The 72,089-nt window shown below is 36.6% G+C and overlaps 3 protein-coding genes and 1 long non-coding RNA gene across 4 annotated transcripts; 2 read left to right on the top strand and 2 right to left on the bottom strand.

The window, feature by feature from the left end:
* Positions 1 to 40,918: 40,918 nt before the first annotated feature.
* Positions 40,919 to 42,018, top strand: LOC113289462. Its single transcript, XM_026538713.1, has 2 exons — positions 40,919 to 41,253; positions 41,354 to 42,018. Exons 1-2 carry the CDS (start codon positions 41,025 to 41,027, stop codon positions 41,617 to 41,619), a joined length of 495 nt encoding a protein of 164 aa, XP_026394498.1. The 5' UTR covers positions 40,919 to 41,024; the 3' UTR covers positions 41,620 to 42,018.
* A 680-nt stretch (positions 42,019 to 42,698) lies between these two features.
* Positions 42,699 to 49,244, bottom strand: LOC113289460 (patatin-like protein 2). Its single transcript, XM_026538712.1, has 5 exons — positions 48,974 to 49,244; positions 48,703 to 48,884; positions 48,414 to 48,606; positions 43,475 to 43,636; positions 42,699 to 43,380 (listed from the first exon to the last, which is right to left on the bottom strand). The coding sequence occupies exons 1-5, from the start codon at positions 49,148 to 49,150 to the stop codon at positions 42,844 to 42,846; spliced, it is 1,251 nt and encodes a 416-aa protein (XP_026394497.1). The 5' UTR covers positions 49,151 to 49,244; the 3' UTR covers positions 42,699 to 42,843.
* A 3,503-nt stretch (positions 49,245 to 52,747) lies between these two features.
* On the top strand, positions 52,748 to 54,892 carry LOC113286233. The gene is made up of 2 exons (XR_003329185.1): positions 52,748 to 53,020; positions 54,441 to 54,892. It is a non-coding gene; the product is annotated as an uncharacterized LOC113286233 (long non-coding RNA).
* Positions 54,893 to 68,842: 13,950 nt separating this feature from the next.
* On the bottom strand, positions 68,843 to 70,289 carry LOC113289459 (protein MIZU-KUSSEI 1-like). Its single transcript, XM_026538711.1, has one exon. The coding sequence runs from the start codon at positions 70,071 to 70,073 to the stop codon at positions 69,411 to 69,413; it is 663 nt and encodes a 220-aa protein (XP_026394496.1). The 5' UTR covers positions 70,074 to 70,289; the 3' UTR covers positions 68,843 to 69,410.
* Between the last annotated feature and the right edge of the window lie 1,800 nt (positions 70,290 to 72,089).

Below are 72,089 nucleotides of genomic sequence, written 5' to 3'. Positions count from 1 at the left end.
AAACCAATGTAATTAAATTATTGTTATCCTCATCTAAAGTGTCTGTATCAAAATCAATGTCAACTGTTGTTGAGCGTAGTCCTGCCTTTTGTGCTTGAATTTCATCAAACTCATCTTGCCAAAGTCGAAGTGGTGCAGGATTCATCCTTGACATGTTCCAAGGATTCTTCTCATGTGTGCATTAAACAAATTTTGTTCAACCGCCTTACGACCCTTCTTCATTTCTGCAACCATTTTCTTACGCTCTACTATTTTAACAATATTGGTATTTTCATGTTTTTCAAAATGTTCTTTTATGTTGAATTCTGAATTTGATGATTTTATAGAATCTTGAGCTTCCTTTGTGTTTATTTTTTCTTTTTTGTTACTTGGTCCATCATGTATGTCTGGATTTTCATTAACATCAAAATTAGAATTACCATGCTTGGATCAGCCAGTGCTGGATTAAAGGTTTGAGTTTGTTTATGGTTTAGAATAAGGAGACCCGAGTTGTTAAGAAACATTTGTAGTCTTGTAAAGGTGATTCCCTTGGTACTTGATATCCATTCAACAGATCAGGATTATATCAATGCAACTTTATGAGAATGTGGAAACATGATTCGTTTATGAAATTCAGATTTCTTGTTCTTTGCCATTCCTCTAAAGTGTTTCGTTGTTGAAGTTTGAACACTTATAAATTAGTTACTAGAAAAAACATAACAAGTTTTAAAAATCAATTAAACAATTTGAAATGCGACTTACCACATTGACTTCAGTATCACCGCTTCTTTGCAACAATTGATTTGCATTATCACAACTACCCAACTGTTTATGTCTTTGCTGGTTGTATTAAAACGACCTGACAATCTAGCAGCATCACGATATTTTATGTTCCCAGTTTCCTTACTAAATTGTTTTATTTTCCTCGAAAAATCTATGTTGTTTTGGAGCACCATTGACTGAATCAAGCATAAATGCTACATAGCCTATGCACATAGCTTTATCTTTATCCAGACTATACTTTGGACCGCGAATTTTTGTTGTTGAACCATTTTTTGTTAAAGTATTTTGTGTTTGTGATATATTAGGTATATTGTTTGGGATTTTTTTTCTTCTTCCGATTAAGAAATTATAAATTGGAGAATGAAAGTGAAATTATAAGAGATTTTGGGTGTAGAAGGTGTAATTTTTAGAATTGAAAATGGTTGAATCCGAGGTAATGAAATTAGATTCGTTTGATGGACTAGATTGCATCATATCATAGAAAGATAGTCGTATCAATCTAAATGACAACTGTTTCAAGAAGATCTGAGATTTGGCATATTCTTGGATGATCGGCTAAGGATTATTTGCTCGAATCAACTTGATATGGGATGAGAAAATACTCGGATTTGAGCCTTCCCACCCAGTTTGACCATTTTCCTGCTCCATTGTGGGGTGAGAATGGGAAAATTATCTCATTTTCCCGCCTCACTGGAGTAGCTCTTAGTAGTTGGATGAAAAGTTGAAAACCCAAATGAAAACGAGCAAGTTTTTATCTTTACATGACTCGTTTTCATTCCAACTATCGAATTGTATGTTGAACCACGATTCAGAAATTCATAGCTAATTTGGAAAACTCTATATCTTAATATATGAGTCTATAAATAACATTAAATAAATTAAATGAATCGTACAATAAAGCCTTGAACTTTTATGTGTTATTAAGATATATAAATATATAAAATAATTATACCAACAACAAGTATTGTAGTACAGTGGTGGGAAGTGATCTCTTTTATAGTTGAGGTCCCTGGTTCGATCCTAAATTATCCTAATGTTTGAGGGTAAAAACTGTTTCTGCTGGTTTTGGTAAATTTGGGTGTGTGTAGATGAGAAACGAATCTAAACCCTAAACAAATGCACTGCATGGGAGTACTTTAGATTCGAGAGATCAATCTGTACAATTCTGGCCTAAACCAAGAAATGGACGTTCCAGACTTGCTTCGGTCACAAAGTGAAGGAGATGAGGTTGATCTTAGGAAGGGAAACGAAGAAGGTATTGATATTGTGAAGTGTTGGATGTTTATGACTTGTATAAGAATGTTGAACTGTCTTGCATAATGTAAGCTATCAGTTCTGGGTATTTTCTGGATACGTAGTTAACAACACTTGGTTTTCTGTCTCATTTGAAAATAGGTGGAGGACCTATTTATACAAGTCATTGAGCGCAACCCTCATCTCGTAGGAAGTGGAGGAAGTGGAGTAGTGGGGTCGTGTAGGTGATTATCGCACGATCATGCCTTTGACCACTTCCCTCATCATCGTTAACCGTCCATGCCTCCTGACACATTTTCGTAATGGGAGCGTTGCACGCCTCACGTTGTAAACCGCCAGACCAATACCCCAGTAAGTATACCCCAGTTTGTGACATGTTTGATGTCTCGAATGAGCGAGTCGTGAGACCCGCTGTAGGAAATAACATGTAGTGCTATTAGGTTAAATAACCAAGTTATTTATGGACTTGATATTCATGAATCATCGTGCATGCTCGATGCATGTAATGCATCGCTTTTAAGCAAGAAACTCAAAACAATCGATATGCATGAAGCATCGTTGTTTTATAGCTTGATAAAGTAAGTCGCGGATTAAGTGTCTTAAAATAGAAGCATGTCCAAGCATATTCGAGTGATCGTTTGAAGGCCACATGGGTGGACCATCATCTGTTCGATCACTCCACTGACAGAGTGACAGACGGCGATCATTGAGGCACTTCATTGATTGCCTAATTTTTAATCCAAGACGTCCGACCAAGTTGGCAAAGTTGGACGGACGAGATGATTTATGGCACATGTTTGATGCCGTTAAAAGAATTTAGGGTTTTTAGAGGTGTTCTAACATCCCTCTTTGGATTGATCGAATTCAAGCATTGGCGCTATTTTTGAGTGTGCCGATAAGGCATGCGTAGAGACGGCTCACTTGCGTGCATGCCTACACCTCTCGGTCCCACAAAGATTCGATCTAGGCCACTCAACTTGACCGACAAAGATGAGTGGTTGTGAACGATTTGTGACAGAAATACATTGTCGCAAAGAGTTTAAAAGCCGTATGGCATGCCACCTTTGGGAAGCATGTTTCGAGATGCCGGGCCCTAGTCTGCATAGGCCGGCCGGTCACATGCAAAGGTGGGCCCACGGTGATCACGTTGGAATCTTTGGGACCTCTTGAGTCTATATCTACACCGTCCGTTTAGGCTGGTGAAGATTGATGGTCACGATCAATTTACGACAGATGTGCATTACCGCAAACCCTAATTAGGGTTTTGAAACAACCATGCCCACACGAGTTTGGCCAAGCGGTTTGGCACGGTGTGGGCCTCCTTTGGGGAGATCGATCATGTGGGGCCAACGTTGGTCTAATGGTGAACGCATGTGCACCTCCCTGATGGTCCTAACTGCGATCTAAGCCATCCAAATAGGCTGCTAAGTTGGATGGTTGTGATTAATTTAAGACACTAGTGGAATTCCGTGATTCTTAGAAGCATCACGCCCGCCATGGTTTGAGTAAACTTTTCATTGCTCCATGGCCTCATCGTGAGAAAACCGATTGGGTAAGGGAAAAGTGGGCCCACCAACGTGTGCGTTAGCGCTTCCCTAATCATCCATGGGATGATCTAATCCGTCCAACTAGGCTGGCGAAGTTGGATGATTGCAATGGTTTTAAGACTGCCCTGGACAGTCTATGCTCGTTTGAGCTTCTCCAAGCCGCGCGGATACCTTACTTTCCGCTGGCGTTTGACGGTTTGACGGTGCTGAAGAAGTGTGTGTGATGTTCGACCGACTGGGGCATTAGTGGGCCCGCTGGTGGTCATCACGGTGATCGCCTATTCCTGCCAGGGTTTGGCTAGGATAGTTAAATCACGCGGCCAACTTGTGCGGCCGTGATCGTTTCTGAGACTGACATGGACAGTATAATTTCCCTTAAGCATGCTCGATCGGGCTAACCAAAAGCGCGTCGATACGAGATTCTCTTTCTTAGAGAATGATGTAGCCTATGTGGGTATTTCACGCATGTCTCAATATTGGTACGGAGATTCATGCTACTCTGTTGAGAGTGAACACTCAGTCATCACGTCATGTCAAATGATGAGAGTTCGGCTGAGAACATAGCACGGAAAATACTAGGCAAATCATACACTAATTAATAATGCTAATAAAATTCACAGAATATTTGGGATTGCTGTTGCACGCACCATTCTGGGTGAATTTCGTGTATTTATTGAATTGCATCAAATAAAGTGAAGAGGTTTTTTGTACTCATCACTTCTTAAATGGATTTTCCATTTGCAGGGTGACAACGCATAAAATACTGGTTTTACAATTTTAACCCTGAACTAAAATCCACCATCAACACCCAACACCTTAGAGGTTCATCTTATCAAGATCGATCATTTGACCATTCCGTCATTCCTAAATTATCCCAACACCCAGAGGTTCATCTTATCAAGATCGATCCCAAATTGTCCTAACACCTAGAGGTGCATCTGACCATTCCTAACACCTAAAGGTGCATTTGACCAAGATTTAAAATTGGTTATAGATGTTTGAAAAACTGGTCATAATCGTTGACCAAATTTTCTAAATAGGTGCATCTGACCAGGACTCAAAATTGGTGAGACGGGTTTTAAAATTTTTGGTGTAAATCAATAACCAAAATTGCGTCTTACTAATATCATTTTATACCTTACTCGTCAGGTGTATATATCCGATTGGATTTACAAGTTGTATATAATCTTATTGAAAAGACGAGGGTATCCAAACATACCACAATCTTAAACTTTTCCACCTTTAGGTCCTCTTAACGAAAGTGATTGTCTATGGAATGAGTCGAGACAATACAACGAATCGGTATTAACACTTTGTGTGATCGTCTATGGATAAGAGATTGAGACAATACAACAATCAAAGTGTGATTACTTGATAATAGGTTCGGACTTAACCAAACTCTATAGGATCACTATCAAGTAATACAGAGTTAACGTTTGTGTAATTTACTTTAAATTATAATAACAATTATAATTGCGGAAAACAAAAGTAAATGACACAAAAATATTTTGTTAACGAGGAAATCGCAAATGCAGAAAAACCCTGGGACCTAGTCCAGAATTGAATACTCTCAGAATTAAGGTGGTATACAAAATCAAACCAACTTCGTATAGTTGAGACCAAGCAACTAAACCTATAGTTCACCTAGTTTATTCAGTATCCATGCGCTTCCGATATTCAATAAGTTGTTGATGGTGGTTTTCAGTTCAGGGCTAAAATTGTGAAATCCTGTATTTAATGCGCTTCCATCCTGCAAAGGAACTAAGCTAGTTGAAAAGTAATGAGTACCTAAGCCTTTTCGCTCATATATGTATTGAGAAATTCAATATATTTGTATATATAAAATTTATTCAGAATGGTGCATGTAGCAACAATCCCAAATATTCTATAAATTTTATCTTGCACCGTCATTATTCACTAATGCATGGCCTGCTTAGTATTTTTCTATGCTATGTTCCCCAACCGAACTCTCAACATTGGCATGGCATGACGATTAATGTTCACTCACAGCGGAATATCACGAATCTCCCGAAGTGTTAGTATTAAGATCTGGGTGAAAATACTCAGGAACACATAGTCTACGTCACACTCTGATAAAGAGACGTTCTTTGCGTCAACGCGCTTTTAATTAAAATTTATCATGATCGACGCGCTTAAATTCCTTAAGGAAAACATAGACTGTCCATGTCAGTCTTAAGGAGCAATCACGGCCACACGATTTGGCCAGTCAATTCAATAAGATTAGCCTCTTCATAGCGGAACCAAGTAGACCTCGTGATGTCCACCGACGGGCCCACTGTTGTCCGAGGCAATCGGAATATCCTTAGATCGTTAGCAGCATCCATGGTCACTAGCCAGAACATGGTATGATCACGCTGTTGAGAGAATCTTAACGAACTAAAGACCAACCATAACGGTCTCAAAATCCATTATGTACGCTCAACTTAGCTAGCCTAGTTGGACGGTTTAGATCTTCCTTAGAATGATCAAAGAGGTGCCGGTGTGATCACCGGCGACCCAACTCCATCCCTGGCCAATCGACTTGCCCATGAAAATCCAAGAGTGCATCAAACCGTTTTCTCAAAGTAGGGAGAACGCGTTGTTCCAGAAACCACAATATGCGTTGCGGCAGCATGTTGCTGTCGCATAACGATCATAGACGTCCATCTTCGCCAACCAAATTGAATGGCTTAAATCCAATTTTAGGCGGCACAAAATATGTCAGCATGCTCGCCGGAAACCCGCCTTTGCATCTGTCCAATCGACCTGCTCAAACCAACGCCCAACGCTTCCAATTGATTAGCCTCAATAGGGTTGGCCACACGGTTTCTAAACCCTAAATTGAATCAACGGCAGTACGCAACTACCGCAAATCATCTCGTCCATCCAACTTCGCTAGCATAGTCGGATGGTCTAGATTTATTTTTAGGAGGCCAACAGGGTAACGCCGTGATCACCGGCCATCCCTCCTCCACAGAAAACGTTCGGCCAAGTCGTGGCTTGCCCATAAAGTTCCCAAATGATCGTCCAAAGGAGGCCATTCGCGCTGCTTATATGCAATTCTAATGATTCAAAAACATTCATTAACTGCCACAAATCGTTTCAACCACTCAACTTGGCTGGCCGATTCAAGCGGTCCAGATCTAACCTGGATCGACCGATAGGATTTTAGAATGGCTACCAGTCGTCATTCTCCTATAGGGACCGACCATCCAGCCTCAGGCACACACGCACAACTCATACTATCTCCCTGAAAATGGCCGGTCACGCTCCTTTTAAGACGTTAAGCTCGCGACTAATTTGGACGAGCTCTAAAACAACGATGATTTTTGCACATCGATTATTTTTAGTGGCTTATCTAAAAGCGATGATTCATGTGCATCAATTATAAACGATGATTTGTAAATATTGATTCCATAAATAATTTTATTATTTGACCTAAAAAGCACTATATGATGTTCTAAGCGGCGAGCCTCACGACTTGACCCACTCGACAACTTGCTGTATATATTAGAGACTTCAAACAATGTCACAAACTAGGGATGCTCACTGGGGTATTGGTCTGGTGGTTTACAGCGTGCGGCGTGCAACGCGCCCATTACGAGAAAGTGTCAGGAAATGCGGATGGTTAATAGAACTAAAGGAGTAGTGGGAGTAAGGTTGACCGGTCATCTCCATGATGGAGACACGATTGTCACCACTTTACACAATCCCCACTTCTCCACTACTTAACTGCCTCCACTTCCTACAATATCAGGGTGTGCGCTCAATCATGACTTGTATAAATAGGTTTTAACTTATTTCGACAAAAAACAGAAGTGATCAACACAAGTGTGCAGAAAACACCGAGAACTGATAGCTTACATTCTACAAGCCAGTTCCACATTATGATACAAGTCCTAAAACAATCACACCTCAACTATCTAATCTCAACACCTTCTTCGCTTCCCTCCCTAAGATCAACCCTTCTCCTTCACTTTGTAACCGAATTAAATCTGTAACTGCCATTTCTTGGTTTAGGCCAGAGTCTTATAAATTGATCTCTCGAATCTAAAGTACTCATGTGCAGTACATTTGTTTAGGGTTTGAATTCGTTTCTTATCAACACACCCAAATTTACCAAAAACAACAGAATCAATTTTTACCCCAAAACAACTGGCAGCCACAGTGGGAGATTAATCTCTCGGTTGCAAAATTAATTTCTCAATTTTCATTCCAATCTTCCCAATTCCAAGATGGTGGATCTCAGGTCGGGATCAGTAACAAATCCCAATGTCACTGGCGCTGAAAACATCCCTGGTATCAACATTCCATCTGGTGACACCAATATACCGCCTACCACCATGATCAACACTTCTCGTGGCGCTACAACCTCTACTGCCAACACCAACGGCACAGGAAACGTCCTCTCCGGCTTGACACCTCCATCACCAGAGCCAGAGTCGCTGCCGCAATTCCCAATGTTTCTTCAAGAATAACACCCCCAGTTGTTACTAGAGCTACTGCCACTCTTCCATTAGGACGAGAGGCTGGAGGGACCAGAGGAAGCCAACCCCTATTACCATTTTTGATTTTATGGAAAGACAATAAGTTCTCGCTAAGGCTCAGACGAACATGGCTATGACTCAGAAAGAGGTATTCACTTTCCTCAAGACGCTAACGGAGCGACTACCACAAGAGCCGCGTCATTCCATGGATCCAATAAGGAGTACTTTCAGCACTCCTGGTGCAAGCACTTCAATGGGGCGTGCCTTCATAGATGAGGAAGTTCGTGTTGCTCCTGAGCGCTCAAGGGAGAGGAATCAACCGTCCAACTTCATCACACGTGAGGATCTGGAGCGTCTCCTCTAAAATCGAGGCAAAGAAAACCCGGTGGACATTCACCAACACCAACCTCCATATCCTCCTGATGTGCAAAGAGTTCCTCTCTCGAGAGGATACTCCTCTCCTCAGTTTTCCCTCTATGATGGTACTGGTAAAGCTCGTGAACACATCTTTCTTTTTCTGGAATCCTTGGGTGAACACGAATACAATCATCTCCTCCACCCGAAAGAATTTTCAAAGACGCTTACCGGAAGAACGTATACCTGGTACAACAACATCGCACCAAACGTCATACCCAACTGGTATGAGATGGTCACCGCTTTCTACAAGAAATATTTCTTCGTGTCTGAGAAAATCATTTTCTCAGACTTAGGAAGAATGTTTCAACGAAACAACGAGCATTCAAACGATTATGTCAAGAGATTCAGAATTCAAGCATTGGATTGTCATGACCCAAATGTGACCGAACAACAGTTGGTAGAAACATGAATTAACGGTATGGTTCCCACCTATCATTCTTTACTGGAAAACCTGCGTTTCCAGACGTTCTCTGAACTCCATGAAGTTGTTAAGCGGTCGGCTACAACCGCACCAGTGCTGTTAGAAAGAACCAGACCGTCCAGGGGTAAAGATGCACGCGAAACTCGAGGAAACATGCGCCTCATCAACAAGCAATATAACACCGGTCCTTCTGTAAGCGTAGTAGGTGAAGGAGGTAAAAGGAAATCTCCAGCAGCGGAACAACAACCCAAGCGTGCAACACCAGCGCAGAAAACTCCATCCCGGAAAGCCGCGGCTAAGACCCCTGTGCAACAACAAGAAACTGGAGATGCTGCTCCAGACTTCCCATTTCCAATGGATGAAGTCATTGAACTTCTGGAAGCATGGATTCAAGATGACTCCATCAAGATACCTCCTCTCAGACGTCCACCAACCGAGGAAGAAATGGCAAATCCCAAATATTGTCGTTACCATAGGTTCGTCAATCACCCAACCAATGACTGGCGCATTTTCAAAGAAAAAGTGGATTCCGGAGAACTCCAATTAGGAAATGAAGGTGTTCACAGAGATCCCCTTCCTTTCAGAAGCTGCATGATTTCTGGGGACTCCGTCCACAAAACCATACAGTCTATGATGGAGCATTTATGTGAAATTATGTATTTCTCCAAGGCGCAGCGTCAAGACATATTTGCAGTTCTCAACCGTATTGTATCAAGCAACCATCTGTTTCCAGTCAAGGAAGTCGCTCCCAAACCCAATTCTTTCTCGGAAAGTGCGTCTGATAGATGCAACTGGGGACTCCCACTTGAAGGATGTCGAGTTTGACGTCACACTGATTGACACGGCCTCTGATTTCAACATTGTCACCATCAAGACTTTGAGAGCTGCAATGATTTCAAAGCAAGAGGCTGTGCACTACCCAACCATGATCAAAAACTCAGAAGGAGAACTCAGAGACGCTTACGGGTACATCAATCTCGAAATCAAGGTGGGAGATGCTCTAATACACGCCAAATTTCATATAGTTGAAGAATACCCAAATTATGATATGGTCCTGGGGCGCTCGTGGATACACGACAACAAGGCCAAGCTAGGAGTATGTCCTTTGCCAGTGTCTATACCTGAAAGGGTCTCCAACAAGTCATCCAATCCAGAAGACTATTTGTTGTCGTATCAACAACTTGCAAATGTGACACAACTGCTTGAAGAGAGCGTATCAGCATTTGTTCGCAGATTCCGAACACAATTAAGTCTTATTGAACAACCCTTTTTGCAACCAGTCACTCCTCCTTCCGCCAAGGCTTGGGGACTCAATCCGATTATCAACCCAGCTGTCACTAGGAGATATGAATGGGATGATGGCCCTTTCAAGTATTTTACCAAGAGTTTAGAAGCTATCACAATTAAAGATAAGGAATCTGGGAAAGTAATGGTGCAACACTAAAACCCATTCCAAATTGGAGATATGGTAGTGAGAGTTGTGGCTCAGCCTGGTCCGTCCGATTCCACAAAAGGGAAGGACGAACCATACCTAGTGGCGGAAATTATTCTGGGAGGTTACTGCAAGCTCATCAATACTGACAAGCTATAAGGCGTAGTAATACTGATAGACGCATTTATGTGTCTATTTTCATCTCTTTTGTGTATTTTGTTAGTACCCATTTTTGCTTATTGTGGTGTTTTTATATTTGTTTAGGTGTTTTTGGAGAAATACCCCTTGTGTAGAAAGAGTTGCTCAATAAGTAATGTTTTACACCCCGGAGAAATGCACTGAAAGGCACCCCAGAAATGCACCGGAAACGTCCCAGAAATGTACCGGAGGATCCCAGAAAAATTATCATTTCCACCCCAAAAATTACTATTTCCACCCAAATTACTATTCGCACTCCAGCACTCTGGATAAGGGGCACCTTCTTCTCAAATTCAAATAAACTTTTTGGCGGGAAAATTGGTTCATCAACTGGCAGAATTTCAATCGACAAAATGAAGGTGTTTTGGTGCGATTCAATGGCTCAAACTTGGTAGGAAAATGTGATATAGGTTAAGGAACACGTTTTGGGCTTTTGGTTCGATCAAATTTGGCCATAATTAGCTGGACAATTCACGGAAGCAAAACAGGGAAACACGGGTTGGACACGGGATTGGAGAAGATTTGAGCGTGTTCTTCTCATGCATGAGGGCTCTAGAAACGTTTTGGGTCGTGTTTAAGCACTTCTAGAGTGACCAGGATGGAAATCTATGCGTACCAGAGCAAGAATGGAAAGAAAATATTCCCAAGAATATTTTTCTTTACTGCCGAGTTAAAGAGAATTATATGGAGTAATTGAGGGAGATTCAACGAGCTATAGGTGTATAAATATGTTCCCTGGGAGTACTAGAGAGGCTGTCGAGAGTTGGGAGGAGAGAAGGAACGCTGCAGATCGAGAACCATGATTTCTCTCTGCTGCTGCTGCTGCCATTGATGAAGATGAAGAACACGAAGAACGGACTCGCAGAAGCAGTCGTTTATCAACAGTGTCTAAGACGCACACGCGTGGGTCGTAGTTCTTCGTACAACAACAGTTATCATTTATCGTTCTTTTTGTAACAGCTGAACAGCGCCTTTGCAACAGTTATTTCTGTTGCGATTTTTCTGTTCAATTGTTTTACTCATTTTTATCATTTGTAAACAACTTTTTGAGCAATAAATAATTATTTTGAGAGCATTTTTACTATGATGAGCTAAAACCCAACACTGGGACGACGGAGGAGGCCAAACTTCATACTTGGGGTAATTTCATTTAATTCTTTTTTATGACTTTTGCATTAATTTAAAATTGAAATATGATTTGAATTAATTGGTTGTTATTTAATTTGATGATGTATGCTTGGCTTAAGTGTTTTGATACATTATGCTTAGGACTTACAATCAATGTTTTGAGAATCAATCTTGGCAAAAAATTAGAGTCGATATATTTAATATATTTTTTGAGCTATTATTGATAAAAGAATTATTATTTGAACCTTAAGAAATGAAATTGGCGGAATCCTAGTCCCAGTACCTCTCGCCCATTGTGACAAATATTGTGTATGTATTTTCATTTTTAAATCTTTACAAGTCCGAGCAACGAACTTTTACTTACCTCTTGAAAAATACTATAATCAAAATGGCGCCGCCGACGCAGACTTGTATATAGATTGATTTATTTTTTTTAGGTTTATTATTTTTTTAGAATTGTTTGTTCCTTTTTACGTTTCTTTTTTTCTTTATTTTGCAGGTTCGAAGTGGAGCACTAAGGACTTGGAGAGGAAAAAGCTTAAAGCGAAAAGCGAAAAGAGAAGAAAAAAGGACAATTTTAGGATTTAATTTTTAATTTTTATTTTTTTTTAGAGTGTGTGAGGAAAACTGTAATTATTATTTTTTAATTTATTTTGGACTTTATTCTGGACAATTGGACTTTATTTTTTTTAACCCTACGGAAGGGTATTATTATTAAAAAAAAAAAAAAAATATTATATAAACTGTGTGCAGGGAAGGACGACGATTACTATATCGTCTCGGCCCCTCGGGTTCGCACACGGCATAGGAGTCGTGGCCCGAGTCGACGACAACGGTTCATCGCCCGTCTGGTACGGGAGGTAAGTCCAATCGAAACACCCGCGAATCTCCTGCAAGCGGGTTACTGTCTGCCTTAAGGTGATAATTGTTTGAGGACGAACCGGACTGTCTTTATTTTCCTAGTAAAGGGCAAGGCCTGGCCTAAACAAGATAAGGGTTCGGATTTCATCACCGCTCCCTTCTTGCCCGCCTTAGGAAAACGAAACCTAACGCGAACCCAAGCTTTAAAATATGGAATAGAACGAGACCGATAGGGTAACGAGCTTAATAGGAAACTCGTTCGAAAAATATTGGTTGCTCTTTAAGCACACTCCAAAGTTCATGATGGTTTATGTGAGTTGAATGCGTGACTGCGCCGCCTTGTGATAGCGGTGAGGCCTTGGGTATCAAAGCTCCACTGAGCTTCCCTCGCCTCAATTCTACTTACTTTGACTCGGATTGATTCCAGAGGGGTTTTGCTCAAATTGCAACGAATTCCCTTTCGAAAGATAGAAGCTGGTCTAGAAACAATCTAAGTGGAGCCATTATGCTTTTTTTTGCTAGAAATCTTTAGGTTTGCTTTGGTGGAGTCGAGTCGGCCTTGTTTGTGGTTGTGTAGAATTCCCTTGCAATTAAGAATGTCGAACTGGTATGATAGAAGCCAATACAATGAGTATCGACCTGAATTTGAATATGGACATCATCAGTTTTATGACCATGGTGGGAATAGTAGTTGGGAACGCCAACCTTTTCAAGGTTATGGTTCATACCATGGTGATCCCAATTACTATCCACACATGCATCAGTCTTACGAGCAAGAAGATTATAGTACTAGTTCTTCGTCTCTAGAGGATACAATCAAACTATTGAAAAGTAGTCCTTTTTATGATCCTTCTGATAATTCCTCTTTACTAGAATCAACACGTAAGTTAGCTGAGTCGACGCGTAAGTTAGCTGATATGAATAGTATAATTATAGACGAAAGAACTACAATAATGAGTGAACCTTCTTTAGAAGACCACCTCAAGCGGATAGCTGAGACGAACGAAAGAATTGCTCGAAATTACTTGAATTGCCAATATAATGTATCCAATAATACCCTTGAGAATGAAGATAGTTATTTACACAATCAAGAGAACGAGGTTATAATTGGTAACACTACTTATTTAGATAAGGTTCAATCATCTTCGTACTATTATGATGATGAGGATAGTAGTGATGAAGAATCTGAATTATGTAGGCATAGTGATCAGGAATCTAGTAATCCAATTGAGCTTTATAGTGATTATATTATTTCTACTTCAAATCCAAATAATTTTTATGATTATTCACCTATTCAAGAGGACGAGGATTTGATTAGGAATACCACCGTTTTAGACGATGTAGTATTTCCTTTTGATTACGAAGCCGATAGTGGTTTAGAGGAACGGGTTTATTCTGAAAATGCTGTTTTAGAGTCTAGCGACTTAGAAACAATAATCTTGAATGAAGAACATAGACTCGTAGAGATGAGTAAAGATGCACTACTTGATAATAAATTAGAAGAATCAATTGACCATTTTCAAGAATCTTATGATCCAGAAATTAGGGAGATTGTAACTAGTCTATCTAGAGACACTAAAAACTCTAAGTTTGGGGGTGATTATCACCTTCATAGTGCCTTACCTTTAACTCTCATAAAGTCCCTTCACTTAGGACTTGATATCTCTGCCTCGACAATTTTACAAGATTACCTTCATACTCGTTTTCCCGAACCTAATGATGTCCTGAAAAAGGTTCAGTCGTTAGAAACCCATCCTATGGTCGATGTGGTTTGCCCAGGCTATGATACCCAGATTGACTTTGTTTTCCCACCAAATAGTTTTCTTCCAATTGTGGGAACATATAGATTTCGAATGTGTCACTTATTAAGTTCTGAGACTAAGCCTAAGTACTTTAGGAGATTAGGGTCGACACATCTGTTTAAGGAAGACCACCACTCTCTTTGTGGTCAACTGTGTAAGTCAAATCTGATTGACTTTAAGGATCCCCATTTATTCAGGTTGTTATTATTTTTAATTGAGTTTTTCCAGACTTTTAAACCTGAACTGTTGGATCTTAGCTATGAGGAAGTGCATCCAATGAAAATTTTCTATCAAGATCCTTTCATAGAACCTGAACCTGAACCACAACCACAATGGGACATAGGTATCTTAATCAGGAAACTAGATAAGGGTATGCAGTACATGTTCATTTTCTTGGCTTGTTGCAGATTCCTTTTACTTGTGATAGCTCTATTTGGTTTCGATAACCCACAATTATTTCGGCTATTGCTATATGATTCGAGGAGATTAAACCTTTCTTAGTCTGGCTGAAGACTTTAAACTTAGCACTTCTTGGGAGGTAACCCAATCTCACGCAACACGGTAATATCCTTCAATAAATCTTTTACTTCAAATAGTAACTGTTTCTCCTTGTTCATGTTTTTTAATTTTACTTTAGAACATTGAGGACAATGTTAGATTTAAGTTTGGGGGTATGAGGAGAAACTTTTTAGTTGCGTAATAAATAAACTCCAGAGCCTAGAAATTTACGCCTATTAAGGATAGCACTAACCAATCTAAGTGGATGGAAACATTTTTGTTTTAGGAGTTGAGGACCAATCTGACTAGATGGAAACATCTATAGAGTCTATTCATAAAAGCACAGAGCTCAGGTGTTAGAAATAACATGATAGTTTCGCCATATCTCGTCGAGTCCTTTTCACTTTCTATTTTTAGTTTTCTTTTATTTCAAGTGATTTGGTGGGGCACACGATTCAAGTTGTTACCTTTGCTAGGGTGAAATAGAGTGACTGAGTTACCTTTTCAAAAAAAAAAAAAAAAAAAAAATTAGACCGGACCAGTTAGACCAATCGGAATAAGTATTAACACTTGGATAGCAATATGCGTGTGTTCTCCCTGTTTCCGTCGCCTAAGCAAGCGTGGAATGCAGGACCCGTGGGAACTATCGTGTAATCTGCTGACAAGAAGCATGCGCTTGGATCCAAAAGATCTATTCATGCCGTTATGAAAAAAAAAAAAAATGGTTATTGTTATGTGTAGTCAACTGCTGGTTCCCTTGTATTTGCCAGTTTGTTGATCTAGATTTAAGTTATTGACCACTGGTTCCCTTGTATATGCCAGTGTGTTAATATTAGTCAGACCGGTATCTCAGTCATTTAGGTTAGGTTCATCTTGGCAGAGGCCTTCAGACAGATATGGGAAACACCGTTCACTTTTCAACCATCTACATTTTTCTTTTTCCATCTTCTTAATCTTTTCATGTGATTAGTCTGACTCCGAGTATGATGTCCATCGTGAAACTATCTTAGTAGAGCTCTGTCACTTATATGGATTTTAGTATGCTTGAGTGCAAACTCGTGTACAGCAATTGGAATTTCGCATCAGGGTTCTTCCTCTTAGAGTCAATAATTGTATGCCAACCAAGGAGGTTCTTTAGTGCTTTCCAAGGTTCTGCGTAGATAGCTAGGGTCTGGAGTATTGGTTTTTGTGGGTACACCTCTGATAAACCCACCCGAGATTAACTCGGTCACTTTTCAAGAATAAATTTTGCTCGAGGACTAGCAAATAATAAGTTTGGGGGTATTTGATAGACGCATTTATGTGTCTATTTTCATCTCTTTTGTGTATTTTGTTAGTACCCATTTTTGCTTATTGTGGTGTTTTTATGTTTGTTTAGGTGTTTTTGGAGAAATACCCCTTGTGTAGAAAGAGTTGCTCAATAAGTAATGTTTTACACCCCGGAGAAATGCACTGAAAGGCACCCCAGAAATGCACCGGAAACGTCCCAGAAATGTACCGGAGGATCCCAGAAAAATTATCATTTCCACCCCAAAAATTACTATTTCCACCCAAATTACTATTCGCACCCCAGCACTCTGGATAAGGGGCACCTTCTTCTCAAATTCAAATAAACTTTTTGGCGGGAAAATTGGTTCATCAACTGGCAGAATTTCAATCGACAAAATGAAGGTGTTGTGGTGCGATTCAATGGCTCAAACTTGGTAGGAAGATGTGATATAGGTTAAGGAACACGTTTTGGGCTTTTGGTTCGATCAAATTTGGCCATAATTAGCTGGACAATTCACGGAAGCAAAACAGGGAAACACGGGTTGGACACGGGATTGGAGAAGATTTGAGCGTGTTCTTCTCATGCATGAGGGCTCTAGAAACGTTTTGGGTCGTGTTTAAGCACTTATAGAGTGACCAGGATGGAAATCTATGCGTACCAGAGCAAGAATGGAAAGAAAATATTCCCAAGAATATTTTTCTTTACTGCCGAGTTAAAGAGAATTATATGGAGTAATTGAGGGAGATTCAACGAGCTATAGGTGTATAAATATGTTCCCTGGGAGTACTAGAGAGGCTGTCGAGAGTTGGGAGGAGAGAAGGAACGCTGCAGATCGAGAACCATGATTTCTCTCTGCTGCTGCTGCTGCCATTGATGAAGATGAAGAACACGAAGAACGGACTTGCAGAAGCAGTCGTTTATCAACAGTGTCTAAGACGCACACGCGTGGGTCGTAGTTCTTCGTACAACAGCAGTTATCATTTATCGTTCTTTTTGTAACAGCTGAACAGCGCCTTTGCAACAGTTATTTCTGTTGCGATTTTTCTGTTCAATTGTTTTACTCATTTTTATCATTTGTAAACAACTTTTTGAGCAATAAATAATTATTTTGAGAGCATTTTTACTATGATGAGCTAAAACCCAACACTGGGACGACGGAGGAGGCCAAACTTCATACTTGGGGTAATTTCATTTAATTCTTTTTTATGACTTTTGCATTAATTTAAAATTGAAATATGATTTGAATTAATTGGTTGTTATTTAATTTGATGATGTATGCTTGGCTTAAGTGTTTTGATACATTATGCTTAGGACTTACAATCAATGTTTTGAGAATCAATCTTGGCAAAAAATTAGAGTCGATATATTTAATATATTTTTTGAGCTATTATTGATAAAAGAATTATTATTTGAACCTTAAGAAATGAAATTGGCGGAATCCTAGTCCCAGTACCTCTCGCCCATTGTGACAAATATTGTGTATGTATTTTCATTTTTAAATCTTTACAAGTCCGAGCAACGAACTTTTACTTACCTCTTGAAAAATACTATAATCAAATACAAGCCAGGTGTCTCAAACACTTCAATACCTAAGATGAAACGCCGCCCTTCCCTCCAATGTTCCTTTTAGTATTTCCTCTAGTAATTTCCCTTTTAATGCAATATTTGTAATTCCTCCAAAATGAGTGCATTGTTTGCATTCATAATTAGGGTAAACAAAGCCTTAAATAAACTCGAAACCCTCAAATACAAACAAAACTCAAAGCCAGAAAATTAAATTATAGAGGAAACATCTCTTACCCCCCAAGACGCACCGAAGAGGGAATACATGAACAAAAAGCAAGGTGACCAAGGGAAATTATAAAGCATCCAGTACACGATTTTGGGCAAGTATCCTGAAGAGCAGCCTGCTTCATCGTGCCTAGACCCGAGAAAGAAGTTTCGCCAGATTGTGGAAAATACCTTCACGGAATAAAGAAGCAGTGAACTAGCACACATGGCACTCCCGGATTGCAACTACTTCCTCAGATGTATGCTATTAATTCTTCAGACGTATTCAATCACACCACCAAATTGGAGATATGGATTTCTGGTTTCGTGTTCTCAAGAGCACAACTCGTGCGATATATGTGGATAATGTCAAATGTAAGTTACAGGTTCGTGTCCGAATAATTGGTTCTCATCCCTACATACCCTACTTCAAGCTATTATTATTAGGGTTACGCATAATATATTACCATGGAAGCGGTATCCGGTTACATAAAAGGAAAACACATCACTGCTTATGTGTGTCGCATTCCCATCGGCTGCACGCCTCGATAGAAGGAGGATTCTATTGTAACCCTACCGTAGAGTGCTACATCTAGAGTCTCAAGATAGCACGAGTAAAGAACTATTATTCGATAAAGTTCAGGCTCCAATCACATAAACAAAAACCACCGAGTACAAAAAAAAAAATCTACAAGCCATGAGAAGATGCTCATCTACGAAAGAAAGTAACAAGTGGGAAATCTAATTATCGACGAGATCAACAACGCCCTGCAGCCGTTATTGAAGGCTGCTTCAATATCTTCTTCACGAGCCGCTACCACATCCTCTTACGAAGCTGCCTCGACCTCCCTTTCAGAAATTGCACCGACACCCCCTGCCGGAATTGTTTCAACATTCTCTCCAGAGGTCACTTCAGCATCTTCTCTGGAAACTGAACCAACATTCCCTTGGAGAACTGCTCCAACATCCTTTTCAGAAACTGTTTCAACAGTCTTTTGAGGATATTCTTCGGGATCGGGCTAGTCCATATCGGAATCAAAGATTATCAGGGCATTGTGAATATGATATTCGTGTTTATCCAAGAATTCAGGTTCGTCCAGAAGCTGCTCATGCTCTACCCTTCGTCGTTTTAGCCGAGCTGCAAATCGGCCAGTTCTAGCGCTCGTTGGATGGGATTCTTCATCACACCTCCACTTCTCCTCCATAGTAACTGAAGACAGAAAAGCTTGAACACGCTCTCGGACGATGCGTAAATGCACTAGACACATACCCTATATGGCACGACCGGCATCACTATACAGAGAATCTATTTTGTCCAACACCTCCTCGAATGCGGAAGCCCTGGGTTTGTCGACTTCAAAACTTTTCTCTGGAGAATTAGAAGAATAATCATCACTAGTGGTTCCTATCATGTACTGCAAAGAGGTGTTATGGTTTTATCAACAATCAACGTGACAAAAAAAATCAGAATCAAATCAAATCACATGAGAATATGGATCAATACCTGAAACGAAGAAGAATACAGTTCTGTGATGATTGGTATGAAAATAAAGCTCAATTGTTTCTTTTTATATCCCACAAGTCAGCAAGATCCCGGGAAGAATTGGAGTCTCTACCTGCCGTGAATAAAGGCTTCAGATGCGGGATGACAATCACATAGATACTTATCTATCTGGAGACAATTGACGTATGCTAGAGGAAAATTTTCTTTCTCAAGGGCTGAGCCGACTTCTATCCTGGTAATGTACGCCAAACTCCCTCATGAATTTTCTTGACTGTCACCATTTAGTGCTTACCCCGCAATAGCGTCACTATTACGTACTAAGCAAGGGACTTAATGTTGATGGTGGTTTTCAGTTCAGGGCTAAAATTGTGAAACCCTGTATTTAATGCGCTGCCATCCTGCAAAGGAACTAAGCCAGTTGAAAAGTAATGAGTGCCTAAGCCTCTTCGTTCATATATGTATTGAGCAATTCAATATATCTGTGTATATAAAATTTATTCAGAATGATGCATGTAGCATCAATCTCAAATATTCTATAAATTTTATCTTGCACCAGCATTATTCACTAATGCATGGCCTGGCTATATAAATTTTTATCTTGCACCATCAATTCAATATATCTGTGTATATAAAATTTATTCAGAATGATGCATGTAGCATCAATCTCAAATATTCTATAAATTTTATCTTGCATCAGCATTATTCACTAATGCATGGACTAGATAGTATTTTCCCATGCTATGTTCCCCAGCCGAACTCTCAATATTGCATGACATGACGATTAATGTTTACTCACAGCGGAGTAGCATGAATCTCCCGAAGTGTCTGTATTAAGATCTGCGTGAAAATACTCAGGAACGCACAAGATACGCCACACTATGATAAAGAGATGTTCTTTGCGTCAACGCACTTTTAATTAAAAGTTATCATGATTAACGCGCTTAAATTACTTAAGGAAAACATAGATTTTCCATGTCAGTCTTAAGGAGCAATCACGACCACACGATTTGGCCAGTAAATTCAATAAGCTTAGCCTCTTCATAGCGGAACCAAGTAGAACTCGCGATGTCCACCGGCGGGTCCATTATTATCCCGGCCAATCGGAATCTCCTTAGCCCGCCAGCAGCATCCATGGTCGCTATCCAGAACAGGGCATGATCACGCTGTTGAGAGAAGCTCAACGAACTAAAGACCAACCATAACGGTCTCAAATTCAGGGAGCTAGTATGAGTTGTGCGCGTGTTCCTGAGGATGGACGGTCGGTCCCTATAAGATAATGGCGACTGGTAGCTATTCTAAAATCCTATCGGTCGATCCAGGTTAGATCTGGACCGCTTGAATCGGCCAGCCAAGTTGAGTGGTTGAAACGATTTGCGGCAGTTAATGACTGTTGTTGAATCATTAGAGTTGCATATAAGCAGCGCGAATGGCCACCTTTGGGCGATCATTTGGGAACCCTATGGGAAATCCACGACTTGGCCGATCGTTTTCTGTGGAGGAGAGATGGCCGGTGATCACGGTGTTACCCTGTTGGCTCTTGAAAAAGAATCTAGACCATCCGACTAGGTTAGCGAAGTTGGATGGACGAGATGAATTGCGGCAGTTGCGTACTGCCGTTGATTCAATTTAGGGTTTAGAAGCCGTGTGGCCAATCCTATTTAGGCTAATCGATTGGTAGCGCTGGGCATTAGTTTGAGCAGGCTGATTGGCCAGATGCAAAGGCGGGTTGCCGGCAAACATGCTAACATCTTTTGGGCCTCCTAAATTTGGATCTAAGCCATTCAATTTGGCTGGAGAAGATGTCCGGAACAACGCGTTCACCCTACTTTGAGTAAACGGTTTGATGCACTTTTGGCTTGTCATGGGCAAGTCGATTGGACAAGGATAGAGTTTGGTCGCCGGTGATCACACCGGCACCTCTTTGATCATTCGAATGAAAAATGGCCGGTCACGCTCCTTTTAAGACGTTAAGCTCGCGACTAATTTGGACGATCTCTAAAACAACGATGCTTCTTGCACATCAATTAGTTTTAGCACTAAAAAGCACTAAAAAGCACTAAAAAGCACAAATAATTTTATTATTTGACCTAAAAAGCACTATATGATGCTCTAAGCGGCGAGTCTCACGACTTGACCCACTCGACAACTTGTTGTATATATTCGAGACTTCAAACAATGTCACAAACTGGGGATGCTCACTAGGGTATTGGTCTGGTGGTTTACAGCGTGCGGCGTGCAACACGCCCATTACGAGAAAGTGTCAGGAAAGACGGACGGTTAATAGAAGTAAAGGAGTACTGGGAGTACTGGGAGTAAGGCTGACCGGTCCTCCCCATGATGGAGACACGTTTGTCGCCACTTTTACACAATCCCAACTTTTCCACTACTTGACTGCCTCCACTTCCTACGAGATCAGGGTGTGCGCTCAATCGTGACTTGTATAAATAGGTTTTAACTTATTTCGACAAAAAACCGAAGTGATCAACACAAGTATTCATAAAACACCGAGAAATGATAGCTTACATTCTACAAGCCAATTCCACATTCTGATACAAGTCATAAAACAACCACACCTTCGTAATTCAATATTCTGATCTCAACACCTTCTTCGCTTACCTCCCGAAGATCAACCCTTCTCATTCACTTTGTGACCGAATTGAATCTGGAACAACCATTTCTTGGTTTAGGCCAGAGTCTTACAGATTGATCTCTCGAATCTAAAGTACTCATGTACAATACATTTGTTTAGGGTTTGAATTCGTTTCTCATCAACACACCCAAATTTACCAAAAACAGAAGAATCAGTTTTTACCCCAAAACATAAGTGCACGCACTGGAACAATTCCTTTGGTTCGTATTCCAAACAGTAAAGGAACAACAAATTTGTTCGGTAACAACTCTATTCAATCTCAGTGATATGAGTTAGACAATGATAGACACATATTTGTGTCTTAATTAATCCTGATAATATATATTGTGGGTGCTCATTTTTGTACTAATTTGGGTTATTATTTTGTTTTTGTAGGTAAATGAATAAAATGGGCTCTGGCAAGAAAAACAACTAAAATTGAGCTTACATGCAGAGAATATGAGTTATTGGATACCATGAAGAAAATTGACCCAAACTTGAATGTCAACATCATTTTTTCGTAATATTTCTTACTAAAAATGAAAGCGGAAGAATGTTAAATGCGAACTTCATTCATAAAGATGCTCGAATAGGACACATGCACATGCGTTAGAGAATTATGGAAGAATATTAATCAACACAAAGATAATAAAACAGAATTTTCGTGGGTCCTGTGGAAATATCATTTCTTTCCTTTGGAGATCAATGTCCATGCATGTAACATTATGAGCCATATAAACAAAATACGTGATAATATTTTGTGGAGTAAAATCAAAAATATTATGTGACGTGGAATATTTTTATTGGGTTGATGATGTAATAATGAGAATTAAAATGGAAGTTAGGATTCTTCTGACCCTATATATACCGTGTTATACAATCAGAAGGGGAGGCTGGTTCCGCTGAGCATTAGTGTAGTTTTCTTTCGTTTTCGTACCTTTCTTCTTCTTTTGTAATGGCTAAATAATCTCTCTACTAGGGTTCACGATGAAACCCGATGATGTATACGAGAAAATGTAATTGATTTTTTATAATAATTCTTTTGGTCTCATATTTTCGTTTTGTCACGATAATAATTTTTCTTCATGTGCCCTGGTGCTTTGATAAATGATTTTAATATTCTTGTGTAGAGACCAGCATCTTAAAATAAAGAGAATTGTTAGTATATTTAATATGCAAGAGTTGGTTTAAACGTTTTATCTTCCGAGGCGTCAAATGTGTCCTAAATCGTCTTGAAGTAATTAAAAGAATTTTATAGAAATTGGTTAAATTATCTAGTGTACACAATTGTGGTGGAATCGGAAGCCCTGGTATTTTTCATTATTTTATACTTTTATTATCTTTTATTATTCTACTTATCATTTTCTTCAGTTAGAAATTGAAAGTAACAATTTTAGTCCCCGTGGAACGAACCTGCATCTGTATACTGTCCAATTGGCAGCCGTACGCTTGCGGTACAATTAAAATCCCATCAGACAAAGGATCTTCTGTTTAATCCAATAAACTCTTTTGTCGGGTTAGATCTATCTATCCAAAAACTACCAAAGTAGCAGGGTTTAGATTTTGCAATCAAATATAGGATCTACCAAGATGTTATATAGTGATGCCGGTCTATGCAACTAATCAATCAAATCTATCAAGGATAAACCGATTATAGTTCGATCCCAGCCGATCAAGTTTTGTGCACACCAAAGATTATGAAACCAATAAGAAATCTTTTCCGTCTTCAAATCTTATTAAATCTTCAATAAACACCTGCGCACCACAACTTGAATCTCTTGTGATCAATCACGCACAGAACGGAGTCCGTTAACAATGGATTATCACAATACGTCGTTAGATCTACAAACAGTTCTAAAGATCCCGTCGACACTTTGATCTAGCTTGAGTGAATCTTATATCAGAAGTGAAGATTCTCAAGAATAAACAAACTAGGTGCAATCAAAGTTCAACAACCGTTAGTCAATCAAATCAAATCGAAAACTAATAATACTGCAATTATCTAGTTTCACACCAACGATACTCGTAGAGCTTCTTGATCCCACAGAAGTCTTTAAACGAGCGGTCGAATTTGCCTAATTAGGGTACTTTCCTCTCCGAGTAGACGGCTCCACCACTAACAAAACAACATGGTAGTGTTGCTGGCTTTTAGGATAGTTTGATCGAAATACAAACTTGGGTATTTATAGACCAAGGAAGTTTGGACACCAAGGAATTTCCAAAACCGAAATATTCTTAAGATATGCAATAAATTCCCAAAATCGGGTTTTCATAATTCCTGGAATGCTCTGTCCAAAATTAACCGAAATCCTACTAGAAAATATCCAATTAGTAAATGCACATTAGCAATTTTTATTTCCCAAAGATATGCATTTTAATTGCTGGTAATTAAAAGCATATAAAATTAACAACCTTAATTAAAAGATTCTCAACTTATTTCGGTCCGGGATCTCCTTGAGTTATTAAGGAATATCTTTGAACAATAAAATATAAGAGTTACTGAACATGTTCAAAATATGTCGACATCTTATTTCTTTGTAAATCCTTTTTTATATTTACAATCTTGGAACCGATTATACCACACTTCCAAACAAGTTTAGAATTGGTTCATCTGACTTCCAAGAACTATGTGATTGATCAAATATCAACACACTAATCATGGATTTACGGTTCTACCTAACACAAGGATCGGTTCTACCTTAATATGGTTACCGGGACTGGTTATATCAGTTACCAGGATCGGTTACATCAATTACCAGGACCGGTTACCATATTCTCTTGGTATTACTTGTGATCGGTCACACCAGTTACCAGGATCGGCTACACCAATTACCAGAACCGGTTACACTAATTACAAGGATCGATTACACACTCTTTTGTGATCGGTCACACCACTTACTAGGATCGGTCACACCAGTTACAAATATCGATCATACCATCTTAGGTGATTACTTAGGATCGGGTACACTAATAAAAGTCATACCAATACATAAGTCAGGCACTGTGACTAGTTTTATCAAGATACATAATAAGTTATGATTGGTTCTACTAACTCACACATATTGGTAATCCAAAGATATGAAATGAATAAAAATACCAATAAGCCTAGCGATTTCCCGTTCGATTCATAAAACAAGTTCATGAATGTACTTCCTTTAAACGAATGTAAACATTGTTTCCTAGGACGAAATCTTCACCCATACCCATACACATAATCACAATAGCATTCACACTATTATGTCGATGTCTTATATACGAAGTTCAAAAGATAAGCGTTATACTTCGTATTGTAATTCCTTACCACTATGTCTACTAGAGCATAATCATTCACAGCTTCGCAGTTATGTTTCCAATATAGCGCGACTTGAAAGATACGTTAGGAATGAAACAGTTCAATTCACAATATTGCTAACCTCAAGAGGAAGGATGATGTCGTCGATGTATCTTGTTACTTCTTCGCATTCTTCAAGTCTCCGAGTAATACTTGTATGTCTCATAATCCTAATCTTTCTAGCCTAACCTATACGAAGTTGTCTCTAGTATATAATTGAGCGAATATTTAATTGAATTTTGTTTTACTAAAATATGACAACCAAACTTGACATACCAACGCTTGGTGGGTTAAACCGAGCTATGCTCTAACAATCTCCTCCTTTGTCAATTTTAATGACAAAACTCTTACAATCATATGGATAAACAAGTTACAAAAATTCATTACACATATGCTTGATTCCAAGTTTCAACAACACAATAACCTGCACATATTCAATCCATAAATGCCGCCGTTGACATTTAAATAACAAAGATAATACTCCCCCTAAAGGTAAGCTAGGTATATTTTCAATCCGCACATCTTTGTTATTTCCCATTTGTAGTCCAAATAACTGCAATCATCATATGATATGTTTCTCCCCCTTAGTCAATACTTTACTCTTTCGTTAGATATAACGTGCACAATTGTCCTTTCCTTAGTGATTACAAATCACTTGTTTACTCCATATATTTCTCCCCCTTTCTGTCACAAACTGACAAAGGTCCGAGAAAATACTAAAACCGAAAGGATCTTACAATCTAAAAGAATTATACAACATATAAGAGTTAAGCACAAAGGTTCCACATACCACTTTAGATAACCAATATCAAAACCGAAACTACAAGTAATTTGGTTTTAATATGTTATCAAGGAAACAATTACCCGAATAAATTTTTCCTAATAGTTTAACAAATTGATTAAGAAACTTAGTTCCCTTGATAAACCGATTGCACAAATATAATCGCTTATTTTGATAAGACCAAAATAAAGATCAGAATTAACTTTATTTTTCTCATCAGGATCTAATTATTCAGACAATAACTTAGACCTTACACTTTATACATGACAAATACTAGGTTAGTTAACTAATATTTCTTGTCAAGGCATTCGATTAGACTTGAATAACCGAATCCTTTACTTTTGATAAGTTTAACTAAGATCAGAATTAACTTAGTTTCTCTTATCTGGAATCGAATTGGACTAAACAAATGATCCCGTATTTTGCTAAGCCATAAACAATACATACAGACCAAATAAATTGACTCGCACAATTATTTCTCTTAACCGGAAGCAATTGAAACAAACATAGACATTAAAGCACCGCAATTGCACCGGAATTTCGTTAAGTCTAAAACAATTGATATCAAACAATAAAGAAAAATATCAAACCAATTTTTTTTAACCGGAAATAATTGAATCACACACACATACATCCATACACATATAATGGAATAAATATCAATTTTACCGAATTTTGTTAAGCAAAAGCAAAATATATGCAATAAACTCAAGCTTTTCTTAAACAAGAAAACGATTAACTAAAAAATTCGTTACCTCAAATTCCGCATCCTCTTCTCCCCAGAAATATATATCATTAAGCACAAGTTCAAGTTAGAACTCTCCCCCATTGTGTTGTCATCCTCTCGCAAGAACAAAAGAACAACAACAAAAGCAACCTTTACCAGAGAAATGTTGAATCGGTTTTAACTAATGCGTGCCAATAGCAAAAATCAACATATTGTGACTTTTTCACATATGAATTTCAATCGGAACACCTTATTATCCTCTGGTAAAACCTACAACATGGGCTAGAACTTAATCCCGTTAAATCAAAAACCCACACAAACCATAAGGGTTCACACATATGAGATCGAATATTAAGGTTATGAAAACCGAAATCAATCATCCCATAATATCAAATGCAATACACCATAAATATTCAAAAAATATTAAAGTATTGAAATTACCTTAGTCTTGTAGGAAATTGAATTACGAAACCAAATAATGAGGTCATTCCGAGTTCGGACGAAGAAGTCATGGGCAAAACAGTTTTACAATCCTTCATATGGACCGATCACACCAATCACATGGATCACACCAATCACATGGATTACACCAATCACAGGGATCGGTTATAACAATCACCAGGATCAGTTACAACAATCACCAGTATCGGTTACAACAATCACAGGGACCGATCACACCAATCACACGGATCACGTACGAAACTGTTTTAGTTATAACTTTTGCATACAATGTCCGAATTCAGTGATTTTTGGATAGTTTGAACCGTAAAAACAAGAGATACATATATATTATCAGCATATATCAACATCATAAACTTCAAATTACAATTTCTATCAAAACCTCAAATATAGATAGATAAGGTATGAGTATAGAAGAAAAGAAATCTCCCTAAAGATGTTAATTAGTCATATAATAACCGAGAGATCATGTGCTCAGTTTTCATGTGCTTCCTCCCCTTTAAAAAGATTGAGCACCAAGGTGAGCATGCACATTCTAACACAACTAGGTAGTGTTGAGTTTGAGCCTTGTCTTGTTCATTACGAGTGACTAAGATAGAATCATCATTCTTGACCTCTTGCTTGGTTTGTTTTCTCTTGTTTTTCTTATTTGACTTGTGATGAAGAGTGTCATTATCACGACGTTCACTAGTACAAGAGACTTTAGACAACATTAAATCTTTCTTTAGTCTTTCAAAAAGACTCTTGTAAACATTGTTATCAACATTTAACAGCTGAGAGTCATTCTTGTGACTGAATTTTGGTCTCTTTTTGGCTTTGGAGGACTTTCGGACCTATTTAGAGTTGGGTTTCGCAGGAGCATCTTTCTCCTTCATACCATCAGGACAATTTTCCTTTTGATTACTTTGCGAAACAACTTTTATCCATTTACAAAGTCATTTACAAAGTCATCTTTGATTACTTTGGAACATAAGATCTTGTCTTAGCATTTACAAAGTCATCTCTCTTTCTATATTCGGGTCTTTTATGAGATGGCCTTGTCGAGCGATAGGAAAAATTTAAACTTATCATTATAATAATTCTTTTTCCTAAACCTTGGACAATATAGATCCGAGTTCCTTTGGGGAGAAAACTTAACCAATTCGTTTGGTACAAAATAAAGTGTAGCTTGCATCCGCATTGCAAATGCCCTTTGTTACCACAATAATAACAATGCCTAGTAACATACAAAGTCTGAGTTTGAATGTTACCTTTTTGTGGATCCGCTTGCATTGGAGCTTGACGAGTTTTCTTCTTTTTCTTATCTTTGTTCAACATTGTAGGTTTCTTGACATTAGCAGAAGTGCTCTATTTGATTACTGCTGGTTGAACACAATTCTTAGGCTTAACAGGCTTTTCTTCCTTACAAAACCTAGGAGCAACTTTGACATCAGTGGAAGCCCCTGGTTGAGAAGAATTTGTAGCTTTAACAAATTTTACCTCTTTGCTAATACTTGAAGCATCTATTCCATTATAGCCCAATCCTCGTGTATTACGATGATTTCTACTTGCTTCTAACATTGAGGTTAACTTGTTTGATCTTTCATTGGATTTTTTCGATTCCAAATTTTCTTCTTCCGATATATTGAATTTAACAAGAGCACTGGCTAAATCAGCCTCAAGGCGCTTTTATCGTGAGAGATATTCACCTACCTTCTCTTTAAAACTCTTTTGTTGAGAGTTAATCCTTGCATCAGATTCAACAAGTTTCTCTTCCAACAAATGTACTTTTTCAAGAGCCGCATCATGATCTTTCTCAAATAATTCTGCTTGAGAAAGACTACCACATACTTTGTCTTTAAGACTTTGTATTTGTTGTGAGAATTTTTCTTTCAGCAAGTTATGCTCATCATAGATATTTTCAAACTTTAAAGTTAAATCTCGTTCTCTTTTAAGTGCCGAAATAAGTTCATTAGAACAAATAGGAAATTGTTTTCTCAATTCCTTTAGTTCAGATGTTTTTACACTTGATCTTTCATCAGAAATCTCAAGTATAGAAATCAAAAATTTCTCGTTAGAGACATCATCAAATGAGCAACTTGAAATTGAAGAACTATCTCCTTTGAGTACATATCTTGTGACACGTTAACTGAGTCTTTCTTTAGTTTTCTCTCTCGCTTAACTCTACTTTGGCTCATGTATTGTAGGTTGGATCGCATCAAACATAGATTGTTAGATCTTTTCGTGTTTGCCTGCTTTGATACCAATTGAAAATACGAGGGTACCCAAATATACCACAATCTTAAAATTTTCCACCTATAAGTCCTCCTATCGAAAGTGTTTGTATATGGAATGAGCTGAGACAATACAACAAATCGGTATCCACACTTTGTGCGATCGTGTATGGATACGAGATCGAGACAATACAACAATCAAAGTGTGATTACTTGAGAATAGGTTCGGACTTAACCAAACTCTATAGGATCACTATCAAGTAATACAGGGTTAACATTTGTGTAATTTACTTTAAATTATAATAACAATTATAATTGCGGAAAACAAAAGTAAATGACACAGCAAGATTTTGTTAACAAGGAAACCGCAAATGCAGAAAAACTTCGGGACCTAGTCCAGAATTGAATACTCTAATAATTACGACGCTATACAAAATCAAACAAACTTCGTATAGTTGAGACCAAGCAACTAAACCTATAGTTCACCTAGTTTCTTCAGTATCCCTGCGCTTCCGACATTCAATAAGTGCACACACTGGAACAATTGCTTTGGTTCGTATTCCAAACAGTAAAGGAACAAAAAATCTGCTCGGTAACAACTCTATTCAATCTCAGTGATATGAGTTAGACAAAGGCTTTTCTGTTTAATCCAATAAACTCCTTTGCCGGGTTTAGATCTATCTATCCAACAACTACCAAAGTAGTAGAATTTAGATTTTGCAATCAAATATAGGATCTACCAAGATGCTATATAGTGATGCCGATCTACGCAACTAATCAATCAAATCTATCAAGGATAAACCAATTATAGTTGGATCCCAGTCGATCAAGTTTTGTGCACACCAAAGATTATGAAACCAATAAGAAATCTATGCGTCTTCAGATCTTCTTAAATCTTCAATAAACACCTGCACACCACAACTTGAATCTCTTGTGATCAATCACGCACATAATGGAGTCCGTTAACAATGGATTATCACAAGACGTCTTTAGATATACAAACAGTTCTAAAGATCCCGTCGATACTTCGATCTAGTTTGAGTGAATCTTATATCAGAAGAGAAGATTCTCAAGCATAAACAAACTAGGTGCAATCAAAGTTCAACCACCGTTATTCAATCAAATCAATCTAAAACAAAAGATAAACAAACTAGGTGGAACCGATTATACCACACTTCCAAAAAAATTTAGAATTGGTTCATCTGACTTCCAAGAACTATGTGATTGATCAAATATCAATACGTTAATCATGGGTTTACGGCACTACCAAACACAAGGATCTGTTCTTTCTTAATATGGTTATTGGTACCGGTTACATCAGTTACCAGGACCGGTTACGTAAATTACCAGGACCGGTTACCATATTCTTATGGTATTACTTGTGATCGGTCACACCAGTTACCAGGATCGGTTACACCAATTACTAGGACCGGTTACAATAATTACAAGGATCGATTACACATTTTTTTGTGACCGGCCACACCAATTACCAATATCGATCATACCATCTTAGGCGATTACTTAGGATCGGTTGCACTAATAAACATACCAATACATAAGTCAGACACTGTGAATAGTTTTACCAAGATACATAATAAATTATGATTGGTTGTACTAATCACACATATTGGTAATCCAAAGATATGAAATGACTAATAATACCAATAAGCCTAGCGATTTCTCTTTCGATTCATAAAACAAGTTCATGGATGTACTTCCTTTAAACGAATGTAAACATTGTTTCCTAGGAAGAAATATTCACCCACACCCATACACATAATCACAATAGCATTCATACGATTATGTCGATGTCTTATATACGAAGTTCAAAAGATAAGGGTTATACTTCGTATTGTAATTCCTTAACACTATGTCTACTAAAGTATAATCATTCACAGCTTCGCAGTTATGTTTTCAATATAGCACGACTTGAAAGATACGTTAGGAATGAAACAATTCAAGTCAAAATATTACTAACCTCAAGAGGAAGGATGATGTCGTCGATGTAGCTTTTTACTTCTTCACATTCTTCAAGTCTTCGAGTAATACTTGTATGTCTCATTATCCTAATCTTTCTAGCCTAACCTATACGAAGTTGTCACTAGTATATAATCAAGCGACTCTTTGATTCACTAAAATATGGCAATTAAACTTGATATACCAACGCTTGGTGGGTTCAACCGAGCTATTCTCTAACACTTATTATTTAATAATTTTTAGTGAGATTTAGAAGAGTCGGTTGGGCTTGAAACAAACAAACACATTTTAGCTGAAAAAACAAAAAAGTGTAAATAGAGAAAAATTAAATTAAGAACGATTTTTTAGGGACCATGTTTTTTTTGAGGGGACCCTGGTTTTATTAGGCCACCTTCTCTGTAGTTAATACTTTACTCTTTCGTTAGATATAACGTGCACAATTGTCCTTTCCTTAGTGATTACAAATCACTTGTTTACTCCATATATTTCTCCCCCTTTCTGTCACAAACTGACAAAGGTCCGAGAAAATACTAAACCCGAAAGGATCTTACAATCTAAAAGAATTATACAACATATAAGAGTTAAGCACAAAGGTTTCACATACCACTTTAGATAACCAATATCAAAACCGAAACTACAACTAATTTGGTTTTAATATGTTATCAAGGAAACAATTACCCGAATAAATTTTTCCTAATAGTTTAACAAATTGACTAAGAAACTTAGTTCCCTTGATAAACCGATTGCACAAATATAATCGCTTATTTTGATAAGACCAAAATTATTTTTCTCATCAGGATCTAATTATTCAGACAATAACTTAGACCTTACACTTTATACATGACAAATACTAGGTTAGTTAACTAATATTTCTTGTCAAAGCATTCGATTAGACTTGAATAACCGAATCCTTTACTTTTGATAAGTTTAACTAAGATCAGAATTAACTTAGTTTCTCTTATCTGGAATCGAATTGGACTAAACAAATGATCCCGTATTTTGCTAAGCCATAAACAATACATACAGACCAAATAAATTGACTCGCACAATTATTTCTCTTAACCGGAAGCAATTGAAACAAACATAGACATTAAAGCACCGCAATTGCACCGGAATTTCGTTAAGTCTAAAACAATTGATATCAAACAATAAAGAAAAATATCAAACCAATTTTTTTTAACCGGAAATAATTGAATCACACACACATACATCCATACACACATAATGGAATAAATATCAATTTTACCGAATTTTGTTAAGCAAAAGCAAAATATATGCAATAAACTCAAGCTTTTCTTAAACAGGAAAACGATTAACTAACAAATTCGTTACCTCAAATTCCGCATCCTCTTCTCCCCAGAAAGATATATCATTAAGCACAAGTTCAAGTTAGAACTATCCCCCATTGTGTTGTCATCCTCTCGCAAGAACAAAAGAACAACAACAAAAGCAACCTTTACCAGAGAAATGTTGAATCGGTTTTAACTAATGCGTGCCAATAGCAAAAATCAACATATTGTGACTTTTTCACATATGAATTTCAATCGGAACACCTTATTATCCTCTGGTAAAACCTACAACATGGGCTAGAACTTAATCCCGTTAAATCAAAAACCCACACAAACCATAAGGGTTCACACATATGAGATCGAATATTAAGGTTATGAAAACCGAAATCAATCATCCCATAATATCAAATGCAATACACCATAAATATTCAAAAAATATTAAAGTATTGAAATTACCTTAATCTTGTAGGAAATTGAATTACGAAACCAAATAATGAGGTCATTCCGAGTTCGGACGAAGAAGTCATGGGAAAAACAGTTTTACAATCCTTCATATGGACCGATCACACCAATCACATGGATCACACCAATCACATGGATTACACCAATCACAGGGATCGGTTATAACAATCACCAGGATCAGTTACAACAATCACCGGTATCGGTTACAACAATCACAGGGACCGATCACACTAATCACACGGATCACGTACGAAACTGTTTTAGTTATAACTTTTGCATACAATGTCCGAATTCAGTGATTTTTGGATAGTTTGAACCGTAAAAACAAGAGATACATATATATTATCAGTATATATCAACATCATAAGCTTCAAATTACAGTTTCTATCAAAAGCTCAAATATAGATAGATAAGATATGAGTATAGAAGAAAAGAAATCTCCCTAAAGATGTTAATTAGTCATATAATAACCGAGAGATCATGTGCTCAGTTTTCATGTGCTTCCTCCCCTTTAAAAAGATTGAGCACCAAGGTGAGCATGCACATTCTAACACAACTAGGTAGTGTTGAGTTTGAGCCTTGTCTTGTTCGTCACGAGTGACTAAGATAGAATCATCATTCTTGACCTCTTGCTTGGTTTGTTTTTTCTTGTTTTTCTTATTTGACTTGTGATGAAGAGTGTCATTATCACAACGTTCACTAGTACAAGAGACTTTAGACAACATTAAATCTTTCTTTAGTCTTTCAAAAAGACTCTTGTAAACATTGTTATCAACATTTAACAGCTGAGAGTCATTCTTGTGACTAAATTTTGGTCTCTTTTTGGCTATGGAGGACTTTCGGACCTATTTAGAGTTGGGTTTCGCAGGAGCATCTTTCTCCTTCATACCATCAGGATAATTGTCCTTTTGATTAATTTGCGAAACAACTTTTATCCATTTACAAAGTCATTTACAAAGTCATCTTTGATTACTTTGGAACATCAGATCTTGTCTTAGCATTTACAAAGTCATCTCTCTTTCTATATTCGGGTCTTTTATGAGATGGCCTTGTCGAGCGATAGGAAAAATTTAAACTTATCATTATAATAATTCTTTTTCCTAAACCTTGGACAATATAGATCCGAGTTCCTTTGGGGAGAAAACTTAACCAATTCGTTTGGTACAAAATAAAGTGTAGCTTGCATCCATATTGCAAATGCCCTTTGTTACCACAATAATAACAATGCCTAGTAACATACAAAGTCTGAGTTTGAATGTTACCTTTTTGTGGATCCGCTTGCATTGTAGCTTGACGAGTTTTCTTCTTTTTCTTATTTTTGTTCAACATTGTAGGTTTCTTGACATTAACAGAAATGCTCTATTTGATTACTGCTGGTTGAACACAATTCTTAGGCTTAACAGGCTTTTCTTCTTTACAAAAACTAGGAGCAACTTTGACATCAGTGGAAGCCCCTGGTTGAGAAGAATTTGTAGCTTTAACAAATTTTACCTCTTTGCTAATACTTGAAGCATCTATTCCATTATAGCCCAATCCTCGTGTATTACGATGATTTCTACTTGCTTCTAACATTGAGGTTAACTTGTTTGATCTTTCATTGGATTTTTTCGATTCAAAATTTTCTTCTTCCGATATATTGAATTTAACAAGAGCACTGGCTAAATCAGCCTCAAGGCGCTTTTATCGTGAGAGATATTCACCTACCTTCTCTTTAAAACTCTTTTGTTGAGAGGTAATCCTTGCATCAGATTCAACAAGTTTCTCTTCCAAAAAATGTACTTTTTCAAGAGCCGCATCATGATCTTTCTCAAATAATTCTGCTTGAGAAAGACTACCACATACTTTGTCTTTAAGACTCTGTATTTGTTGTGAGAATTTTTCTTTCAGCAAGTTATGCTCATCATAGATATTTTCAAACTTTAAAGTTAAATCTCGTTCTCTTTTAAGTGCCGAAAGAAGTTCATTAGAACAAATAGGAAATTGTTTTCTCAATTCCTTTAGTTCAGATGTTTTTACACTTGATCTTTCATCAGAAATCTCAAGTATAGAAATCAAAAATTTCTCGTTAGAGACATCATCAAATGAGCAACCTGAAATTGAAGAACTATCTCCTTTGAGTACATATCTTGTGACACGTTAACTGAGTCTTTCTTTAGTTTTCTCTCTCGCTTAACTCTACTTTGACTCATGTATTGTAGGTTGGATCGCATCAAACATAGATTGTTATATCTTTTCGTGTTTGCCTGCTTTGATACCAATTGAAAATACGAGGGTACCCAAATATACCACAATCTTAAAATTTTCCACCTATAAGTCCTCCTATCGAAAGTGTTTGTATATGGAATGAGCCGAGACAATACAACGAATCGGTATTCACACTTTGTGCGATCGTGTATGGATACGAGATCGAGACAATACAACAATCAAAGTGTGATTACTTGAGAATAGGTTCGGACTTAACCAAACTCTATAGGATCACTATCAAGTAATACAGAGTTAACATTTGTGTAATTTACTTTAAATTATAATAACAATTATAATTGTGGAAAACAAAAGTAAATGACACAGCAAGATTTTGTTAACGAGGAAACCGCAAATGCAGAAAAACCTCGGGACCTAGTCCAGAATTGAATACTCTCATAATTACGAAGCTATACAAAATCAAACCAACTTCGTATAGTTGAGACCAAGCAACTAAACCTATAGTTCACCTAGTTTCTTCAGTACCCTGCGCTTCCGACATTCAATAAGTGCACGCACTGGAACAATTGCTTTGGTTCGTATTCCAAACAGTAAAGGAACAAAAAATTTGTTCGGTAACAACTCTATTCAATCTCAGTGATATGAGTTACACAAAGGCTTTTCTGTTTAATCCAATAAACTCCTTTGTCGGGTTTAGATCTATCTATCCAACAACTACCAAAGTAGTAGAATTTAGATTTTGCAATCAAATATAGGATCTACCAAGATGCTATATAGTGATGCCGATCTACGCAACTAATCAATCAAATCTATCAAGGATAAACCAATTATAGTTGGATCCCAGTCGATCAAGTTTTGTGCACACCAAAGATTATGAAACCAATAAGAAATCTATGCGTCTTCAAATCTTCTTAAATCTTCAATAAACACCTGCACACCACAACTTGAATATCTGGTGATCAATCACGCACATAATGGAGTCCGTTAACAATGGATTATCACAAGACGTCTTTAGATATACAAAAAGTTCTAAAGATCCCGTCGACACTTCGATCTAGTTTGAGTGAATCTTATATCATAAGAGAATATTCTCAAGCATAAACAAACTAGGTGCAATCAAATTTCAACCACCGTTAGTCAATCAAATCAATCTAAAACAAAAGATAAACAAACTAGGTGGAACCGATTATACCACACTTCCAAAAAAATTTAGAATTGGTTCATCTGACTTCCAAGAACTATGTGATTGATCAAATATCAATACGCTAATCATGGGTTTACGGCTCTACCAAACACAAGGATCTGTTCTTTCTTAATATGGTTATTGGTACCGGTTACATCAGTTACCAGGACCGGTTACGTCAATTACCAGGACCAGTTACCATATTATTATGGTATTACTTGTGATCGGTCACACCAGTTACCAGGATCGGTTACACCAATTACTAGGACCGGTTACAATAATTACAAGGATCGATTACACATTCTTTTGTGACCGGCCACACCAATTACCAATATCGATCATACCATCTTAGGCGATTACTTAGGATCGGTTGCACTAATAAACATACCAGTACATAAGTCAGACACTGTGAATAGTTTTACCAAGATACATAATAAATTATGATCGGTTGTACTAATCACACATATTGGTAATCCAAAGATATGAAATGACTAATAATACCAATAAGCCTAGCGATTTCTCTTTCGATTCATAAAACAAGTTCATGGATGTACTTCCTTTAAACGAATGTAAACATTGTTTCCTAGGAAGAAATATTCACCCACACCCATACACATAATCACAATAGCATTCACACGATTATGTCGATGTCTTATATACGAAGTTCAAAAGATAAGCGTTATACTTCGTATTGTAATTCCTTAACACTATGTCTACTAAAGTATAATCATTCACAGCTTCGCAGTTATGTTTTCAATATAGCACGACTTGAAAGATACGTTAAGAATGAAACAATTCAAGTCAAAATATTACTAACCTCAAGAGGAAGGATGATGTCGTCGATGTAGCTTGTTACTTCTTCACATTCTTCAAGTCTTCGAGTAATACTTGTATGTCTCATTATCCTAATCTTTCTAGCCTAACCTATACGAAGTTGTCACTAGTATATAATCAAGCGACTCTTTGATTCACTAAAATATGGCAATTAAACTTGATATACCAACGCTTGGTGGGTTCAACCGAGCTATGCTCTAACACTTATTATTTAATAATTTTTAGTGAGATTTAGAAGAGTCGGTTGGGCTTGAAACAAACAAACACATTTTAGCTGAAAAACAAAAAAGTGTAAATAGAGAAAAATTAAATTAAGAATGATTTTTTAGGGACCATGTTTTTTTTGAGGGGACCGTGGTTTTATTAGGCCACCTTCCCTGTAGTTATATGGGGTGTCCTAAAGTGTTGAAATGACTAACCTACCCTTAACCTAATTTATTTAAAACCAAACTAATAACCACATATGTATATATATAACCACCACCTCCTCCTCCCACCACCACCACCACCTCCGATTATCACCACCACCAACCACCGATTACCACCACCACCTCCGATTACCACCACCACCAAACACCATCACCTCTATATATATAGCTTAATTTAAAACATTAACAAAGATATTCTCACAAACCCATTACTTGTCATTCGTTTTTGGTTGAATAAATGAGAAGTAATCATCAAAATGAGTTGAAAATGGAAGTCGCAGAGAGGATTAATGGAGTTTTTTTTCAGAGAAAAGTTCGGTTACGTCGCAAAAAACAAGTCTCAGCCGAACTTTTAGTTCGGTTACGTCGCAAAAAGTTCGGTTATCACGAATTAATTTTTTCTTAACCGAATTCAGAGTTCGGTTGATTCGCAAAAAATACTTTTAACCGAACTCCTTGTATTAGAACAACACAAGTCTATAAGTTCGTTTCCTTTGCAAAATAAGGATATTACCGAACTTTAAGTTTGGTTGGTAGAGAAATTTGATATGTAACCGAACACACAAGATGTACCTAAATAAATTGTTAAGTTCAAAGTTCGGTGACCTACCATTTTATACTAGGTAACCGAATATAGCACTGTAACTTTGTTTGTTTTTTTTATCGGTGAGTTCGGTTAGATTCGTTTTTGGATAAAAGTTTGCGAACCAACCGAACTTCTTACACTTGGAATAATTTTTTTAACGTAAAGTTCGGTTGGATAGTTGGTTGGTATGAACTTTGCGTACCAACCGAACTATGTACAGTTGGTAAAATTTTATTTTCACGTAAAGTTCGGTTAGTTATTGTTGGCAAAGCAACCGAACTTCTAGACCCTAAAGTTCGGTTACGTTGCGGGAAAACCAAACAGTACATTGTACGACAAAAACCTCCATTAACGAGTGAGTTCGGTAACCTGCGTGTTTGGAAAACGTAACCGAACTATACTTTCAGGTGTGTTCGGTTACATGTTCTTGACACATGGTAACCGAACTGGCCCAAATCTACATAAAAATTTTCATTTTTTTGAAAGTTTGGAGCAATTAAACCAACATTATCTAAGTTTGAAGCATACCTGATAACCCAAATGCTCTTCCTCCGGTTGTGGTTGGTAAAATCCTTTGTTTTCATCTTGAGATTGAGTTTGGGGAAGAATACAATCACCATCTAAGAAATAACTCATATCCGGATCATTGTGAAGATTAACAAATACTCTAAGAGAGGAAGGAGATGAAGATTCAGATGTGCTATCATCAATTGAATCAGCACTTAAATACTCAAGATTAGTGAACTCAATTTTTTTTTATTTTCCATGTTTTTTTTCTTCATCTTCTCTAACTTTACTCTCTCAATAATTCTACTTCTTTAGCTTAATCATTTCACTAATGATTTCACTAATCATTATCCAAAATTAATCAGGAGGATAGTTTAGGTATTAATATAAATATCTAGATAAGGGGTGACCTAGATTTACTTCTAAATATCTTACTAAAAATAGAACCATGGTCTCCAAAAAAACCATGGTCCCCAAAAAATCGTTCTAAATTAAAACCCATTTGGATTTAGTTGAATAATAATGGGCTATGTGTATGAAAAGCCCATGCACTTAAGGAAACCACTTTCGTGCCACAGGCCCACAGTGGTCGCATTTGTCTAGTTTCCATTTTGTAGACTGTAGTGGAGTAGTTTATCAACCACAAAATTGATTAAAAAGACCAAAATCAATAATTTTCGGGTGAAAAGGATATTTAGATTTTGATACTGTTTAAATGGACAAAAATGTAAAAATAGTCAGGATGTAAACAGTTTCATCCTACCCATTTTCAAATACTTTTTTTATTTTTAATTTACATCAGGGTGCATCCAGTTTCATCCTTGCTACTCCTTCCGTTCCATTTTAGATGACGTTTTAGGGTTATTTTTTTATTCCACAATACTTGAAAGTTTTCATATTTTTCCATAAAACTACCAATAACACCCTTGCATTTTGTCTTGGAACTATAAGTTTATTTTTAAATGCACTAATAGCAATTAATGTTTGGTAACTTTTTTCAAGGATATAGATGGAAAATATTTTATATCTCTCTACATTTCTTAATCTGCGTGAAAACTCCAAAAATATCATCTAAAATGGAACGGAGGGACTATTTTTTAAGTTTAAGTTCGGATGAAACCAGTTTCATCCTTGCTATTTTTTTGGTGTCCATTTCACTAATACTAATTTTTACTCGTCTATTTGGACCATGTTTTAAAAATATTTGGACAAGTGACTCATTTTCCGTTTATCAACGTCATACTACTTGCTCTGATAAACATTACTGATCAAGTAAAACACTTGCTCTGGTATATATTAATGTAAAGAAGTACGCTTCAAAAAAAGTGTAAAGAAGTTTTATCAAAGAATACTGATGTATGTTGTCCACTTGGGCAGCCCTAAACTGTTCCTATGCCTGCGCGTAAACATCACGTTTTGGATGGGAAGTTCTTATAAAAGTAAGTTGATACTAGTTAAGTCAAAAGTTTAGCAAGCATAAACCCAATTGCAGTGTGTGATCAAGAAAAACAACAAGGTCGGGAGAAATTCACTAATGTAACTTCTTCAGACTCATTAGATATTATTAACACCAACCCACATAGCCTTCCCCGCAATTACTTGCTTAATTCTCCATGTTTCATTTCAACCCCAAAAGACCTTTTATTTAAAAAAAACCGGATCCCCGATTCACACTTAAGCTCAATACATCAAGCCATTAAGAGGAGTGTTTCCCGAAAACAATGTACATGTCCACAAAATTCTGTTGGTATACTTGATCACAAACTAGAAATCTTGAGTCAACCCATTGAAAAAACTCATTTTGCAAGTAGTGTGATATATCTGCAAAAAATTTCTTGTTCTGTCGTATTTTGACCTAGCAAAGTAAGAAAAAGTTCAAAAGTGATGAATTAACTAATCCTTCTCTACCACTATATAAACCTTACTCATGCATCGTATACTATCATCAAACCAAAACCATTCCAACAACATCCCTTCCTCTCTTTACAAAATCTATCTATACCCATCACAATATCTTTGGATTAACAACAACATTAGTCTAGAGTTTAATTATTTGTCCAGAGATATGGTTGCGTTTTCTGCTAATCAAGGGATAATCCTTCTACTAGCTATAGTTCTTACACTTTCTTACTCTTCCATGTTGGCATTTGGTTTTCCTCCAGGTCATAGTTTCAACAACAGAAACAACAGACCCAGAACTATCAATGTCGGGGGTTCCGAAAACTGGCGCTTTGGGTTGAACTACACTGAGTGGTCCATCCACAACGGTCCTTTCTTCGTTAAGGACACCCTAGGTAATCGATTGAGCATGCAAATTTTATTTACTCGCTTAAATATGTGCACACTCTGGATTGCTAGATTAACATATAAGTTTTGTTTTGTGTGTTGCTGCAGTTTTCAAATATGAGGCGCCAAATGCGACAACACCTCCCCACAGTGTCTACTTGTTCCGTGACTACTGGAGTTTCTTGAGTTGCAACCTTAAGAGAGCCAAGATGGTTGGGAACTTGAATCAAGGAAGTGGCAAAGGATTCAAATTTGTTCTTCAGAGATTTCAACCATATTTTTTTGCCTGCGGTGAACATGCTGGTCTTCATTGCAATCTCGGTATGATGAAGTTTGCTGTTGTTCCTTTTCCTCGCTGGAATAATGGTTATTGATAAAAGGTTTTGACGCGTCCCCATCCGCAATCATATAGCTAGTCCTGGACTAGTTACCAAATAAGCGAGTCAAGTTCTTTCTTCTTCATGTTTTGTGCTTCTGTTATGTTTGTGTGTTTTTTTGTTATCGTTTAAGCATTTATTTTCGAAAGTATTACTATGATTTTATTAAGGAATTAATGTATTGAGATTTAAAAACTATATTAATGAAAAAGAAGACTCCATTGTATTTCCATACAAGTCTAACTTTTATTGCGAATGATTTAGAATCCAGATGGAAAAGAAATAGCTCGTTATACTTGGCATTTTCGATTTAACGGGCATCGCAACCAACATTATAATAAAAAATGATTAAGATCTCTTCATTAATTAAATAAAATTAAATATCCCGCCAACAAATGAGAAGAAAAAGGAATAAATGACAAAATGAAAGAGAAAATGACCTTGCATTTACTCACACAACAGAATGAAGGATGGTTTTACTATTGGGCGTCAAAGGTTCTCCAAAATCAAATTTATGTGAATCCTTAAAGAATGACAAATGTGGATTTCCGGCGGTTTCACAAAATGATCCTGCAATGCCATTTTTGCCTTCTTCTTCCGATTGAGGTGGTTTGTAATGCATACGAGCTGTTTGTGGGCAATGCGATTGAAATCTTGCTGCAATTCTTACCCCTGTATCTAACATCTCCACATATTTCCCCATTTTCTTTTCCAATCTCTTTTTCTCCTCTCTTTTAATAGTTAATCAATTAGACCCTCTTAATCAAGTTTCGGAGATCAAAAAAAGAAAAAAGACGAGGATTATGATTAGAAAACCTGCCACATTGAAGAGCCCTTAAAGCTTAGGGATTCAAATGGTTTAGCAGGAGAAGGACAAATATTGAGTATCACCCTGCCATTTATACTCTGTGTAATTAAATTGGTTAAAAGGGTATTTTACACCACTAATTTTCTCTAATCTTTAGGCAATTAATTCGTAAGTTATACACAAGAAAATTGATCAAGTCAATGATCGGTTTTTTTAATCATTCAAGGTCTTTAAAACCGGATGGTAACATGTCGGTATCCCAACATAATGGAATGAACACACATACTTGTCATTTCATTTATTATTCAACATGCACTCAAAGAAAAAGATATAAAAATCTTTAACAAGACTTGAAGAAAGACTAATGGATAAACAAGATTGAAAGGATGCCTAATGCGTCTTGACTCCTAGTCCTAGTGTGACTTTTGGCCATGTCGAAGCCGACGTTCATCAGACAGGAGTTTAGCGAACCGAATAAGAGCATCTTGATTTGTTCCTTCACCTTTAATCTCATCAAATTTCCCAGTTTCCAAATTTGATCTCGAAATAGGTCGGCTCAATAGTTTCTTACCAATTTCTTCAAGACTTTCTAAATTTTTCTTTGTTGATATATCTACTGAAGATGCATCTCCTGTCAATGAATCATCTTGAATCCGAAGATAGTTTTTCTCACATTTCAGTGCTTGGAAAAGAACAGATGTATGGATGTCAACGACATCTGAGCTGGCATGAAAGAAACTGTCTATTAAGGGTGTTGAGCCATTGTTGTAAAGCCAACCCAAAATCCCCCATTTAGCAACTAAACCTGCAGTAAAATTTTCTTCTACTTTAGCTGATCCAGTTCCTAATGAAAGTACAAGGAATTTTCTACAATCCATAGCTTTGATCGGATAAAAGTCTGGATTCTCCTTTAGTATTTCCTTGGATATATGACTCATCGCCATTAATGTCTGCACGTGTATTATGGCAAAATATTATTAAACTTTCGGCTTACGCATCAATGCATGAGTATAAAAAACGCCAAGGAAGTCGTCCCGGTCTTACAGGATTATTAGCTGCAACACCCCCATCGATCAGGTTATATGAACGAGAATTTCCATTGTCATCCACAGTATCAAAGAAATGAGCTGGAAGATAAGTTGGAGCTGCAGATGTGCTGATGCGTACATCTGACATTAATGGGTTTTTCAGCCGCTCTAGTTTCGCCTGTACTCACATAGTATATATTATGATTAAGTTGGGAAATGTAAGATTTCCCAAAAGAAATCGAACTCTCATATTTTTCTAATAGCAACTGCAAGATGAAACTTAGCTTATATAAAGACAACTCTCTTTATTGATGTTTAGAAAATCTCTCAAAACTAAACACAAGCTCTAATCTTGCTTATATGATCAACCACAATTTTGGTGATCATATATATATATAGAACTATGAATTCCTTTTCCTAGTCCTATTACCTTATTACATGTCTTTCCTTTTCTTAGAACTAGATGACTTCTAATTCCCTTAGGATTACATCAATTTCCTAATCTTGTCCTAACCAGCTTATTAGTGACTTCTATGTTGAAGTTTAACCAACATTCTCCCCGTTAAGCTTCAACCTTACCCGTGACATATCTTGTACTCCAATCAATTGTCTCATTTCTTCAAACTTGATCCGAGCTAATGCCTTTGTCAATATATCTGCTTTCTGCTCAGTTCCTGGTATGTGTTCAACGTTAATGACCTCATTCTCGATGCATTCTCGTATGAAATGATACCTTTTGTGAATGTGTTTCGTCTTCCCATGAAACACTGGATTTTTAGTGAGTGCAATTGCAGACTTATTATCAATCTTGATGAGAACTTTTTCAGGTTCTCTTCCTTTGATTTCACCCAACAGTTCTTGAAGCCATATTGATTGTTTAGCTGCTTCTGTTGCAGCCATAAACTCAGCTTCACAGGATGAGAGGGCTACAGTGTCTTGCTTCTGTGAACACCATGTAATAGGTGCTTCTCCTAGATAAAATATATGACCAGTTGTACCTTTTCCATCATCTTGGTCAATATTATGACTGCTGTCACTATACCCAACAATTCCTTTTGATCCTCCTCGACCATACTTCAACCCACAGCTGATTGTTCCTCTTAGATATCTCAATATCTGCTTTATTACATCACCATGAGACTTGCGTGGACTCTGCATATAGAGGCTTGCTACTCCCATAGAGAAAGCCAAGTCTGGTCTTGTGTGTAACAAGTAGCTAAGGCATCCAACATTTCTTCTATAACTCGTTGGATCAATCTCAGCTTCTTCTTGTGCCTTTGAAACTTTAAGTCCAAACTCCATTGGTATCTTAGTTGGATTACAAGTTTCAAGTCCTGCTTCTTTCAGAATTCTTCTTGCATAAGCTTCTTGTTTAATCTGAATCCCATCTACTCCTTGATGGACTTCTATGCCAAGGTAATAAGTGAGTTTTCCGAGGTCTGACATCTCAAACTTTGATGACATTTCTCTCTTGAACTCATTGGTCACCTTAAGGGAGTTTCCAGTCAAAAATAGATCATCTACATAGACTGCAATCACAAGAAGCGTTCTCTTTTCTTCTCTTCTGTATACTGATGTTTCTTTAGAGCATTTAACAAATCTGATTTCTCTTAAGATTTGATCTAACTTTGTATTCCAGGCTCGAGGAGCTTGTCTTAGACCATATAGAGCTTTTGATAACTTATAAACCTTATGCTCTTGTCCTTTTACTTCAAAACCTTCTGGTTGTTCAACATACACATCTTCTCGCAATTCACCATGTAAGAATGTTGTCTTAACGTCTAAGTGGTGAATTTCCCATGAGTTTGATGCTGCTTCTGCTATTAAGAGACGAATTGTCTCTAGTCTAGCAACTGGTGCGAAAACTTCATCAAAGTCTATGCCTGATTCTTGAACGTATCCCTTAGCTACAAGTCTTTCCTTATATTTGTTGACAGTACCATCAGCATTCCGTTTTATTTTGAAGATCCACTTAAGACCAATCACTTTTACCCCACCTGGATTATCAACTAGAAACCAAGTCTTGTTTCTGTTGATTGAAATAATTTCTTCTCTACATGCTTGTGTCCATTTAGTCGAGACCTTTGCTTCCTGAAAATTCCTTGGTTCATCATTAACAGAAAGTAGCATAATCTCACATTCTTCTGCAGCTTGAAGAACATAATCCTCCAGATACTGTGGCTTTTGTATCTGTCTTGTTGATTTTCGCAGTGGAATGGGTTGAGTTATTTCATCGATCTCTTCTTCTTCTTCTTCTTCTTCTTCTTCTACTTCTTCGTTATTCTCAGTGTTTTCATTATTCTCTTCTTCTTCTTGATTAACATCATTGTTTCCATTGATATTGATGATTATGGGTCCTTTGCCTTCATCAATTACTTGACCCCATCTCATGTGAAACATTCCTGGATCCCTACTTGGTCCATCATTAGTTTATTTCCAGTTCCAGTTTGCTTTTTCATCGAATACCACATCTCGACTCACTATTACTCTTTTCGTTGTTGGATTGAATAATCTGTAAGCTTTGGATACAGACTCAATTCCTAGATGCACAAGAGTCTGAGATCGATCATCCAGTTTCTTAAGAGTTGCAGAATCAACTTTTGCGTATGCTTTGCAACCAAACACTCTTAAATGATCTATGTTTGGTTTTCTCTTTCGCAAACTTTCATATGGAGTTATGTCTTTCAGAGCTTTCGTAGGTATCCTGTTTATTAGGTATGTGGAGTGTCGTACAAATTCTACCCATAGATAATTAGGTACTTGCATAGCCTTTAAAGAACTTCTTGTCATCTCCATTAGAGTCATGTTTCTCCTCTCCACCACCCCGTTTTGTTGTGGTGTAATATGACCACATAAATCAGCATGAAGAAGCTCTAATGGCTTTGAGGCTCTGAATGTTGTTGCTTTTGGGAAACCTTGACGAGTTTGTTTCCCAACTAAACATGATTCACAGATTTTTGCTTCATCATTTATCTGTGGTAGTCCTCGAACCATCTTGTTCTGAGACATAGTTTTTAAGGTTCTGAAACTTATGTGTCCTAACCTTGCGTGCCACTTCCATGTCTGATCTTCCAGTCTCATATTCAGACATAATGACCTTCCAATCATGAGACTTATCTTGTAAAGTATATTCTGTGAGCGTGAGACTCTAACTAAAAGTCTTCCACTTGGGTCATGAACTGTTAGATAATCTTGTCGCATTCTAACATCACATCCAACTTCTGTAGCTTGTCCTAAACTTAGAATGTTTCTTTGTAAGTTTGGGATGAAGTAGATGTTTGTGACAAGCTTCTGTTCTCCGGTCTTGCTCTGAAATAGAATTGATCATTTCCCTTCAATTTCTACAGAAGATCCATCCCCAAACTTCACTTGACCTTTTATTTTCTCATTGAGTTCAAAAAAGTAGTGTCTCTTACAAGTCATGTGATTGCTGGCTCCATTATCTAAATACCAGATTCCTTCTTCTCCATCCTTTGATTCGTAGTTCTTTGGTATTAGTTTCCATTCGTTTAAGAATACAACTTCGTGCATGAAAAGAGTTGTATCTGCTTCCCTTGTTTCATTCTTGTTTGCTTCTTCCATCTTTTGTATTCTTTCAGGGAATACAGAGGAGAAGTGTCCTGGTTTATCACATCTGTAACAAATAATGTTTGATCTATCCTTCTTTTCTTTCCCTTGGTTTTGATCATTCTGACTTGTTGTTCTATCTTGTGAGTTAAACCTTCCTCCCCTTCCCCTTCCTCGGCCTCTGTTTCCTCTACCACCTCTTCCACGACCTCTTCCTTTTGTCGCAGAATTTTGTTGGTAAGAGTTTGTGTACAAGAGTTTTCCTTGAGTTTCTCCATTGTTTTCTTCATCAAGGATTCTCTCTTCATATGCTTTCAATCTTCCAATTATATCTTCATAGCTAGTCTTCTTTAAATCTAAGACTTGTTCGAGAGAAGCTATGATATGAATATACTTGGATCTTGGTAAACTATTGAGAAACTTCTTTACCAGTTTATCTTCATCAATGGATTGTCCAAGTGACGCAGCTTTTGAGGCTATCTCTGATAGCTTTCCTGCAAAGCTATCAATAGTATCAGTGTCTTTCATCTTCACTCTTTCAAATTCAGACATTAAGGTTTGCAGACGGGCTTCTTTAACTCGATCAGCTCCGAGATTACGTTCCTTTATTGCATCCCAAATTTTCGTTTGAAGTTTCCTATTCACCAACTTGTAGAACAAGACATTCTGGTATTGCTTGAAAGAGTAATCCAATGGCAACATTGTTTTTGTCTGGGTCCAATGTACCAGGATCAATTGTTTCCCAAACTTTGTAGATTTTCATCAGTACCTTCATTCTCATGGCCCATACTGTGTGGTTTGTGGCGTTGAGGGTTGGAACTTGTATTGATGGTGGCGTGAACTGTTTTGCACCCACAATGGTAGTTTCGTTTTCCATGGCTCAGAAACAAGCTCTGATACCAATTAACGGCAACTGCAAGATGAAACTTAGCTTATATAAAGACAACTCTCTTTATTGATGTTTAAAAAATCTCTCAAAACTAAACACAAGCTCTAATCTTGCTCATATGATCAACCACAACTTTGGTGATCATATATATATAGAACTATGAATTCCTTTTCCTAGTCCTATTACCTTATTACATGTCTTTCCTTTTCTTAGAACTAGATGACTTCTAATTCCCTTAGGATTACATCAATTTCCTAATCTTGTCCTAACCAGCTTGTTAGTGACTTCTATGTTGAAGTTTAACCAACATTTTCTTCAGAAAATGAAAATCATTGAAACCAACAAGTGGTGTAAAATTAGAAAGAAAAAAACAAGATATGGTAACTAAAATTAGAAAGAAAAATGGGTTAGAAAGGCGAGTAATTAAGTAAAATTAGATATGCTCTTGTGGTTAACTGATAAATACGTCGACAGCTGAAGTGATACAGTGTATACATACGTCGTGCGTGGAGAAGATGGTGGGTTGAAGGATCTTGATGTCTAAAGCTGGAATAAGAACGTTGGTTAACGTTTGGTGGAGCTTGATATCCCCAAGCAATGTGCCCAGTATCTTTCTGAGGTATTTGCCATTATATTTAGGACCCGCTATTGCACCAAACAAGCTCTTAATAGGACCCAAAATTATCGCCTTTCTGATCAATATCATCATCGAAACAATTATAGCATCATTATCACGAGTATTAACACAATGCAAACGCTAAGTATTTTAAATATTCAGTAACACTTACGCGGTATGAGGGAAGATTTTTGGACAATTTTCGTGGTAGAACTGAACAGCGCCTTTAGCTGTGTAAAGCGGTCGATTGTTCTTATCAGGAACTGTAAGCATGGCTGTCAATAATCCTCCAGTACTGGTCCCTGCGATAAGATCAAAATAATCTGCAATTCTTGCATCTTCTCCGTCAAGTTCCTGATTATATACAGTGTTAAAGGTGTCACCGGAAAGTCAAGTAAACATTTTATTCTTCTTCTTCTTCTAGGAGATAGATAGTCAATTACCTGCAATTTAGATTCAAGGAACTCGAGTATAGCTGCAGGAATTAAACCACGAACACCACCACCATCAATAGACAATACCGTCACCATTTTTCCCTCACATGGTGGAGGTAAATTTGTAGCACTTATACTAACACTTCGATCAACCTGAGTGTTAGCAATAGTAGCATTAGTCGCCATAGTATTGGGAACGCCACAGTTGGAGTGAAGCCTCTTACTCTTTCTACTTTCTTGTGCGTACCATTTATAAGAGATTCATTGCATCTTTATCTTATTGTTCATGTTGTTGTCCGAAAATAAATAAAAAAATTATTATTGTTGTCAAAAGAAAAAAAAAAAGAAAGTTTAGCCTATTATCTGTGGTTGAAGCTTTAAGTTAACCCTCGAGTACCTCTAGTAAGGCGTATTTAATAACTGATGTTGACTTTACGCTACTTAGCTTTTGTGATAACTTCTATAGGACCCAAGTTGGAGGCTTGGGGTTTTCTTGAGAGGAATTGGGGATAATTGCGAATATTGCAAACCGTGACTGATGCAACTGAGTACTGGAAACAAAATATTTTGATTATCACAATAGCTACTGATTATTGCTTGTGGAAAATGCGATTTTCTCTTATATTTCTTGTGAAATTTTCAATTATTATATATGTAAATTTTCAATTGCTTGTGAAAATTTCAGTTTTCACCTTTGTTGAAAGTGATAAAATTATATTTTCACCTAGAGATAAAAGTAAACAAAATCATGTTTGAAAGAAAGAATAAGAGTTATTTTTAAGGGGCTGTCTTGAGAGTAGGGGTGTAAATTGGGCCGGCCCGGGTAGTCCGGTCTATTTATTAAAAGGGCCGGCCAGAACATCTTTTATCCATGAAATTAAAAGGGCCGGGCGGGCAGGGTTATTTATCTACAGTTAGTACCCATGGTCTATCCAAGCCTGTTTTGTAATTTGGGCTCGGACGGGTAAGGTCGGGAGGGTCTTGAATATTACAAACAAATATATATTATACATATATATTATTAAAAATAAAAAGAAAATAATGATAATACACAAGTTTTACTTAAAATTCATAATCAAATACGAGAATTGAGATGGGAATAAGATAAACCAAACTTCCTATAATTTTTCCTGAATTGAATCATTAGAAAAGGAAACTGCGTTACATTTTGCTCAATATTTTCTCTATATGGTTAACAAATTTAGACTCTTATGGAGTAAAAGTTAAGAAATACATATGAGAACTATGAGGGTTAACTGTATTAAGTATACGTACCAAGTATATTTTAGGATAAAACAAATGAGAACACTCACTTAAGCTAGCTAAATGGATAACACTGGCGGGCTAACAAGGCGGGTAACATTGACGGGATAATAGGGAGGGTATTGGGTCGGGCAAGAAAATTTGACTTGTGGCCTGTGTCCGCCCTCTTATTTAAATGGGCTAGGTCGGGCCAGCCCGTAAAGGGCCACGATCACCCATGAATTGTCATGGGACAGGAGGGACGGTACTGGGCTTCGGACTGTCGGGAAAAATTTACACCCCTACTTGAGAGTCTATAAAAGGGAGAGATATTTAGGGAAGTAAAACAAAGAAGAGCCCTGAGCAGAAGGTTTGAAATCAAATTTTAAATTGAAAAGAGAAAAATATTGATGGTTTATTTTACTATTTATGTCAATTGAAAGATTTGGAATCAAATTTGGACTTTTATCATATGCTATGGGATTTCTAATACAAAAAAAAAATCGCCCAAGGAATAATTTCCCCCATTTAAAAATATCACATCGTCTCAACCAATTAAAGAGGAGATATATCTGACACAGGAATGTACACAATATTTGCAAGCAGTGTATACAAAGAGTGGCTGTCGATTGGGATTATAGCTTAAGATAAAAATCTAATGTAATTATTTATGTCTAGTGTAGATGCCAATATCGAGACCAATTTCACTAGTTTTTAATCTCAGGTCGAGTCGATTTTGAAAGTCAATTTTTCTTCAAAGAATCTATTATTGTGTTCCCTCAAACTGACTCATCATATTGTCATTGTAGGCCGATGTACTTTCACACAAATTACCCCACTCGAGATAGGCCTCTAACACTCCAACCTATTGTCAAGTCATACAATATCTTCACAAATACTCAAACACCAATCTTGCAAACATCAAATACTGTTGGGATATATATTTAATAACGTTTTTGTATATTTATATTAACATTAATAGCTTGGTCCAGTAGCAGAATATTTTGGTTTTTGAGAGCGAGGTCAAAGGATTAAATTGGATTTATATGCATATATACGTACGTGTATATGACATTAGACCCGGAGCAGGGCCTCGGAAGGTTCTTAGATTTCGAAATTATGTTTCTCTGTTTTTTAAAAATGATTTCCCAAAATATTTTATTTCTTTTATTACCTGGAAAATCTGACTTAATTTTGACATGATTTATTTGTCCGTTCTTTTTATTGTCGAATGAATGGTACAACAATAAAACCTAAAGTTACTTTCTATTAATTTCGTATTTAATGTTTGAGTTATAAAACAACTTTTTGAGAAACAAAAAATACTCAAAAAAAATTTCTATTGTTTTTCCTCAGAAACAAGAGGCTAGCTATTGAGCAAGATTTGAGAGAGCAAAAGTGTTTGACTTCTCATTGTGCGTGACATATTGAAGAGTTTTTCTCGGTTGCTTTATCTCGGAAACATCGCGACAAAGAAAGAATTACTTGCACAAAACTTAGGGGAAAGCCACGAAACATCTTAAAGAACGCGAGTTAGTCGTGACTCAGCAGTCATCTTGTTTGTTGTGTTTGATCTTTGTTTTGAAATGTGAAATCAAAAATTATTCCGACACGTACTCGCCTGACAATCTTACAATTGGGGAAGCATGTAACCTAATAAAAACACTTATATATAAGTAGATTTTCTTTTTTGTTACGCAAAACAACGAAAGGATTACAAGTTATCCCTTAGCAATCATTGATCACCATATAGAGAATGCAAAATCCAAACCAGTGGCACTAATCAAAGCATATGACTCTTATTAAGAGCCAAGTCATGAGATACTCTATTAGCAATTCATTTAGAAAAAAGAGATAGACTGGAATTTAGATTTAAGAGTTTTGATATATTGAAAAAGGAAATGGGTTCTCTGATCCCATAAAAACATCTTCTTGTTAGTTTCTTCTAAGATTGCTGAACATTGCTGTTGACAATGATTTGATCATGCTTCTTCTTCCAAACACACTTTAGGGAATCTCTAATTGCCCGAGTCTCTGCTTCTTCAGATGAAAAACAAATCAGGTAAGTTGATCGAGAAAATATAAATCCTGATATGAATCCCTGATGATGAACCTTATTCCTCCATTTTGGAAATATAAATTCCAAGCACCATCAATACTTATCTTAATCCAATCTCTTGGTGGAGCAACCCAAACGGATTCTAATTTTCTAGCTCTGATTGCAGATATACTGTTCAAGATTAGGGGTTTAAGAGAGTATTTATTAGCAATATTGATTTAGATCTACTGAAGATTTCCAGAGGTTTTTCAGAACTTTCATTGTGCACAATCTCGTTCTTACTTGTCCATATTGACCACTTCAAGCAAGAATTTTTTAGGAAGAAACCAATTGTATCATAAGAGTCCTTATAAGGTTTAAGTTGTACCCAATACTTAATCTAGCGTTCAAAGGTAAAGTTTTGGAATTGCATATTTTGAATATCTTACTATAATAAATAAAAGGCTGCCTTTCAACGGACCGACAGGAATTGACCACCGTACCCCTCTGTGTTTTCGATTCTACTACTGCAAAGACAGAACAAAATATCAATCGTGGCTTGATGTTCGATCTAAGATTCTCTTTCAAATGCGACCAGGTTTCCAATCTAGCCTTCCTTTTTGAACCCCAATTGATGATATTCAGACGACTTTTACATAATCTTGATGCATCCTCCGATTTTGAATTTAGTTTTTTCTGTATCCAAAATTAAGTTTGAGTCTAAAATCAAATTACATCAAACAAAAAATTGATGCACAATTGGATCAACATTACAGGTAAGTCAGATTCTCCGTACTTATGAATTAACGATTTCTGCGATTGTTTAAGTTCATGTTAACTCTCAATTCGACTCTCTGCAAACTCTTGATTAAACTCTCAATCATTCATCATTCAAATTATACCTAAGTATAAATTGTAATACGTTAAGTTCATTTTAGATAGAACAAAGCATAACCTAGAAATTCAAGTGAAAGACTAGACCAATTAGTTCGGACATGATAAATATGTTGAATTGATTGAATCAAGTTTAGAGTTTAAATTGAGTCTTAAGCTTTAATCCATGATTGAATTAAGTTTGTCAACTCTATTTTTCAAGATAAGCAAGCCCATTTCAGCTTAATCTGATCCTAATGCGATTTCTTTGAGTTTACCAAAATATTCACTCAAAGTGTTTGTGAAAATGCTTCACTGATAATAGGATGAATAACAACTTAGCAATCTCAGTATCAATAACAACTCATATGCCCATGCGAAGATTAATATCCTCAGACATCGTCGGCTATTTGAATTTAGACTGAAAAGTAAATATGTGACTTCAAATGATCATGAGGCGTTTTTCAAGTGGAATACTGAGCTGAAATATTTGCAACTGATTCTGATACAATCCCCAGTAGCAAGTTCAACTTCATAGATTTTCAAGACTTAGGGTCCAGAATCAACAAGCCACATGTAACAGATATCTTATTTTAGGTGTGTTTTCGGTTCAGCTTTATGAACTAAACATGAGCTTCCAAGTCATGTTTTTCATGTTCACGACTGACCAATTTTAACCTCACTTTGTCAACATGCGCACTAATATAAGATTACCATGTCGGGTGGGACGACTAAAGGGCTCAGTCGTAGCCTGGATGAGCTAGCATGCATGGAGTTGAGCAAACTACCTATGGACGTTGTTGTTTCATCATCATATGTCAAAAAACACGTAGGTTCATCTTCTGTCCAATATGCATATGCTCTCGCATTTCAAGACGGTTTTAGTCGTTGATTGCTTACTACCGTTGTTATGTCACCACTACTATTACTGTTGGATTAACTTCAACATAGAAGTCACTAACAAGCTGGTTAGGACAAGATTAGGAAATTGATGTAATCCTAAGAGAATTAGAAGTCATCTAGTTCTAAGAAAAGGAAAGACATGTAATAAGGTAATAGGACTAGGAAAAGGAATTCATAGTTCTATATATATATGATCACCAAAGTTGTGGTTGATCATATGAGCAAGATTAGAGCTTGTGTTTAGTTTTGAGAGATTTTCTAAACATCAATAAAGAGAGTTGTCTTTATATAAGCTAAGTTTCATCTTACAGTTGCCATTAACTACATTGTTTGATTATAGTTTTTCTTTTTTAATCCGGTAACTCAATGCTTTACCCGATCCTCCGTTGAGGTTTTTACGGACATTAAAATAAACTGCAGGTACTTATATGACGTAAAACAACAGGTAATGGACGATGTGGATTGATCCTGGAAATTGGTCATACATAATACACGGACCAAGCACAATGATGCGACAATCCATAGTTACTCAAACAATTTCTCCGTTTACAAAACAATTTGGTGCAATTGGGTTTTTATTTTCAGTAATTCCATTGAGTTACAAGTTTTTACAAGCTTGAGCAATGCAGATTTGGGATACTAAAAACTTCTGCAGTCCAGTGATGTGTTTTGGGTCAAAGTTAAAGGGCAAGGTTGCAAAGGTTGGAAAAAGGAAAATGGTTCCAGATTTTGATTTTGTTCTCCCCATCTTACCATTTGCTTTTTTGGCATGGACTCTGTAATATTATGGTTTGGATATATGCTGACCAAACCGCTGCAGGAAATGCTGATAGTGCAGTGATGGATCATATTGTAATACAATTGTTTTATTACTTTTGTTTTTGAAATGCAAAGAATTTTTCAGAAAATTATTTTATTACTTTCGCTTATGTATTTTGTCGATGAACATATCACTTACCTTCATGATTAATTTCTTTCAAATCATTAAGTCTTCTTCGGACATGGAAATGGGTTTGGAATTTGGGATTGATGCTATGTAATTTTCTTTCATAGAGGATTAGTGATTGGTGTCAGTAGGCAAGGGTATCACTATCAAATGAATGGAGTTCCAAAAAAAAAAAGAAAAAGAGTATACATTGAAAAAGATATCCACGGCAAGCGCATCGCGCGTGCATATTTATTAGTCTAGTATTATCCAAACCCTATTAATTTATTTTTAGGATACAAGTGAATGCATGATAGATTCAGATTCCGATTTGCATCTAGGACTAGGGCTGTTCATGGTCGGTTTTGGTTCGGTTTCTAGCCAAACCAAAACCGAAACCAATATTATTGGTTTCTAAAAATTTAAACCAAACCAATCCATTAACCATTGGTTCGGTTTCCAAATGGCTCCAGTTGGTTTCGGTTTGTCCCAGTGGTTTTTGGTTAACCAATAATTATGTCAAACCAAAAAAAAAAAATACAAATTTACAGATAAAAAAGTCGTAGTTGCCGATAGTATTGGTTTACACAAATATACAGACAAAAAAAAAATCAAGAATAGTTAAAGCTTACTCTAATTCTAGAGATCAAAAGAAGATATATAATATATCTTAATTTAGTTATTGACAAATAAAAAAGAAGGAAGACGGGAAGAAAAAAGTCGAGTAGCAGCAGCTGTTGTTGGGGGTGGAGAAGGGAGGCGGCTCAGAGAAGGAGAAAGAGAAAGAGGGAGAGTATCATAATGAAATATTAAATTTAGGGTTTCTATTTATCCTCTAAATTAATGGGTAGAATCTAATACTTTTAAATCGACGGTAGAAACTAAGTTTAAAAATTAATCGGTTCCCCAATGGTTTTTGGTTCGGTTTTCAGGTCAAACTAAAACCAAACCAGTAATGTCGGTTTTTCAACTTTTTTTACCAAACCAATCCAAATCTAAATGGTTTGGTTCGGTTTCTTGCTTATTGGTCTGGTTCGGTCGGTTTCCAACGGTTAACCGACACCATGTTCAGCCCTATCTAGGACAGGTATAGTCAGGGATGTGGGTGCCGTTATGAAGGATCTCCTTGACCGGTATGGCACCTTTCAGTGCTTTCCAGACAAACAGACTCACCCTAGAAGATAAGTTTTGCTTCCACGAAGATAAAAATCTTTAATAGAAATATACGTTTTTGGCGTTTGTTTACCGTTTAAATTTAGATCATTAGTACTTAATCCTATTTAACAATTGAAAAGAGGATCGGAATCGAGTTTGTTACGTGTATACATACATGTATACAGAAAGGATTATAGAAATCCAATGCACTTGGCAGGGATACTTCTTTTAAAATTACAAGTTGAGAGCCCGTGTGTTGCACGGCGGCTTTCGCACTCTTGGAATTGTAGGGGTGAATTTAGAAACATATATTTGTCTTCTTAAACTATCAACAACAATTATTTGAGTCGCTAATATCACTAGATTCACAACAGATATAAGAATTCCTAAGGCCAAGCACTATGGGAGAGGGCATCACTTCCCTATCCCTCATATAAAGGGAAGGGATATAGGTCACAAGGCAGCCTCACTATGATGCGCGTTTATCCCTTTCGTACATGAAACGGTAACTCAGTTACCGTTTAAGTCAACTTATTGACTTGACCGAAACGGTAACCAAGTTTCTGTTTTATAGGTTCAAGTTTACAGAAACGCGCTCGGACTTCCCATTTCTCCTTATTCTCTATTTTTCTACCTCTCAAACCCCTTTTATCCCCTTTTGATTTTCATTGTGATTCATTGCGAATCTTTGGCTTAAATTAAAAGGGTCTAATCGTTACTCCAAGGTGAAACAAATCCATTCTTCAATTTCGTATTCCATCCACAAAATCATCAAAGGTGGGTGTATCTAATCTTAAGGTTTAAAATTAATTTGATTTTGATTTTGATGAAATTGTTGATATTAGGTTGGTTAGGTATGTAGTATGCAATTCAATAATATAATTAAAACATATATTTAGTGAAAAATACATGATTATTACTTGTTGTGTGATGCATCTCTTGATTTATGTTGAATGAAATGTTTGTAAACTACTACTCTATCGATGTATAACATTGATTGACTTGTATTTATGTATGGTATTAGACAAATTGATATCATGTTTGTAGTTATGAATGGTACAAAATGAGTCTAATGCGTGCATATGTGAGAGTTAAATATGGAATCCATTTGGATACTTCTAGTGATGAAGAAGAAAAAACTTTGCTAATGTTTACACAAATGTGTTTGGATGAACATTTACGTCTTATTCAACAACCGGTACCTAGGGAGGTACAAACACATAGTATAATTATGCGTGACTCTAGTGTGGCATGATGCGAAATGATGAATGATTATTTTACACCTGGAACTAGAAATACCTCAATACAATTCAAACAACGTCTAGGCATGAGGCAAGAATTATTCGAAAAATTGTTAGAAAAATTGCTTGAAGTGGATCCAGAATGGAATCAACGTCCGGATGCAACTGGCACTATGGGGAATTCTCTGCATATGAAATTAGTTCCCGTGATGAAATGTTTATGCAAAAGTACGACAGCTGATAGTGTTGATTACACTCGTATGGGTGCCACTACAATATACTATTATCTAAAAATATTTTTCCACACCATTTGCATGAATTTTGGAGAAATATATTTGGGTGAACCCACTCCTGAAGATGTTCAGAGCTTACTAGATGAGAGTACGAAAAGAAAATTTCCTGGAATGCTTGGTAGTATTGATTGTATGCAATGGCCATGGAAGAATTGTTCGATAGCTTGGCAAGGAACTTACCGAGGTAAAGAGAAACATAATATTATGGTATTAGAGGAGGTGGCATCAAATGATCTATGGTTTTGGAATGTTTTTTTGGAATGCCTGGATCAAACAACGATTTGAATGTTTTGACACACTCACCCCTTTTTGATAACATGCTAAAGGGTGTAGCACCTCCATGCAATTATGTCATCAACAGTCACCAATACAATATGGGTTATTTCTTAGATGATGTTATCTATCCAAATTTGACTACAATTGTATAAGCTTTCAGTCAGACATTGGACATTCCCGAGTATGTGAGATTCAACAAGTATTAAATGGCTAAAAAAAGGATGTCGAACGTGCTTTTGGAGTGCTTCAAGCTAAATTCAGAATTGTCGGATCACCGTGAAAGTATTGGAAACAATCTGACTTGATCCTAATTATGAAATGTTGTCTTATTTTACACAACATGATTATTGAGCATGAACGCCGAGAAACGGATTGGGGCAGATTTGTTCCCGTTTAGATTCCGGAACCTACCAATGATGGTCGTGTTTTTAAGTCAAATCTGAAAAACCTAGAAATGCACCTACAACTACGAACGGATCTTGTCAAGTACATTACTGTGCGTCCTGGTAGAGGAGGCCAGGCAGGGGACTTGTCTAGTTTGGAGGGTTCAGATTTGGAATACATGGTACTTCCATCATCAGATGGAGAGTATGATGATAAGACTTAGGAGATGAAATTGTTCCTGGTCAAACCGAGGATGGTGCATTTGATTATTATGGAGATTACAATGACCAAATCCCAGATGACTTTGAACATCCAGGTGAACATGTTTATGGAGACGGATATGTAGAAGACGAATATGAAGATGATCGAGATGATGATGATAATGACGATGAGGACGAGGAGGTTGCGTACTATGATGAGGATTTGTATGAGAATGATGATGTTGATTCATAGGGTGTATGATAACCCTTTCAGTTTGTGTTTAAAAGTTTGAATGATACATGCATATGTAAGAGGGATTTTAAATTATTTTTGGGCTTCAATTATGTATGACAATGAATACGTTTTTATTTGATGGCTATGTGGTTTACAATTACGATGGTTGTTTATTATAAGTGAAATCAGTGAAATTTCTTTGTACATAATATGGATATGTATACTTATCCGTGAAATCTCTCTGTACAGTATATGGATATGTATATTTATCCGTGAAATCTCATTGTACAGTGTATGAATATGTATACTTATGCGTGAAATCTCATTGTATTGTGTATAGATATGTATACTTATCATGTATAAATAGATCACCAATGGTTTACCAGTGAACACATTTCTTCTCCATCTATAAAAATAAACACTTCTGTTGTCCAAATTATTATTTTCAAAACAATATTTTTTTTTTAATTATGCTGGGTTATAATCCGCAAAAGACTTAGAGATTGTTAGTTCATGGGTCGAAGTTTTTGTAGAGAATGAAGATGAAGTTCCACAACCAAATAACACAAACATTTGGGAGCAGTTGCTGGAAAGGTTATTCTACATACCTGGAATCCAAATGAGCGAATGATTAATTATCTACAAATAAGATTAAACGTTATCACTTCAGAGATGAAAGAATATGTAACGATATAAAAAATATTATACCTATTCAGGGCTCCAGTAACTGAGGAAATCGTAAGTTACTTACCGGTTACCTACCAAGTATGTGTAGTAAATGGTTTAAATAATATAATTGTAAACTGATATTGTTTTCTTTTGTTGTAGGAGGAGGAGGCTAAAGGAAGTTATTCAAAAAAGTTCGGAAAACGTTTTAGATTTTATAACTGCTACTTGATGTTGAAAATCATCCCGGAGTATAACCTGGAACCCCTAGAAGATTCATCCTCTGAAGATTAGACGAAGAGTAAACAAGTTAAATAAGGATAGGTTTTTTGGGTATATCTCTCTGCAAACCCTCATGGGAAAAATAATAACATGTGATGTGTTTAAAGCAATCGTCCACGACGTTAAGATGTTAGGGGAAGGCATTACACGCTTTAATCGAATGATCAGTTGTAATTTAGTTTTCTAGTTATTAATGAACAATGGTTTAATTAATAAAAAATTATTATAAAACTGCTAGTATTAAATTAAACCACAACACAACACAGTTGATAAACACTTAATATAACAAACATAGAAGCGTATTAACTACGAGGATTTCAATGACAAACATTTCATTTGCCTCAAAATGGACGAACGAATACCCTCTTATTTGTATCAGTTCATTCATCGCACCCTCTCTGTTGTTATTGTGATTTTGTAAACACCTCCTGAATGTCTTGCAATTGTTTATAATGATCTGTGTCGTCCTTGTAAACTCAGATACATTCTACTATTACCATTACCGTTAAAACACAACACGGACATTCTCCAAACATGTGACCAAAAACGATCCCCAGTTTCCACTAAAGTTGTTCGGCGAATCCTCATAAATCTACAAAGACTACGTATCAAATCGGTATCCTCCTTGAGTGTGTACGGTGGATTTGGTGGATGCATGTTTATATTTTGAGAAGGAAGGAAGAAATATAAGTATGATTGATTTTGTGTTTTGTTGAAAAATATGAGAAAGTCTTTATATAAACAAAATATGTAACGCCTCTATTATTTTAAAATTATAATTTGAAAATTGAACTGATGGTTACTCGAAATTCAATCCTTTCATTAATCCAAACAACAAATAAATTACAAGACTTTTTAAATTAAGTTAACAACTATACGAACTTGAAATAAAGACAACACTTTTAATTGAAAACTAGACTAAAAATTAAAAATGAACTCAATTAGAAATGATAATAATTAAAGATGGATTACATCATCATCTTCAGAATCTTGAACACTGATTATATTCATCCTCTTCAAAATATCCTTTTTCATGCGTCGATAGTATTTTTTTCCTTATGAGCTAACTTACTAAGATCCATACCCATTATTACTTTTTCTTGATCAAGATGCATTTGTTGCTGATGCATTTGATAAGTCTGTTGCTGGGGCCTTTGCAAATTGATTTGTTCTTCCATTTGATAAGTCGATTGTTGAGTAGATTCCCAAATTGTTTGGTATTAGGATTCTTGTTCCGCTTTCATTTCTGCCTTCCTTGATCGTGTTTCCTTAAGATATTCCAAAATATTAGCACTTTGTTGATAGATCTTATCTTCTTCCATCTTAACCGAAGAACTTCCCTCATCACCTTCTATAAATATACATTTCTCGTGATCCTTCTTCTGTATATCTTGCATTTTGGATTTTTTAGTTCCTATAGGACGAGCATTATACTTGTAATTCCAATGAGTCTCTCCGTTGGGCAGAAATTCTGTATCATCTTCAACTGGCACAACGTTACGATGATTATCAAACAACTCACTATTTTGGGCAACAATGAGTTCATAATTGAATCCAGGGACCTTTTCTCTAAACATCTCATAGCATGCATCATACTTGAAGGGTTGTCCTGTTTGTTCCTGAAATTTTTCTCGTCCATCTCGTGTCTGAAAAATTACGTCAGAAAATTTTAGTTCATCATTATTATCACAGAAACAGGAAAAACTTAATAAATTAGGAGAACTTACCAAATCTTCGTGTGACGCACCGCTCTTGGTTTGCCGATATATAGTGTTAAGGATGGACACGAATTCTCTGACATATTTTTTGATTGCTTTCATCTTTGTTTTTAAGGCACCCCAATCTCTTCCATTAGGATTGCCTTTGCGTTGGACAAAAATTTGGTGAATACGTATCCAAAATAAAGCTGTTTTTTGTTGTGCACCTACAAATTCATCACAACTCACGTAAATAAATGCAGCAGTAAGATCAATCTCTTCCCGTTGCACAAAATTATTAACCATATTGAATCAAACTAAAATATAAGAACTTGAGTAGTAGAAGATAAAGATAAAAATCAAAAAAGTATAAATAAGAAATCAATTGATTTGGAGTGATTTGAATAGAGAACTAGAGTTGTATTGATAGAGGATTTTGAAAAAATGACAGTTAGAATCCGACGGTGGAGAAGACAGAGCCATTATGAATGATGGATGGGTAGGATCGGGTGTGAGAGAGGTGTAAAAGACAAAAAGGTCCAACAAAAAAAATTACTGAAACGGTAACTCGGTTACCGTGTAAAATGTCACGGTAACTGAGTATCCGATTCAACTGCCAAATGGATACTGAGTTTCCGTAAAATAAAATTTTACACGGTAACTCAATTTTCGTGTCATTTCCCTTTCCTACTACCTGGATAAGATGTGATCCACTTTGACAACTAGGAAAGAAATATCCTCATTTATGTGGAGATATGAGAGATCATATTGGATGAATTTTTAGGGTATCCCCTACATTTAAGGGATAGAAAATGAATAAAGGGCAGCATGGTGCTTGGTCTAACCGGTTTTCGGTTGTTATCATAAAGCAAAAATGCTCGAAACAAAGCCACCGCTTTCAACTGGCTATTTAGCGGGTAATGGATTGGTGGCGCCGTGGTGGATTCACCTTCCCCATTTTTTATTCAAAGGACAAATGATAAAGATCCCCTCCAGCAGCCCACGTGGTGAGGTTCTCTCACGTTTTTTTCACTTGGTTGAAAAGAGACGGGGTAAGGAGGAAGGAAGTGTCATCTTTCATCCATAGTACAATTATTGTCAAGGAAGCAATCTTGATAGTGTGCATCTCGTGTAAGCGAATTAACTCAAAATTTCAATTCCGGATATATTTCACCCGTTCGGTTGGATGGAATTGGTCAGATTTCCTTGTGATCGGAAGGCTTCAATTTCCCCAACCAAACATGCTATTAGTAAAAGCAACAATGATTTTCAATTTTCATCATTTATGTTGATGGCATTTGAAATTAAAATTCAAAGAATCTTCCGCTCAGTAAAACCTCCATAAAAAAATAAGACATTGAAATGAAATACCTAATTAATTTCAGATGAGACGTCCCATAGTGCCACTGATGTTCTAGCGTGAGGAATTTTTTCTGCATAGCAATCTAAAATTTATTGACTCGACACTCATTCCATATATTTTCCAAACTTGTAAGTTGTATTGCATTTCATGTCCAATCCGATCAAAGGAAATGGTGTAAGCGCTCTTGAATCCACTTTCAACCAACATATGATAACTTTCAATCATGATGTCGGACTGTTCAGTTCAAATTAATGTTATGTTATTGGGGTCACACTCCATTCAAGTGGCGTCACCTAATAAAACAAAAACGGATCATCCATAAATAATATTAAAAACTCTTTATCTCAAATAATTTTGTAATGACCAAACAACCCTTGTTTAGCTAATTTTAATTTAGTTTAATTATTATCTAATCTAATTAGATTAAGAAGATGAATTTTGATATATATTTGTGAATTCTGGGATAAAGTTTTTGTGGGAAGAAAAACTAGAGAGAAGAGAAAAAAGAAAAATTCTTGAGATTTTTTTTCAAAACCTAGATTTTTTGATTCACTCAACCAAAATGGATGAAACAAGTTACCAATTCGAGGTGGGTGAATTTTTTATGATAGAGAAAACAAGTTTTACATTCCTCATGTTGGAGACCAAGAGATGGATGATTTGTTAGATGGTAGAGAGGGTTTAACACAAAGTGATGATGAATCTCCACCAATTGAAGAAATAAATCAACAAAGTGAAGAACCAATGGTTGAAAATCAACATGTACACCTCTAAACTATCTCCCATGGGATCAATTTCGCTCAAAACTAGCTTAAGTACGTAAAAAAATCAAATTTTTAGACTTTCATGGCAAATTACGTCTGGGTTTGGCTTCGTTTCCAACCGTAATCCAATTTTACGCCTGGGTTTGGAAGAACTCCAAACCGTAACTGGTTTCCAATAAGACAAAAATTGAATTACGTCCGGGTTCCCCAACCCAACCGTAAATATGTTTTGCATGGGTATTTATTACCCGTTTTACGTCTAGGTTAGATTTTTGGATTTCCAACCGTAATATAGAACGTCTGGGTTAGATTTTCTTCAAAAACCCAGACGTAGATCAATGTAGTTAATATCGGATATCAGTTTATCTCGTCCAGGACCGATACACTGGTACGACTTTATATCGGAGATATTATCGTTCAAATATCGGTATAATATCGGTTCCAAATTTAGAGACTATAATTTTATAGCTACCATCAATTTTATCAAAAACACAAGAGTAACTTCAATAACTTTGAAATTTACTACCTAAAATGATTAATAAACAAGATCAAATTAGAAATAGGAGAGTAACTTCAACAACTTTAAAGTTTACTTCCTAAAATGGTAATTAAACAAGTACAAAGTTCAAACTAGAAACAAAAGAGTAACTTCAACAACTTTAAAGTTTACTACCTAAAATGGTAATTAAACAAGGATATTACAATCTTATTCAAAATCATACGAGCCACTATAGATATCATCATCTTCAGTAACTCCATTAGCTCCATCAAGTAGTCCATAATCAGTTTCTAACATCAATTGATCAGTATCATATCCATAATAATCAGAGTCGGTTGGGTAAGTAGACTTACTTCGAGAGCTACATGCACCTATACTACCAACTGGTCTACTTTCTTCACCAAGAATATCTTGCGAATCATCCAAAGTTCCATCAAGAATATCTTGAAATATCCCCGATATGTCGGCCGATATTGACTACATTGGACGATATTATCGCCAAGATATCGTATCGTCGATACAATGTTTATCCTACCGCTCCAAGGCCGATATCCGAAATATCCCCGATATATCGGCCGATACAGACGATATTGACTACATTGACGTAGATAATTACGTCCAGAAAAAATAGGCCACGAACCTAGACGTACACAATTACGTCTGGAAAATCAACTCACAAAACCTAGACGTAATCCAATATGAGCGAAACTCTCAAAAGATACAGGAACAATTACGTCTAGGTTAGCCTATAAGATAAACCTAGACGTAATTTCAATTCTACGGTTGGAACTAAGGGAACCCGAACGTAAACCAACATGCAAACTATTTATACGGTTGGAATTTATCCAACCTATACGTAAGTTCTTCATAAACCAATATTACGGTTGGCGAACCTAGACGTAGCACTAACAGTGGAGGAGAGGAAGAGAAGAAAGATGAAGGAAGGAAGATGAGCAGTCTTTTTCTTTAGGATTAGATTAGAAAAGATTAGGTTTTTATGTTTTTATTTTAGTTAAAAGGTATTCTAGACATTTTGTACCTAAGTGAAGGATATCCCATAACCACTTTTTTAGACACTAAGAATCCAAGTGAAGCCCCTATAAAGGAGTGTGACGCCCCAATAATAGCCTTATATTTTAATCCAACTCCGTTAAAGATCATGCATTGTTGCTGTTAACTACTCCCTCCGTTTCTAAAAAATAGGTTGTTTGGTTTTCACAAAAAATAAGAAAACTAATCATTAGAACTACTTTTCCATGTTTTTTCCTAATTTATCCTTTGGTCCCCACTCATTTGTTATCAGAGAAAGAGGAGAGATAAGTGGTCCCCTTTTTATATTAGGAGAGAAAATGGAGAGAGAGAAGTGATCCCTCTATGGGTATGGTAGTAAAATCATAACATTTGACTTTCCATATATGGAAACAAGCTTATTTGTATGACATATCCAAAAAACAAAAACCTGCATATTTTTTAGAAACGGGAGGAGTAATATTTTTTTCCTCGATCGATTATGAATACCCTCGGGCCTCCCTTCTGCGTTAACGCATAACAAAATTACACTACTCAGAATCTGTAGACAAACATTCGAAAGAGGTATGTCAAGCCAAGAGGGGGTATAAAAGACCTAGGCATGTACAGTACTTAGTAACTATATTGGCAGGAAAGTTAACTCAAAATTGGTGTTTTGGATTCCATTGGTCGGAGACGGCCTGTATTACAAGGAATCAATATTATTTCATTTGAAATGACTAACGTGTCCTTTTTTAGCAAATAAAATTTCATCAAAAATTAATTAGGTCTCATTCACAATATTGGATTCGGGAACTTTAAATTCATATGATGTTAGCGAGTCAATCATCTTGTTCTCCAAACATAATCCAAATATGTTCGGCATTGCCACAACTCTGATAAACACTTCTAAGACATCTTTGATTATTAAATTATTATGTGTTTGTGAATCATGATTTAAAGTCTTGAGTGTTAAATGAACACGATTATGTATACACGTTCATATGGCATACTTTCCATGAACTATCATTGTACACGGTTTCATTACCCTGGACCATAGTGTATATTCTTCTAAGTAACTTCACACATGCTTACAAGGACTCCTTGCAAGAGTTTCATCCAAACTGAGAAAGTGTTAGCTTAAATCTCAAGTTATCTTAGCTTCAATTCAAAGCTACGTACCTGTAGTCTTGAAAGTCTATAATAAAGAGACTCAAACAACTGGATATTCCAGTCCCTGTCATTTCTGTATCCCAGTTGTATGCTAGAGTCGTCCTTTATTAACCTAGTTTTCTTTTAAGAAACAAAATTAGGTTTATGAGTTAAAGACTACACTTAAGGATTCGTGAAGCCAGGTCCGACTATCTCTTTACCTTGATATTTCATGTATCCTGATTTTATTGATTGTCGAGGTTTTCGTCAATCTCCAATCAAGACTGAGATAGATAGAAATAGCAAAGTTCTCTTCGTCTCAGACTTTGTGATTCCTCAAGATAGGTATCCAAAACTCTTCTTTGTTGATCGGTTCAAGATTGTTCTTGTTAGGTGGTTAGTGATCCAGGATTCTCATCTAACTAAGTGTAAATATTTCGGGTTCATGAGGTTTGATTTTTTTTAATTGCGAATGATTTCCAAGCCTTTATCTAAACGATCTAAAAGGAAATCAAATAGGATTATCTGTTAGAGGCAGATTGTATCAAAAGTCTTCGCTTAGGTTGGAGCAACTCTTAGGATGTAAAGGACGATAACTAAGGGAATCAACTGCATAGAACCTTGCTAGGTTCAAGAAACGTAAAGCATGATTGCGGCTGAATTGCTTGGAGCATTAATTCGATTTCAACTACATTCCAGTCCGAAGTATGATAGTAGGCTAGTGTCTGTAGCTGGTTAATATAGTTCGGGGTTCTTCTGCAAGTGCAGTTTTCCTCGTTAACAAACTTGTGTTTTTTCTTTTTCGTATTATATCGATTTACATTTATAATAGGATTACAAAAGTAGTACGCATTCAATCCATGTAGTTTAATTTCTTATTTCTTGTGATCGATTACGAGACTAGTTCTTGTAAAATTCATATCTTGAAACGTAGATAACAAGTTTCATACTTGGCAAAATTCAGATCCTCTTGATCTGGACTAGATTTATCTTGGATATTGATTTGTGAGATCGTTCAAAAACTCTTGTACACAATCAGGTTCATGGACTTTATTGTCTAGACATATTGATTGTGAAAGAGATAAGAGAAAACTCTATATATTCAAAAAAAAAAAAGAGATAAGAGAAAACTCTATCATTGCTTTGTCAATGACTGGCTTGGGTCCTTCTCCCGATAACTATCAATTCAAAAAAGAAACCACCAACAGAAGGATATATTAACGAAGACGATGACTCACTCAAATATGGACTCGCATTTAAGAAAAATCCAGGATTATGGATGTTACTTTTGATTACTTTGTTTATCCTGTTCTGTATTGTCGTAATCCAAACGATATACGGAGAACACCTGATGGTCATAATAACTGCCTCATGTCACTGCTTGTTGCTGTCTTGGTTTCGGGTGTCATCACTGATTACATGGGGTCTCCAGTGGTGTTTGGGCCATACATGTTTGGTTTTATGATACCTAATGGTTCTCTTGGAACCGCATTAGTCGGGAAGGTTGTGCCTCCGCTCTACTTCGTCACTACAGGGCTCAGGACTTAGGTGGCATATTTCAGAGCTTACTGAACGCAGAAGTATGCCTGAAATATGCACTGAACGAAGAAATATGCCTACAGGGCTCTGGACTTGGGGGGCATATTCCTATACAACTGTCTCGTCTTATTCCAGCATGGACGAAGAAATATGCCAAGTTGCGCAAGAGAAAAGGAATTGCTTTCATTATCCTTCCTTTCCACATACAACAAACTATAGATGGTGGAATGAAAGAAACCAATCCATTCGTTCGTGACATCAACATAAGTATCTTAAACAATGCACCTTGTAGTATTGGAATCCTGGTCGATCGTGGCTTTGGTGGCACACGCTGAGCATTGCAAAGAAGATGATTATTTTTCACATAATATAGCCGTACTGTTCTTTGGAGGACCTATGATCGAGAAGCTCTCTCTTTTGCTTATAAGATGGTTAATCGACGTAATGTGACGGTAACAGTCATAGTCATACGTTCTGTCCCTATGGATGATACATCGAAGTACAAACACAATTTATCAAGTGAATACTGATCATTGGTAGCAAGAGGGAGAATCAAGAAGACGACAGTTACATAAGCCAATTTAAAAAGCAAACATCCAACAAAGAATCGGCTATGTGCCAAGAGAAACAGTTTAGTGAATCTGATCAGATCGGCTGATAACTTGCATGAGCTCTTCGTAGTATGGAGGGTGCGTGGAGTAGTAAACCCAAACATTCGAGCATGATTCATTGGACTGAGTGGCCAGAACTGGGCCAATAGCTTCACAAGATTTTAAAACAACTTCTGTTCTGGTATGTAATGCAACAATACCTGAGTATAGAAGTAGGTTCGAGAAAGGAAACACCTAATAGTCAATACAGCGATTTGTATGATAGTAGCTTCTATAATGTTAATCAAGTATCGTCTCCTCATAGTTCTCAAGGTTTGTCTCAAACAAGGATCTCAAAACTTGGCTCTGAAGAATGGCATTAGGTGATCCACAAAACTCAATTCCGCTATATTCTGAGATCCGTCTCAAGTGCATCTGTGACATGCAATTCGTTATGTATGTACAAAACCAAAAAGTTTCGATATACCACTTTTAACAATCCGTTGCTTGAAGAGCCGCAACAGCATTGGGGTTGATCGACCTTACACATTTCAGAGAATATCATTCATTTGTACCAACGGTTGTTACATAACAGTATTCGGAAACCTGGCCGACACACACCAAAAAAAAAGTTTTAACTTGCACGAAGTTACAGCTCCGCGACCTGCCCAGCAACTAGAATACAGAGTAGTGTTTGATTTCAGCCACTGCAGATTAACCTCACTATCAAGGTGATCCTATTCCTAGTGATGATACTCAAAAACTTACGTATTATTTAATCAATAGATTTCTTAATTAAAAAGTGATAGCACTTTGCTCTAAATAATACTTAGGCCTGAAGAAGCATCCTTCAAAATTAAAGACTCTTACAGGCCAAAAAGACAGGCATTATGCTTTAATTTGCATACTGCTGTAGAACAATTCTTATCCTTGTATGAAAGTTACTATTTAAATCCCTCTTAGTTAGAACTGATTTTCTTATCATCCGATTAAGAAAAGAAAACATTTTGTAGCTCATTCATTTACATAAGAAAGAGAGTGTAGTTATATTATACGGAGTACTATATAACATATATGCTACTAGTTCAAGGATATATGGGGTTACAGAATGAATTTTATCATCACTGCCTGACAAAAAATATGCACAAATCAGGTCCGCTTGTACCATCCGGATTGATCATGTAAAAAGCTTCTGAATCCTTTGATCCAACCACTCTCTCGAACCGAGCCCTCAAGTAGGTTAGCTCCCCGTCAATCAGTGTTTCTTTCTCATTTGGGCCAGCAGGAAGAACTCCAGCTCCCATGGATACTCCTCTTAGAAGTTGCATAACATGTAGTTCATCATCATAAGTTTGTTTCCTCCTGATAGAATAACCAGTTTTTTTACCATTACAGTAAACAGCCCACACATATTCTTCAAGCAATTTCCTCTTTGAAGTTCTTGTTTCGCTTTCAAGAGCAATTCTAACCAACCCGGATGCCATTTCTTTATGTAAAGCATTTGTAAGTAATGGTAATTCTATGACAAAGTTTGGGAAACATTTTGGATCATCTTGTATTGCTAATATTACTCTTCCATTTCGATAGCCGAAGAAAGTCCCCGTTGTTGCGTTGTGGGTAAGTAACGCCTTCCGTGGACGACCTAACAGCGCTACCATCTTGCAACCTGAACTCAAAAGAGGGAAGAGTTTGAACATTTTAAAGAATGTTTTGCATGAACTTGTCTTTGGTTTCTTGAGTGTTGAATTCTGCCTAAGCAAAGACTGTAATGCTGCATTCTCCATTGCTTGCTTATTTTAGATGGAAAAGAATGCACAGAATGGATATATATAGAAAGAGGAAGAGAAAGGGTATATATTGCTAGTTAAAAAGTTGTAGAAGGTTATTGTATCACAGAGTTAAAAGATAACTTGTGCGTGTGTATGCATATATATATAGATATACAAGAGAAGGCAGAGAGAGAGAGATCAATAAGGTTCGGGCTACGATGAAGTTAGCCAAGAAGATTGAGAAGTGGTTAGAATCTTTAGAAGTGGGGAGACGAGTCCCAAGTTGGGTTAATAGTGAAGGGGGGAAAGTCTAAAGTTTGATGTGGCCAAGTTTAGAGTGATGGAAAAGAAGGGTGGATTGGATGAATGTGATAAGATAAAAAGAGAATTGTTAGGACTTAGGACCACTAGTTGAGAATGTGGGGGTGGGGGGAAGAAGAAGAGTAAGTGAGAAAAGAGAAAAGAAATGAAAAGATGAAAAAAAGTATCTCTTGAGTTTTCTCTAACTGGTTTGCATGTGCTTTTCTCTGTTTAGTACTTTTGGTATCAACATCTCATTCATTCATTTCATTCATTCGTTCCTTCACACTTTATGCTTTATACTCAAATCCCATCCCAAAACATGTACTAGCCAACTTAATTATTGAGGTTTCATATCCATACCACACAAGCCAAATTATAACTTATTCAAGATGGTGATAAACATATTTGTTAGAGAAACTAATAAGTGGAATTCCACCTTACTCATTCATTTGTTCGGTTTGTTTGTATTACTCAAGAAGTTGGAGCTGATTTTCCCATCCTAGCTACCAAGAAACCTTTTTCATTAACAATTCACTTTGCCCCATCCTGTTTTGGGGAATCTTCACAATTTTAATGGGCAAACATCACATTAAAAACCATGTTGCCAAATTGTTAATGATGGATACCCATGATTAATTATTTTTATATTGTCGGTAACAAGAGATAAAATCAGATTAGAAAAAGTGGTTATCAATCTAACAGATGTTGTTTTGTTTGACATATAGAAGTCAAGTCTTATCTATCTCTAGTCAAATCATGATCTCAATCAGTGCCTATGAAGTTAATATGCGATATCGGTTTATCTCGGCGGAGACCGATATACTGGTACAACTTTGTATCAGGAATATTACTGTTGAAATATCGGCACGATATAGGTTCAGAATTTTGTACCTATAATTTTTATAACAAACATTTTCACACATTTTACGTTAAGGTATAATAAATACCGTCAATTTTAGGAAAAGAACCAAGTATTCATTAAAACACAAGAGTCTCCGTACGAAGCTCAAACGGGAAATGAAAGAGTAACTTCAACAACTAAAATAACTAAAATTCGCTGAGATTTGGGATTTATCCATTCCTTATTCCTAAAAGACCTAAACTACCCCATTCTTCACCTAAAATGCTTAAAACATCCTCATATCGGAAATTTCGTTTGACTCGTATAGGTATATATCCGCCGATATTATAGTGCATGTTTCCTATCGCGATGTTCTTGTTTTCTTATCGCAATATTCCTGTTTTCCTATCGCTCAAATGGCGATACCGATATTATCGGCCGATACGCCCGATATTAACTACAAAATTTATGGCAACTTTTATGGGAAAGGGAAAAAACATCCACCGGAATTTTACTGTATAATACAACGATAATATCCACTTCATTTCATCCATTTTGTGGGAAAAAGTTAGGAAATTGTTTTTTAAAGCTCTATCGTAAGGAAAAGGACAATACAAGAAAAAGTACTAAGGCCTAATGCCTCAGCCAACTTATTCTTGCCATTACACTTAAGAGTTATAGCCCAGTTAGAAATGCAGTTATAAGGATACAAAAGTTGAGATTTTGGTGCCAGTAGTTGCAAGGATATAATAGGTACTTCCAGAGAAAAAGATTATATACCTTTTTGCGGGAACAAAAAGATTCCCAAGAAAAAAATTTGATTTCTGGTGTTGTTGTTTTTTAAGCATGGAAGATATTATTAGAATTAAGCGGAAATTACACGAGGT

Source organism: Papaver somniferum, chromosome 6 (genome assembly GCF_003573695.1).
Source record: "Papaver somniferum cultivar HN1 chromosome 6, ASM357369v1, whole genome shotgun sequence".
Lineage (NCBI taxonomy): Eukaryota > Viridiplantae > Streptophyta > Magnoliopsida > Ranunculales > Papaveraceae > Papaver > Papaver somniferum.
This window is presented reverse-complemented; position numbering and strand designations above follow the sequence as displayed.

Coding starts and splice junctions, on each gene's coding strand:
- LOC113289459 (XM_026538711.1), bottom strand. CDS start 70,073: ATGGAGAATGCAGCATTACAGTCTTTGCTTAGGCAGAATTCAACACTC.
- LOC113289462 (XM_026538713.1), top strand. CDS start 41,025: ATGGTTGCGTTTTCTGCTAATCAAGGGATAATCCTTCTACTAGCTATA. Junction 41,254..41,353: donor CTTCGTTAAGGACACCCTAG/GTAATCGATTGA, acceptor GTGTTGCTGCAG/TTTTCAAATATGAGGCGCCA.
- LOC113289460 (XM_026538712.1), bottom strand. CDS start 49,150: ATGGCGACTAATGCTACTATTGCTAACACTCAGGTTGATCGAAGTGTT. Junction 48,607..48,702: donor AAAATCTTCCCTCATACCGC/GTAAGTGTTACT, acceptor GATATTGATCAG/AAAGGCGATAATTTTGGGTC. Junction 43,637..48,413: donor CCATCTTCTCCACGCACGAC/GTATGTATACAC, acceptor ATGTGAGTACAG/GCGAAACTAGAGCGGCTGAA.